Here is a 72,089-nt window from a genome sequence, read left to right on the forward strand (position 1 = left end):
GCCTAGAGGAGAAGAGGAGGGAGAGGCAGGTGAAAGTGAGTAGCGAGAACAAAATGTGAGCAAATAACCTTCATTACCAGCTATTTGTGTGATTCCAAAACTGGTATGCAACCGACGAGCTGCCGGAGACATGTGAAGACTGTTTGTATTCTCAAACCCCAAACATTCATTTCATGGTCCTACAACAATGAATCCTACAGCTCACTATCACATTTCATAGCTCTGGGGAAAACCAGAAAAGGACAGATTGGGCAGGAGTTCAAAGAGGAAATGTCTTCTGCCAAAACGAGTGGCCCCACTTCCTCTCTGCGTAAGAGTGGGGTCTGAGATAGACCCTGCTTCTAGCAGTCTCCCAGACAAGACAAAGGTCTCACTTGTGAATCAAAGTTCACTTCAACAGCATAACAGGCTGGGACAGGTTCCCATCTCATCCAGATTTTCCCCATAAAAGGCAGAGGATAGAGTAAGAATGCCAGTCCCAATATCCTGTAAATGCCTGTGGATTTTGATGTGGACTGGACAGAGGAATGGAGAGAGAAAGGGGAGGTGACCCTCACAGGAAGCTAAGGTTTCTCAAGGGCCCACATGACAAGCAATATTAGGTACTTTTATTTAGTACTTCCAGCAACACTGTGACATGGGCATTGTTATAACCTACATTGTTATACCTACAAGAAACTGGGGTTCAAAAATCTTTTTTGCCTGTAAAATAGCTAATATTACACATTATACCTATATACAGGTAAGAATCTAAGGTTTAAAATCTTGAGTGATCAGTGTTACACATTTAGTAAGTAGCAGATATGGGATTTAAATTTAGGTCCATATGAACCCTGAACCCCTGTTCTTTTTTTTTATTACATATGCCACACTGTCCAATCATGTTTAAATAGTTTAAAAACATGTTCAGCCTTTTAGCTTAGGCTTTCTGATTTCTTGTTTCTGGACGTTAATAAGCCAGCCAAAAGTCCTCCTGGGAATTCTTTTCTCCCCAAGGGCTAGAAGAATAAAAACACACCACCGTGCCCTTGAAGCTTCACTAACAATCACAACTATAAAGGCTGGAGTCAATGCTAAGAGGATATTATTAACAAATGGCTTTAGAAAACCTTCAGAGGGTTTGCAGCCACCCACACCATTTGTAAAATCTTAGGGAAGAAACCTGATCCAGTAAATGACTGGGAATAAAACAAACCCTAGTATCAGAAATATAAAGGGAGGAGGATCATTGCCTTTAGACAATTTGCTTTATTGTGAACAATAAAAATGTTCCAGTTGATTCAACAAAAAATAATAAAAAACAAGGCTATTTTTAAACAGGCATTTATAGGACTGCAGTTTCATTTCCTTTGCCTTTAGATCTTCAGGCTCTCATTCTGAGCAGCAGATGCTGTCATATAAGGAAGACCACCTGCTTTCCAGGGCATCTCTGCAACAAATAGCTTTGAGGGAGAGAGAAGATCACAGGATGAAAAGGAAAGAATTAGAAAGGGGGGAAACGGGAAATTAAGAAGTTGGCTTAATGCACATCTTCTGAATTATTCAACTGCTAAAAAGCCGACAGATTTCTTTTGACACTTGACTGTCTCACTCTGTGTCTATATCCATATTCCACTTTTTAAGGACCTACTTTAAGAGAATTCTGTCCATCTGCACAGCCCAGCTTTGCGACATATTTATCTTTCTTTGCAAAATGGAAGCATAAAAAATTTATGGAACATGGGTATTAATTAAACGGTATTTTAGTTCAGGGAAGTTGCCCAGCTTAAAAAGGACTCCTAGGAGTGAATCCTTTGTAAAGAAATATAGTTTTGGAAATAAAAATAGCCCACACTCACTCACTACCTCCCCCCAGCAAAATGACTTAGGCAGTGTTTTTGAGTCCCAAGGTTTCTGAAAGCTTTTTAAACTCTTATTTAAAGCAACAGGTAATGACTTGTTTTTGTTGAATTGACCTCGAAGCCTAACTGTTTGGAGTGAACTGGGTCCCCACATACCAAGGAAAAGAAGACATTAAGGAAATCATTCACATAATTCCAAGCCACTTAACATACTCACCTGAGACATATCAATAATAAAAGTGATAACAGGAAAATGTTTACAGTTTTGAATTCTCAGGAAACAATTTGTTCTAGATGGTAATTTTATATATCAAAGGTTTTCTTTTTATTAAACACTCAGATGTTATTTTAGATTTTAGCAGGTTTTAAAATCTTTGTCAAATATATCATTCATTTCTTTGCCTTCTTAAACAATGTTTACTTAATGTATTCCATTAAACTTCCAAAAAAAGGGTTTCAGAGAACTATTACATGATATTTTAAACATAATTTGAACTCTCCATGATGTCCCAGGATGCTTGCATCAAACACTAGTATGGGGCTAAAATAAAGCAAGGCCCTTAGGAAGATAAGAAGACTTGGTCTTCACAGTCTGTAGTGACCATATCCTCCTGTGTTATTTTAATTCTATGTCTGATTTTAAAAATTTTTTTCAACTTTTATTTTAGATACAGGTGTGCATGTGCAGGTTTTTTACATGGGTACACTCCCAGGTAAGGAGCATAGTACCCAATAGGTAGTTTTTCTACTCACACTGTCTCTCCTTCTCCCATCTAGTAGTCCACAGTATCTATTGTGCCCATGTTTATGTCTAGGTGTACTCAATGTTTAGCTCCCACTTGTAAGCGAGAACATGTAGTATTTTGTTTTCTGTTCCTGCATTAATTCAGTCAGGTTTGTGGCCTCCAGCTTTATCCATGTTGCTGCAAAGGACATCATTACATTCTTTTTACGGCTGCATAGAACTCCACAGTGTATATGTACCACATTTTCTTTATCCAATCCACCGTTGATGGGCACCTAGGTTGATTCCATGTCTTTGCTATTGTGAATAGTGTGGCAATGAATATATGAGCATGTATGTCTGTTTGGTGTAATCATCTATTTTCCTCTGGGTATATACCCAGTAATGGGATTTCTGGGTCAAATGATAGCTCTAAATTCTTTGAGAAATTATCAAACTGCTTTCCACGGTGGCTGAACTAATTTACATTCCCACCAACAGTGTATAAGCATTCCCTTTTCTCTGCAAGCTCACCAACATCTGTTATTTTTGACTTTTTTTTTTTTTTGAGACAGAGTCTCACTCTGTCACCCAGATGGGAGTGCAGTGGTGTGATCTTGGCTCACTGCAGCCTCCACCTCCTGGGTTCAAGCAATTCTCTGCTTCAGTCTCCCGAGTAGCTGGGATTATAGGCACCCAACACCACGCCTGGCTAATGTTTTGTGTTTTTAGTAGAGATGGGGTTTCACCATCTTGGCCAGTCTAGTCGTGAACTCCTGACCTCGTAATGCACCCGCCTCGGCCTCCCAAAGTGCCGGGATTACAGGTGTGAGTCACCGCACCTAGCCTTTTTGACTTTTTAATAATAGCCATTCTGACTAGAATTTTCACCCAATTCTTGTACCTCTTTGAACCTCTCGGCTCTAAGTCTGCCTTGTTGGGTTCACAGATCCTAACATATTACGATTATTACCCAATCCTAATCAAGCCTCCACACTGAAAAACTTGCCTTAAACAAGACTCTAAAACTCTTGCTCCCTGAACAACTGGTAACATTCAAGTTAAGTCTCTCAATAAATATTTTGGGGATGCTTATATTGCCATAAATTAGAAATAAAGTGATTCAGTGGTATTCCCTGGGAGTTGCTCTTGCTTGATGGTGCTGAATGATGTCTCCCTGAAAGTGTCATGACCCTAAAATATAGGGGATTTGTTTGAACTATCTGCCCAAATTAGGACTGAAAGGAGGTAGCAATGGCCATGCTCTTTCCCATACTAATATGGCCGAGTTTTGAAAATGAACTGATCCTGATGTCAGCCTGTTCACCTTCTCATAGCCCTACTCATTCTTCTGGTTTCAATTTATCATGTTTATTATTATGACTCCTAGTTCTTTATTTCCAGTTCACAGCTTTTACTGATACATCAAAACTACAAATATAATAGCTGATTGGACATCTCCATTGGATATCCCAAGAGCACAACAAACTCAAAATGCTCCAAACTATACTCATCCTCTTTTCACCTCCCAAAACTACTCTTGTTTTTCCTACTCCAGCAATGATCCCAACATATGTCTCCTTTGATAAGCCTGTTATCCTTGACTTTTTCTTCTCCCTTATCCAAGCAACCACCAAAATGTTTGATTGAAAACATTACATTAAAATTATGTAAATTCAACTCTACACATTGTTGAACTTAGTAAGGGATGCTTTCATATGCACAGAATTATATCATTTTATTAGGTTTTAAGAAATTTTTATCAAATGTAAATTTTTGCCTCCTATATTGATTTAAATTTTCCATAAAGTACCGCTTTGGTATCAACTGGTCTTTCAGTAATCTTCCCATGACAGCACTTACAAGATAAAACCATATATACTTGGCTATTTAAAAAATATTTTTATTTTGAACTATAAACATGCAAACAGAAAAGTATATAAACTTATGTGGACAGTTAAACACATTGTCCTAAAGCAAATACTTGTATAATTACAATGCAAGTAAACAAATAGAACATCGCTGGCACTCCAAAATCATCCAGGCATCCTTTAAAGGTCACAATTCTCTTTCCCTCCTAAAGTAGTCACTATTCTGTTATCTATGGTAATACTTAGTTTCTTTTATTTTCAGCACCTATGTATACATCCTTAAGTAATACAATTTAGTTGCCTTATGATCTTCTTTTTACATTTTATAGAAATGGCACTATGCTGTTTGCATTATTTTGCTCCTGCTTTTTACTCAACATTATATTTGTAAGATTCATTCATCTTATTTTACGTGGCCAAAGTTTTCTTATAAATGACTATTTACTTTTCTGTCTTCTCAGTGGTCTCTCAGTATCTATCATGTCCCTTCCACTCACCACTGTATTTCCACCACTTCCTGGTACATGTTCAAAAAATATTTGTTGTAAAAACCAAAACCATCTGTATCTACACAGCTTACTGTCCACATTAACATGACCTTATTATGCCACTGTCTTCATCAGTATGACTTTATTATTCCAGGAAAATCTTGCCCCAAAAGATAACAGTTACAAATAACTTTATTATTTATTTCAGAAGCTTCCTTTAAAAGCCCTTTAAATGAACATTAGATTATCCAACTCTTTAATCAATGGCATCAAACAATTGAAACAACTTCTTACTCTCCAAGATCCTTTGAACCTCTTCGCTCTAAATCTGCCTTGCTGGGTGCACAATTCCTAACATATTATGATTGTTACCCAATCCTAATCAAGCCTCCACACTGAAAAACCTGCCTTAAACAGGACTCTAAAACTCAATAAATGTCTCAATTTTGCTCTCTGTCTTCTGAGATGCACTAAGATTCTGTTAAGGTAGTGGCTGGCAATTGTACAAGTATTTGCTTTATCACCATTTATTACTCTTATCATAGTAAAAATAAGCTCAGCTTTGTCTCATAAACAGATTGTTTTGATTATATTTTCAGGGAGCCATCATTGTACATATGATTGAGTTTGTAAACGAACCAAAGAAACCGCAGGCAGCATATTCAGGTTAGAAAGGCGGTGTGCTTTGGCACAGCACAGCATTCCTGCTAACTGCTAAAGCATCTAGCACTTTGCACAGAATAACAGCAGAGGCAAAGTCTTTCATGAAAATCAGTTTATCAAGGCCTGCTACTTAAAGACTGTACTTTATGCAAGATCATTAGGATAGCCTAAGAATAGACCCTCAGAACAAGGTAGGATTAATGCTCAGCAACCCTCTAAGGATTTACAATTAGATCTTCAGAACAAGACTGATTAGCCCACACTTCATACTTTCTAAGAAAAGGTGGAGAGAATACTCCCAGGGTGTCTGTACAAATATTTTTCATGGCCAGTGATATGGTTTGGATCTATGTCCCTGTCCAAATCTCATATCAAATTGTAATCCCCAGTGTTGGAGGTGGGGCCTGCTGGGAGGTGATTGGATTATGGAGGTGGTTTCTTATAGTTTAACACCATCTCCTTGATGCTGTTGTTATGATAGTGAGTTCTTGTGAGATGTTGTTTAAAAGTGTGTGGCACCTCCCCAATCTCTCTCTTCTCTCTGGCCATGTGAAGTATCTCACTCCCTCTTTGCCTTCCACCACGATTGGAAGGTTCCTGAGGCCACCCCAGAAGCACAAGCTGCTATGCTTCCTGCACAGCCTTCAGAACAGTGGGCCAATTAAGCTTCTTTTCTTTATAAATTACCCAGTCTCAGGTAGTTTTTTATAACAGTGTGAGAATGGAATAACATAGCCAGCAAGTTTGCCAAAGGCTTGAGCAGACTGAACTGAGGTATTAGAGTTCCATTCATTAGAAGAGGTAGGGGATTCAGGGTTTCCATTCATTTCCATCATTACTACCATGAACAATGCCTTACTCTTCTCTCAAAGAATTGTCTCAGGATCAAAACAACAGTGCAATGGTGAGACTTTGAGCTCGGGATGGAGGAAATGTATTTTGCATGTGCAATGGATGTGACTCTTTGAAGACTTGAGGGTGACTGTGGTAGGATGAATAATGCCTCCCAAAATGTGTCCATGTTCTAATCCTCAGAATTTATAAATGTTACATTATACAGTGTTTCAGGAAAAGCTCTCTCAAACCATGTTTTTCCTCTGCTCATACCACCACAACAGTTATCAACATAGAAGATGACTAGAGGGGAAAAGTGGGTGGTCTTGTGGAACCAAGCCCCCAACCTGTGGGATCCAACACTATCTCTGAAGAGACAGTCTCAGAACTGAACTGTGGACACTCAGCTGGTGTCTGCTGCAGTCACAAGTCTGGGCCTCCAGAACTTCTGACCAACAGTCTTCAAGTTGGGGTTCCCACAACCCCATCTTTGGGTTTAATTTGCTGGAGTGGCTCACAGAACTCAAGGAAACATTTACTTAAGCTAACTGGTTTATCATGAAGGATATTTAAAAGCATACAAATAAACAAGTCGATGAAGAGATACAGAGGGCAAGGTCTGGAAGGGTCCCAAGCACAGGAACTTCTGTCCTTGTGAACTTAGGGTGTGCCACCCTCCTGGCAGGTGGATGAGTTGTTCTTTACCTTTCTGCCAGCCTCCACTTGTTAAGCTCTCTGGAAGCTTCCCAGACCCTGTCCTTTAAGCCTTTCATGGAGACTTCATAGGTTATCTATGATTGAAGCACGGGTAATGGTGTCAAAATGTGATTGGACAAAAAGTGTATGATGTAAACCCAGCAACGCCTATCTCTTTAGATCCTTCTTGGTCTCTCTGTGCAACATTCCTTCCTCCAGAGTATGGGGCAGAACCCTCTGTGTAATGAGGGTCTTATGACTCACAAGCAGATTAGAGTCTTGCCTTGAGTGGGTGAAAGGAGGACAAGAGAAGGTCACATATATTTTGTTTCCTGAGGCCTGCTTCTGAGGCCTAAAGTACCTGAGGATTATAATAAAAGACTGTAACTCCCTGTTATGGGAGTTCTTATCTAGGAACTGTGGACAAAACCATATATATGTATATGGTTATATAGTTATCTATATAATATATTGTGATCTGTATGTAATATATATAATCATAACATCACGTATCAAAAGAGACTTTGCAGATATGATTAAGTCAGATATCTTGAGATGGGAAGATTATCCTAGATTATCTAGTTGGCATGATGTAACCACAATGATCTTTTTAAAAGAGATGCAAGAGGAGTCAGAGTCAGAGGAGAGGGTGATGTAATGATGTAAGTAGAGAGTAGAGTCCCACCATTTGAAGATGGAGAAGGGGGCCATAAGCCAAGGAATACAAGAAGCTGAAGAAGGCAAGGAAATAGATTCTCTCCTCAGAGCATTCAGAAGGAAGCAGACCTGCTAATACATTAACCTTAACCCACTGAACCTGATTTTGGACTTCTGACCTCCAGAACTGTAAGAGAATAAATGTGTTTTGTTTTAAGCCACTAAGTTTGTGCTGATTTGTTATAGAGGTTACAGGAAAGTAACACAGAGACATTACACACAGCCCCACTCACTAGATTAAGATATTATATTAATTTTTCTATGGTTGTATTATAAATGATCACAAATGCTATGACTGAAAACAATACACATTTATTATCTCAGTTTTTGTAGGACAGGAATTCAGGCACAATTTAGCAGGGTCTGGTGTTCAGGTCTCAAGCTGTGATTAAGGTGTCGTCTGGGGCTGGAGTATCATCTGTGGCTTAGGATTCTCTTTTAAGCCATAGTTATCAGCAGATTTCATCTTCTTCAAGCTGTAGAAGTTATGGTGCTTTGGGGAAGAGGGTCTCTGGCTTCTTTATCTTCGACCTCTAGATGCTATGTTTAAAGGGCTCATCTGATTAAGTCAGACACACTCAGAATAATGTCTCTTTTGATTAATTCGAAAGTCAACTGGCTTGGGACCATAATTCCATCTTCAAAATCTTCTACCTTTGCCATAAAACATAACCTAATCACAGATATCCCATTCCATTCATAGATCCCACCAATGCTCAAGGGAAGGCAATTATACTGGGTGTGTACATCAGGGGGTGGAAATATAGGGGACCATATCTTAGAGTTTTGCCTAACTCTAAGATTTTACATTTTGCCTAAAATGTCATTTATTATATGTAATGTACCATTTTAATGTTTTCAGAGATATTAATATGTGTATATTTAACTTCCACAGTTCTTGTTAAAACTCATTCACCATTTCCATTTTGTCCATAAAATCTTAGGATCTTAAACTACAATTCTCATCCTTCTAGAGTTTGCATAAAATCTAATTGAGAAAATTAACTTTCTATATGCATATATATACACATTGTGTATGTATATGTACATAATACTAATACAAACTTTGTATATGTGTGTATATTTGTGTGTGTATATGTGTGTGTGTGTATATACACACACATATATATATATCCTTGTGGAGATACACACACACACACACACACACACACACACACACACACATCCTTGTGGAGAAAACTATTGTTCTAAAGATTAGGAATCTTAGAGAAAAGCAAGTTGAGAAATTGAGTTACCCAGAATTATGAAAAAAGCAAGACAGTAGAAGCCTGGCATCCAAATGCAGATTTCAGGAATTCTCATTTGAAGCTCTACCCACTGTTCCATCACATAATCAATATTTGCTTCTCAGAAAACACATTATAACCTCTGTATTAGAATTCAGATTTATATGCCATTAATGCCAACCATTTCCAGCAGGAGTCTATGGCATGAGTCCTCACAAATAATAGTGTTTTTCCTTCGCACCTCCAGGGAAGTTTTCATTTTCTAACATTATCAATTAAGCACTAATACTCTGTTCTCAATGCTTTGTGTGTGTACCTGAGAAATTGACATGGCCTTATTGCTCAGTGCACACATACTCTTTATAAGGCTTACATCCTTGCCACTTAACCATGGAGTCCAATAATTTATTATCTGTTTAATTTAGGACAATTAATGGTATTGCTGGCAATCATTTTGCAGCTATAATTTGGCAGTTCTTATTAGTTCATGCCGAGTAGTCTCATGGAAATAATAGGAAGAGAGGAAGAGAGAAAGAGAGGAAAGAAGAAGGAAAGAAGGAAGGAAGGAAGGAAGGAAGGAAGGAAGGAAGGAAGGAAGGAAGGAAGGAAGGAAGGAAGGAAGGAAGGGAGGGAGGGAGGATCAACTTTTATTTTGTAGTTGCTTTATTCATGTCTCTTTCTGGTAAAAGACACAGGTCAACATAGATCAAGCTGCTATTTAATATGCTGCCCCTATAGTGCTGGCAAGGATCTAGTAAGATTAGAATATTAGAATATTTTCTAACATTCTAAATTGTAAATAATGCTTCTGTTTTTCTATTCTCATTTGCCTTCTCTTGGAAATCAGAATTTCTACTGCAACAGACAAAACTGTAGGATAAGAGCTAGGGGCTATGGCTTGTAGTCCTAACTCTGCCTCTAATATGTTATATGATTTTTGACAAGTTACTCTGAACCTTGGTTTCTGCATGTAAGAAATAATGGAAATGTGTAAGCTCCATCCAGCTCTAAAATTCTGATTTTCTATTGAACTAAATCCAAATGAAATTCAGTATCTTTTTTATGTAATATTTTTTCATGTCACTACTTTGGTATTACTACTTTTATTGCTTTTTAATAGCCTGGAAATAACTCATATTAACTGTTAACAGCAAAGTAGAAATGAAATTGGGAACAGGAATAATGATAAAACTGCCAGCCAGTGAGCAATTAGTATGTGCCTAACACCATGTTAAGTGCTTAAGTGCTTTACACATTTTATCTAATCCTTGGGACAACTCTCTGATAGGATTATTACCTCCATTTTACAGATGAGAAGCTGGAGGCTTAGAATAATTGTATAACCTTGCAGAGTCATATTCCTAAGCTAGTTAGCAGCAAAGTTCAAATGTGAATCTGTGTCACTGGACTCCAAAGACTGTACTTTTAAGCATTAGGCTTTTACGTCACCCCTCACTTGTGGATGGCCAATCAAGCCCAACATTGTTAGACTGTAGGGTGACCCAAAGGGGCAATGTGGACTGCAATTCACACGTCACACTTCCCTCCTTCACCATTTTTATAGGATAGGAGTAGGAGATCAGATGGCTTGTAGGTGTGGGTTCACTCCCTTCCTGCTTTTAAATTTTACACTCCCCAGGGTCTCTGTTTGTTAACATTCTCCCATGGCTTGCTTGAACAATCAGGGGAGATACACTTGCACTACTGCATCCCCAAATACTCCCCTTTACTAGTAAACACTGCTGGAAAAAAATTACTTACATTATACCACCACTCACCACCCATTTTAAAATAAATTGTTTTAAAATTAATACAGTCATCCCTTGGTATCCATGAGGAATTGGTTTCAGGACCTCCCCCAAATACCAAAATTCATGGATACTCAAGTCCCTGATATGTAATGGTGTTGTATTTGCATATAACATATGTATATCCTCTTGTATACTTTAAATCATCTTTAGATTACTTATAATAGCTAATACAATGCAAATGATATGTAAATAGTTGTTATACTATATTGTTGAGGTAATAATAACAAGAAAAAAGTTGGCATGCTTTCAATACAGATGCAATCATTCTTTTTTTCCTGAATATTTTTGAGCTGCGTTTAGTGGAATTCACAGGTGTGGAACCCACGGATACAGAGGGCCGACTACATGACGACACATAAAAATTCAAGACTGAGCAAAAGAGTCAAAGCAAAAAGTTCCACGGAATTTCACAGTTAGATGAGTGTTAGAAATCATTTTCAGTTCCTAGAAGATAAAAAACAAGAGAGAGCTACCTAGTTTATAAAAGTTACCCATCTACTCAATGTGATAGGAATGAGATTGGCACCCAGTTTCTCAACTCTCCTGGTGTGGTGCTTTTCCTACTGCCAGGAAGTTCTGATTACAGAAGACAGACACATGAAGGGAGAACCCACATGACAATGGAGGCAGGGATGGAAGGAGGCCCGTTGCAACTGCCAGCCAAGGGACACCAAGGAGCGCTAGTAAACACCAGAAGGTGGGAAGAGGCAAGAAAGACTCTCTCCTGGGGATTCAGAAAGAGTATGGTCCTGTGACACCTTGATTTGGGCCTCCAGAACAGTGAGAAAATAAATGTTAAGCCAACTGCTTTGTGGCACTTTGTTGTGGGAGCCCTAGGAATACAGGGAGCTAAAGGGAACAGCAGGTTCCTGGGCTGGGGGATGGGGAGCCACCAAGGGGCAGGTGGAGAAAAGTACCAAAAAAAAGTAGTTAGATTGTTTCTGTATCTTGACTATTGTGAATATTGCTGCAATGCACATGGGGACATGGGCACATTAATAAGGAAATGTGATATTAATATTTATATAACTATAAATATATTTTATATAAATATATTTATATAAATATATCACATGTATGTATAAATATATATCACATTTATATACATTATATATAAATATATAACATTTATATTTATATATTTTATATATTATATAATGAAATATTACTCAGCCTTAAAAAGGGGGTCCTGCCATTTGCCACAACATGAATGGACATGGAAGGCCTTAAGCTAATGAAATTAACCAGACACAGAAAAAAATAATGCATGATCTCACTTATATGTGGAATCTTTTTTTAAAAAGGTTCAAATAGAGAAAAAGTGGTTATCAGGGGCAGAGCATGTGGTGAGGAAGAAACAGGGAGATGTAGGTCAGAGGATACAAAGTAGCAGATATGTAGGGTGAAGGAGTCTAGAGATCTAATGTAGAACATGCAGACTACTTAATAAATTGTGTTGTATTAGGGTTTTTTGCTAAATAAGTAGATTTCAGGTGCTTTTGTCAAAAAATAAAAAGTAACTATGTGAGATGATAGCTATGTTAATCTGCTTCACTATAGTAACTATGTTACTTTCTACATGTATCATATATAACATTCCACCATAAACCTCAAATATACATAATACGATTTATTTCTTAAATAAACTGTTTTAAAATAAAGTAGTTAGAATCCCAAAGACAGTTGTGTTCTACCTCACAGTTGGCGCTCTACAGTGTGGTGCCCCTTCTTTAGTCCCAAGAGAAGACCAGCTTTCGGGTGAGCACCTGCTGCTTCTGACTGCCCCCAGCTTTCTGGGGAGCTATTAGATGGGAAGAAGCTCAGAAGTGCCTCTAGGGTCTCATACTAAACTTGACCAGAATTAATACCATGGAGTCAATCATTCTTTGCACCTTAAGAATTTAGGAGAAGAAACCTCTATTTAGTTGAGAAAGCTCCCAAGAGCATCTGATAGCTGCAAGCTTTACATCTGTGATTCCCAAGTCATCCCTGGTATTCCTTTCTGGTTGCTTGTTTATTTCTTCTCAGATAACCCATAACAGTGAAAAACAACAGGGTGACTTTTCTACCCATTTTATCTGTACAAAACCCCTTCCCAAGTGCCAGGAAAATATATCAGAGATGCAAACTAAATTAGAACTATATTAGAACTAGAGGTTAGGCTCCACTAAAGAGAATATGTAGAGAATGTGCAGATGCTGGTGAGGAGGGGCACAGGGTGGGCACAGGTCTGGCATAGCTCTGGGATGGGGTTGGGGGATGCTTTCTGGTACTGGTTTACACTTGGTCTTTCAGTAGCACTTGAGGAAAAAATGCTTGATTAACCTATAGGCTGCCCCTTTTTCTTGCAAGAGCACCAATGCAGGGAATCCCCAGAGAGGCTTCAGGGCCAGATTGTGCACTCCATAGTTGCTGTAGGAAGTGGCAGCAGCTCTGAGCAGAACCTCCTCATGAGCTTGTTTCTGTTGCTATTAAAGGACTGCCCAATTCTTCGAGCCTCCCCACTTCCCCATTCCCACTCCCCAACCCCCAACCAGAGCAGGTGCCAGAGAAGTTACCTAGAATGGTGGCATCAGCTGACACTGCCCTACCAACTTCAGAGCCTGATTCAGTGGTCAGTGTAGGTTTCTGGGGCTTTTGACCATCTCCCTACTGGCTGAAGTGAACGGTGACCAGCACAAGAACAAGATGGTCAAGTTTATCTTCTCTCCCTTCTACCCTTCCACAAACCAGAAATAGGCTTCAATAACTAGAGCTGTGTGAAAGCCACAAAAATCCCACCCAGGCAGGCCATGACTGTGGAGAAGCTGCTTCCAGAACCATTCCACGTGCCTCCATCTCCCTTCTGGCTGCTCCTTCAGCTCTAAGATGGGCAAGCATCCTCTTTCTTTTGCCTTCCAGTTGAGTTCTGACCTTTCAGAGCCCCCTATCCAGGTTGCTGAAACCTAAAGACTCTTTCCTCCAAAAGAATGCTTCCCTATCCCAATCCTCATAAAAAAGCATTCCCTATGGCAGTCCTCAATCAACACTTAGGAAGAAAAAGGGACATAGATAAATAGAAACGAAGAATTGTATGTGCTTTCTAATGAGCTTTGTATAGTTATACTTTCTGGAATATTCATGCCTTAAAACGCTAGTAGCTTTTTGTAGTGGATTGAATGGTGACCTCCAAAAGAAATGTTCGTATGCTAACCCCTAGAACATGTGAATGTGACCCTATTTAGAAAAAGAGTCTTTGCAGATATAATTAAGAACCTTGAGATAAGATCATCTTGATTATCCAGGTGGGCCCTAAATCCAATGACAATTGTCTTTATAGAAGCTAGAAGGGAAAACACAGACACAGCAGCAGAGGTTGGAGTCATGCAGCCACCAGAACCTGGAAGAGGCAAGGAAGGATGAGAGCCCTACTAACACTCTGGTTTGGGACTTCTGGCCTTCAGAACTCTGAGAAAATAAAATTATGTTGTTTTAAGCCATAAAATTTGTGGTAATTTGTTATGACACCCCTAGGAAATAAATACACTTGTTAATTTAAAGTTGCAAAGCCATGCAACTACCTCTTCGAATGTAAACATACAGTTTTTTGCATTACCTTTCTTGCAATTTTCTGTGCAAATATAAACATACATATGCTTTGCTTTTCATTTTGTTTAATGCAAATGAGATTATAATATTGTTTTCCCACTTATTTTTTCCATTTAATATGTCATGGACATACTGCACATTGACCACAAAAAGATTAACTCCTCCCTGTAAAAGGACATTTAGTTTGTTTCTGTTATTTTGCTATTTTGAATAAAGGAACAAGGACAGCAGTATACATATATCTTCATGTACTTGGCAAGCACAGTATGTCTGTGGGATAAATTCTTAGAAATGGAACATGTAGGTCAAAGGGCATGTGTTACCTAATTCTCTTCCAAATGAATTGTTCCCAGTGTCACTGTCACAGGGTTTGAGAGGACCTCAACAGATGATATCCACAATTTTAATCATTATTGGCCTATATTTTTCATATTCCTCAGATAGCATTGGGTGGGGATGGAAAGAGAAATTTCTATGCCTGAATTTATAACCCAAACCCAACATAAATGTTCTAATTAATGCTATTTCCCTCACTGAAGGGAAAATATCCTCCTCAAATGGATGGTATTGTAGCTTTGGTCCCTCAGCCCTGGTATGTACGACTGGGTTAATTCCAGCCATCCCTCATCACCTTTCAGGGGATTCTCACTCTAACCTGAAAAATATTTTGACTTTTGAAATCCTGGTTTGATGAGGTGAGTGAATTTCATGCTGCTCCATCAATCTTATGCCAAATGCATTTGTCCATAGTATGACGTAGCTCAAGTCTCTGTTCCATTTGACTCAGATTTTATTTGGTGATTGTTTGACATTAATTGACAACATTCCAGGAATTAAGAATACAAACTTGATACCCTCAACCAGAGTGCTTGTCTGAGCAGGCTGCCGTATTTATTTGGGATAACTCACCCTTATTAACCCCAATTTTGCATGTATGTGCATTGTCTTAGTTGCACAGGAGATCCAGGTCCTTATCTTTTTTGGCTAATTCCTCTTCCAGGAAAATCACAAGAAGAAAGTGTTTTTGGAAGGACCCACATGACCCTCTTCTCCCAGTTTATTCATCGTCTATTTGCAGAGTTCTGTCAGCAATGTTCAAGGTAGCAGATTTGCTGTTCTGCAAATCCACTATTCTCGTCACATCCTTGCCAGGAGCATGGTAGCCTGTGATCCCACCAGGCTCCCATGCTCTGAGGTGGTTTTCTCTCTGCATGGCTGCTCTGGGGCACCATCACCAGCTGGCTGCCTGTCAGCAGCATGAGATGTAAATGTCCTTGTGCTTCCAGCCCTCCTTTATCGCTTCTTGACATTTTGCTGTAATCTGGAAAGGGAAGTGGAAGATGCTCTGTGCTCCCCACCTCTATTCCCCATGGTGGGGGAGCAAGAGAGGCACAGATTGTAGCTTGGAATTGATTTCAAATTATTTCTAAAAACAATAATTTTATATTATGTGCAATTTACCACAGTAAAAACAAAAACAAACAACAACAACAAAAATTAAGACTTGGAAGCACCCCATTATCTTCCTTTCAACAAAGCTACCCAAATAAAGCATTTTTAATCTAAATAGTGTCTCTCTCCTCTCTGAATTATTCTGTGTCTCAATAGAGAAACACACCGGCAATCGTGCCTTTCCTTGGCATGAATGCCCTGATTTCCAGGGTGTTGATAAGCCATTCAGTGTCATACTACAGTGCCAGGGACATTAAGCATATCTCCTTGTATATCTCACTCGGGCAGCACATGATTCAATAATGAATTCAGAGCTTCCAAAACTTTTGTTTCAACCTCAACTTCTACTGTACCTTATGTGAGTGGAGTACATATACTCAGGGGAGAGACATGATGAACGAAAGTGCATTGCCAAGACCTTTTCATTCTTTTTAGCCTCTCAGCCTAGCTACTTGCTCTTTGGGGCTTCAGGGAGGGCTGCCTGCATCTCCAATTCCCCTTTCCCAGCAGTTGTGCTGCACCTTACAACTGACCAAATGAGCAAATGGAAATGAAACAGCAGACAGCATGCTTTTCATGCCACAGCCCAGGTCTGAACAGGGACCTGAAAAAAGGTGGAAATAAGTGAGAGGTGAGGCGGAATGCCACAAACTGGCTGGGGGTCAAAGTTGGAAGCAAAAATAATCATGGTGAAGGATTTCGATCCCAACGATGTGGCCTCATTACCGTGCTTCTCACATACTGTACTAGAGATGCATTAGCAGCTGAATTGCCCTTCAGTCAAGTCTGGCAGTGTCTGGAAATCATTTTAAACACCATTTAGTAGCATTTAGATTATTTTATGATAACACAGTACCCATTGAAAGGATTATTAAGCTCATATTTGCAGTGGCCAGGGAAAAAAAATAAAACATCTCTTTGAAAGATGACTCCCACCATTGCCCCCTCAGCAATTATTCATTTAGGAGCCTCTCTGCCTACATTAGAGCCTGATATAAATTGGCATATGCTAATGCAGGGTTCTGCTGTGGGTTTCTCCTTTAGGAGTTCAGGCTCTCATTACCTACCAACTGATGCACAGGATCCCAGACCCCATTTCCTCTAGTTTGATGTCGCTGTTACATTGTTTGCTCTGAGCCAAAGTAATTTCTTTTCCTTTCCATATACCTATTGCTCCTTTGGTAATGGGTTTCCACAGCAATATTGCAAATAATAAGCCAATGGTCAGAGCTTGCTTGCTTGCCTCCAAAAATAATACCTCATTAGGCAGCAGATCTTGGCTTTTCACCATGGAGCAGCAGATTTATAAAAAGCATCATTTCTCATGGCTCACAGAAGCCTGTAACTCACTTAAGGAAGATAGTGTTGCCAAGTTAAACCTGGTGAGCTTCTCAGCAGGTACCTGAAAGTTGAATAACTAATATTTTAATTACCCAATCACATTGTTAAACAAATTTTCAAGTAGCATACTTCAAGTGCAGTGGTGTGCTAGATTTGATTTGTCCTGGATAGGGAGAGCCAATGGTGCACATCTCTTTCCCACTCCAGGTTCAGTGACTTGATGTCAGTTTGGGAGGCTGAAATTGGCCATAAAAATTGGGAAACACTACAAATCAGAATTCCCCTCTTTCCTTTCTTTCCCTCCCTCCCTCCTCCCTTCCCCTTCCTTCCCTTCCTTCCCTTTCCGCCCTCCCTCCCTCCCTTCCTTTCCTTCCTTCCCTCCCTCCCTCTCCCACGCCTCTCCTTTTTTCTTTCACAGAGCTTATTATTAAACATTCACCATATCCCACCACCTCAGTGGACTCTCCAGAGTGAAACAGTTCCCCAGACACACTGGGTAACAAGACCTCATTCATTGCTGGAGGCTGACCATGAAAGTAGGCTGGCTGTTCCCTGGGTAGCACCAACTCTGACCCCAGGCTCATTATTTCTATGCAACTCATTCAGTTCAATTTCTACACCTTCAGCTTCTCACATATTCCCCTAGATCACAACCAAGGAGCTTTAACAATGAAAGTACCATGAGCCTGATTATACTCAGTTTTGAAAAAGAAAAAACACTTCTTCTTTTCAGGAATCCAGTTATGAAAGATATTAAGAGGTTGTGTGTATAGTTGAGGGGTTTGAGAGCTACAGGAGATTGGGAAAGGATTGCTTCTGTTATTACATCTGTTGTGTTTCTGCAAAAGACAGGGCAAGTCTCAAGGTCTGTTCTGTTTGTTTTGTTTTGTTTTGAGACAGGGTCTCGCTCTGTCACCTAGCCTGGAGTGCAGTGGCATGATCACAGCTCACTGCAGCCTCAACCTCCTGGGCTCAAACAGTCCTCCCACCTCAGCCTCCAGACTAGCTGGGACTACAGGAGAGCACCACCGTGCCCAGCTAATTTTTAAGAAATGTTTTCGTAGAGACAGTATCTCCGTATGTTGCCCAAGCTAGTCTCAAACTCCTGGGTTCAAGCAATCCTCCTGCCTCAGCCTCCCAAAGTGCTGGGATTACAGGCGTGAGCCACTGCAGCTGGCCCCAAGGTCTGTTTTGAATTTTTTTAGCTTAAAGCTTTAATTATTAATGAATCAAAATTTCATTATGCAAACTCTTATCAGTACTTATATTCTAATGTGAAGGAGAAAGGTTTTGAGGGGGGACGGAAGATCTAGAGGAAAGAGAGTCATGAGAATGAAGCTTCCAAATAGAAATGTTCTCAATTCATCATTATTTCTAGGACTAGCCTAGACTATAATAGTATTGTTTGATCAACATTTTAATTACATAAGCATGCTGTTCAAAATATTTAAGTAGCATGAAGAGTACAAAATGGAAAGTAAATTTTCTTTGCACTCATTCAGTTCACCATCTCACTGTTACAGCTAGTAAATGGCAAAGTTTTATTGTATTAATATATCTTTCCAATTTACAACAGTATATTTGAATGTTAACTATGCTATTGTATTTGTTAAATATTCAGTATCAGCCCATAATAGTTTCCAAAATGTTTTCAAATATGCTTTTGCTCAGACATACAGACATCAAACAATGTTCATTAGTATTAAAAACCTGACTTGTTCACTACATTAATTTTTTTAAAACCTGTGTTTTTACTGCTTTCCCTTTGGAATTTTTTTTCTCTCCAATTTAACCTGAATACAGTTGAGCAAATGCATGGAAAGTGAGAGTCCAGAGTTGATTTAACTTCTATTGGCAGGATTTTCTGCCCAGGAAGATCCATGCTCCCAGCAAACTGCACACTGCTGGCCTCCCATGTCCTTCTTCATCATAGCTCACTGGATGCAAAAAATCAGATGACACTGTTGTTCCTCCGTCTCAGACAAACTCTTTGCTACAGTCAGGTCCATCAGAAATCTCCTAATATGATCATAATGGCAGCCTTCTAACATCTCCTCTCCAGCAATACCAAGGACCCAGATTTGGTCCTTGATATTGCTGTTGTTCTTGATATTGTTGGTGTTTTCAAATAGCCCATCTTCCCCATTCTCCACTGTTTCATTTATTGGACCACATGGCCCATATTGCCAGCGCACCTGCTCAGGGCTGCTCACCCCTGTCTCCTGGGACCCTGAGGCTTGAGATTCGTTGCATGGCACAGGACTCACTTTGAGCCCCCAGCCTCCAAACCCTAACGTGTTTGTGTTTGCCTATTAACAGGTTTCTGACTAAGGAGCAAAGGGTAGAATCCTGATCTTGTTATAGTGGCCTTTGCTGTGTCACTTCCTTAACCACTGGCCTCTGATAGTTGCCTTGTCAAGAGAAGTAGATGTGCCCAGTTGAGTTTTTTGAGAAACACTACTCTGGCTGTGGGGTCTCCCCTCACAGGTTTTGTTTCTGTCGTCACAGTCTGAGTCTTGTCTCAGCCACATGTATCTATTTCTAGGTCACTAACCTTTGCTCCTCTGTTGCCTCTTTTTGGTGTGTCTCTTAGTTTCTTGTACCACTTAGTTCCCAAAGCCTAGGCAATACTAACCTATTTGAGAAAATTATTATGCTTTTCTTTTTGTTCCTGCCCACGAGAACCTTATCCCAGAGCATCTGGAACAGCTGAAGAAGACGCTCACTGGTGTTGTGGTTATATGCATGAGCCTTGTCTTGAGCCACACTTACAAGAGGTTATTTGAGTTTTTGACACACAGTCCCCTACATGTATTCCCATCTATGCTCCTCCCTAGAATGATGTTGCAAGGAAATGACCACCTTCCTAAATAGAATACAACTCAGTTACTTCAAAGGTGACTGTGAAGATTACATTTTCCATGTGGAAATGGCAGCTGGACCATATATATCTGGCTCTTGTCTGAATTCTGTGCAGAGTTTTATCTTTTCTCCCTGCTCTTCCCCTCATGCTAGTCTGATAATTGGAAGTTAGAGAGAGACATTAGTTCATTCTGGTCCCAAATGTGGACATTAATTAATTAATTCAATAAATATTTATTAAGCACCTACTATATGCCGGACATTATTCTAAACCCTGGTGATACTGGGGAAGATTCTTCAGTATCTTCTTTTCTACAGTACAGCTGTCAGTATCAGCTTTTCTACAGTACAGCTAAAACAAGAATGGAATGTTTACGTAAGAATAGATGTTAACAATAGGAAGATAAACAGAAGGCAAGAAATCTAAATTATATGGTTTTCAAGATACCCTTGATCTCTGTGGTTCATATATCAGGCCTCATGTGAAATCTCAGTCTCAAAATTAGACTCACCACTCAAGAAACAATTCGTGTAAATCTCCTCTCAAAGTATAGATCCGACTGCTCAAGTCTCAAAGAGAGATAATATTTCCTCTCTCTACCATGAAAGCCTGTCTTGTTCCACAGGAGGCAAAAATTATATAAAATCAACATCTATTATTTGGATGTTCTAGAGCTGGCCTTTCTTTTTTCCTACTTGATTTTAGCAAGATCAAAACAGATGTGTTGGAAGCTGGCCAAGGTGGCTAACTAGAAGCAGCTAGTGTGCACTGTTCTCATGGAGAGAAACAGAAAGAGTGAGTAAGTGCACACCTTCAACGGAAACATCCAGGTGCATGCACTGGGATTCATCAAGAAAACAACCCAACCCACAGAGAATGGAGAAAAGCAAGGCAGGACGACCACCCGCCTGGGAGCAACATGGACCTAGATGGGCCTCTCCTACCCAGGGAAGCGGTGAGTGAGTGAGCGATACCGGGACCCATGCTTTTCCCACAGATCTTTGCAACCTCAGGTCAGGAGATCCCCTCATGAATCCAGTCCACCAGGACCTTCAGTCTGACATGCAGAGGTATGTGGAGTCTTGGCAGAAAGGCTTCTCAGGTTCACATGAAACCACAGGAGCTTTAGATACCTGGGCTTCCCAGGAAAAGTGGCTGCAACTCCAGCAAATCAGGGGGTTGGACCCCTAGGAAAGGGGCTGAATCCTGGGGTTGAGCAGCCATGGGTGGTAGGCCCCAATTTGATGGCATCTCACAGGATAAGATCCACTGGCTTGGAACTCTGGCCAGTTACAGGTAGCAGCTTTACATCCCCCTGAGATGGAGCTCCCGCGGGAGGGGCGGGCTACCATCCTTGCTGTTTAGCAGCTTTAGCCATTGTTGCCTTTGGGCTCTAGGTAATCAGAGGTAACTAGGGACTGGAGCAGTCCTCCAGCACAGTGCAGCAGCTCTATGAAGACGTGGCCAGACTGCTTTTTTACGTGGGTCCCAGATCCTATTTCTCTTCACTGGGAAGAATTTCCCGGCCTAGGTGTATAACCATCACCACCAGGGTTTTCCAGTCAGCAGCAGTTCCAAACCTCCTGGGACAGAGCTCCCAGAGGGTAGAGTGGGTCACCATCTTTGCTGATTTGCATCCTTAGCCGTTGTTGCCTTTGGGCTTTGGAGAGTCCACAGTGACTGGAGGTTGGAGCAGACCCCCAAAGCAATACAGCTACTCTACAAAAAAGGCAGCAGACTGATTTTTTTATGTTGGTCTCTGACCCCATTCCTCCTCATTGGGCAGAAACTCTGCATCAGGTCCCCAGCCTCCCCCACTGGTGTGTTTGGGCCAGCAACAAGTCTGTAATTCCCTGGAACAGAGCTCCTAGAGGGAGAGGCAGGCTACCATCTTTGCTGTTTCACAGCCTTCACTGTTGATACCTTCAGGTACTGGAAAATCCAAGGTGACTAAGGACTGGAATAGACTCCTACCATACTGCAACAGCCCTAAAGAAAAGTGGTCAGACTATTACGTGGGTCTGTGATTGCATATCTTCTCACTGGGTGGGTCCTCCCAGCCTGGGTCTCCAGCCATCCCCTGCTGGGGCTATTGAGCCAGTAGCAGCTCTGCAACTCCCTGGGACAGAGCTCCCAGTGGGAGGTATAGGTTGCCCTCTTTGCTGTTTCACAGCCCTTGCCCTTGCTGTCTCCAGGCTCTGGTGAGTCTGCAGGGACCAGAGACTTGTCTGGACCCCCCGCACAGAACACCCACCTGATGGAAAAGTGACCAGACTATTCTCCATGCAGGTCCCAGTCCACACTTCTCACTGGGCAGGGCCATCCAAACTGGGACTCCAGCACAACCACTCTGCCCCTGTCTGATCACCACAGAGACAGACCAGCATTTCTCCAAGGAGGAAATCTTAGAGTCAAACCAAAACCCCTGTGCCACTGCAATTGCAGTCCTACTGCCGTAACAGCTCTCAGCCTGGGGAAATGATAAAAGGCACTACACAGGCACCTCCAGCACACCATAGCCACCATACAAAGAGGAGTCCAGCCCCTCTTCTCTGGGAACCCCCACTCCCACTCTTAACCAGGCAAGGTCCCTAGCTCATCACCACAGAACAGTCACCCCACCCACTACCTACTAGTAGTGGCCCAGTGTTTCCCAGGGGAGAGGCTCCCAGAGGCATCTGACAGCCCCGCTGTCTGCCACTGCCACAGCAGCGGTTCTATCCCTGCTACCTTTGACCTGAGGGATATACCTAAGCTTACAGCACCCCAGAGTCACCAGAACTTACAGAACACCACAGCACACCACAGCACAGAGAGGAGCCAGTTTCTCCTCCTAGTGAGCCCTTGAGTTCCTGCTCCCCAACAAGTGGAACCCCAAGCTCACAATGGTAGTGCAGCTACCCCTCTCCACTGGCTGAACGCTCCCAGTAATTCCATCTCTGTGTTTCTCAGAGATGGGGCCCAAGGAGAAACCAAATGCCCCTCTGCCCCTTCCTCTGTGTTGATACTACCCCAGCTACCTTCAGAATAAAAAAGGAGCAAAGGCGCTAAGTGCCCTATCCACACCTCCAACAAGCAGCAGCTGACCCAAGGAGAGGAAACTAGCCTGTCTCCCATGGCTCTTTCCCACACCCCTGTTCATTATTACCAGGAAGGGAATCCCTGGCTTAGGCCCACAGCACAGAGCCCCCATCCAGGGCTGCTTGTACTGAGTGATTGCTGACCTGAATCTCGCTGGGGTGGAGCCCCCAGGAGACAAGAAAAAAACCCTTGGCCACAACCACTTCTAAGGTCCCTTTCTTTGCTGCTTCCAAGTTGGGGAGGGCACATGAGCCCTGAGATCACCCCAGAGCTGTGGTGGGTAGCCTGGGAGTGTCAAGTTGCAATCTACAGCCAGCATTCAAGTGGGAGAGGAGCCCACATTTTCAGAGCATTGAGAGGGAGCACGACTGCAATTGGTGAAGAAATATAGGGGTATATGGGAGCCTCATGACTGAGCAAGAGTCTACCAGCTGACCACTATAGCTAAGCATCACCTACTGGATCACAACCTCAAACCAAAAGATTCAACAGCAAAATTACCTAACACCCCACCCCCCACCCCCACTGTGAAACCAAAGACAAGACAGCTACAAAGACCCTGCACAAATCCTCAACCCTGTAAAAACATCAAGAAAAGAAGCCTACTGACTATACTCAATCTATACTGCAGTTAAATGAACACCCACATACAGAGATGAGAAAGAACCAATGCAAGAACTCCAGCAACTCAAATGGCCAGAGTGTCTGATGTCCTCCAAACAACTGTACAAGTTCTCCAAAAAAGGTTCTTAACCAGGCTGTGTTGGCTGAAATGACAGAAAGAGAATTCAGAATATGTATAGGAATGAATATCATTGAGATTCAGGAGAACAGCAAAACCCAATCCAAGGAAACAGAATCACAATAAATGATACAGGAGCTGACAGATGAAATAGTATAAAACAGAACCTAACTGATCTGATAGAGATGAAAAACACACTACAATAATTTCACAATGCAATAGCAAATATTAATAGCAGAATAGTCCAAGCTGAGGAAAGAATCTCAGAAACTGAAGACTGGCTCTCTGAAATGACAGTCAGACCAAAAAAAAAACAAAACAAAACAAAAAAAAGAATAAAAAAGAATGAATGAAACCTCCGAGAAATATGGGATTATATAACGAGGTCAAATCTATGAATCATTGGCATTGCTGAAAGGGATGGTAAGAAAGCAAACAACTTGGAAAACATATTTCTAAATATCATTCATGAAAATTTCCCCAACCCCGTTGGAGAGGCCAACAGTCAAATTCAGGAAATATAGGGAACCCTTGCAAGATTCCAATTAAGAAGATCATCCTCAAGTCATATAATCAGATTTTCCAAGGCCAAAATGAAAGAATATTAAAGGCAGCTAGAGAGAAAGGTCAAGTCACCTATAAAGGAAACGCCATCAGGCTACCAGACCACCTCTCAGCAGAAACCCTACAAGCCAGAAGAGGTTGGGGACCTATATTCAAAATTCTTGAAGGAAAAAAAAAATCTTCAACCAATAATTTTATATCCACTAAACTAAGCTTCCTCAGTGAAGGAGAAATAAGATCCTTTCAGAAAAGGATAAGCAAATGTTGAGGGAGTTTGTTACCACCAGTACTGCCTTACAAGAGATCTTGAAAAGAGCTCTAAATATGGAAAAGAAGGATCATTACCAGTCAATACAAAAACACATGTAAGTTCACAGAGCAGTGACATTATAAAGCAATCACACAATGAAGCCAGCATAATAACCAGCAAAGACATGGAATCAACCTAAATGACCATCAGTGGCAGATTGGAGAAAGAAAATATTGTACGTATATACCATGGAATACTATGCAGTCATTAAAAATAACAAGATCATGTCCTTTGCAGGAACATGGATGGAGCTGGAGGCCATTATCCTTAGCAAACTAACATGGGAACAGAAAACCAAATACCAACTGTTCTCCTTTATAAGTAGTGGAGCTAAATGATGAGAACACATGGACACAAAGAGGGGAACAACAGACACTGGGGCCTACTTGAGGGTGAACAGTGGAAGAAGGGAGAAGATCGGAAAACAAGTAACTATTGGTCACTAGGTTTAGTACCTGGTGATGAAATAATCTGTACAACAAACCCCCGTGACGTGAGTTTACCTATATAACGAACCTGCACATATACCTCTGAACCTAAAATAAAAGCTTAAAGAAAAAGATGTGTTAATTGACCATTTCTATTCTTTTTCTTTCAACTTGTATTTGTATACTAGCTTTTATTTTATTTTAATATGTAATATGAGCTTGTCCAAACCATGGTTCATGGGCTGCTTGAGGTCCAGGGTGGCTTTGAATGCAGCCCAACACAAATTTGTAAACTTTCTTAAAACCTTATGGGATTTATGCATGAACTTTTTAAATTTTTTTAAGTTCATCAGCTATCATTAGTGTTAGTGTATTTTATGTGTGGCTCAAGACAATTCTTATTCTTCCAATGTGGCCCAGGGAAGCCCAAAGATTGGACACCTCTCGTACAATATATTTGGTTCATAAAGGTTTTAGACAATAGTTTCTTCCTTTTGTTTTTCTTATTCTGATTAAAAATATTGACAAAAATTGTTTATATTCAAGGTGTACAATGTGATGATTTGATATATGGATACATTGTATACTTATTACCAAAGTCACATTAATTAACACATTCATCACCATCCATAGTTACCATCTGTGTGTGCAGGGCAGGGGGAGGAGGACACTTAAAATTTGTTCTCTCATCAAATTTCAAGTAAACAATGCAGTGTTATTAATTATGGTCAGAATGTTATACATTAGATCCCCAGAACTTACTCATCTTAAAACTGAAAGTTGAACTCATAGAAGAAGAAAGTAGAATGATGGTTGCCAGGGTGGCAGGGACTGGGTGGTAGGGGGAATAAGGTGATATACAGCAAATAGTTCTTTTTTATAGAATGAAATCATGGCCAACATAAATAACTGTCTTAGTTCTGTCTAAATACAGTTCTGAACTGTATTTAGATAATATTTTGATTCTTACTTTATATTTTCAGGTTTTTTTTTTTTCTTAGACCAAGTTTCACTCTTGTTGCCTAGGCTGGAGTACAGTGGCGCAATCTCGACTCCTGTAACGTCTGCCTCCCAGGTTCAAGCTATTCTCCTGTCTCAGCCTTCCTGAGTAGCTGGGATTACAGGCATGCGCCGCCACACCCAGCTAATTTTGTATTTTTAGTAGAGATGGGGTTTCTCCATGTCAGTCAGGCTGGTCTCGAACTCCTAACCTCAGATGATCCGCCTGCCTCAGCCTCCCAAAGTGCTGGGATTATAGGAGTGAGTCATCACGCCCGACCTATTTTCAGGTTTTTAAGTACATTTACGTCTCCTTTTCTTTTTATCTTTTTTGAGTTGCTCTTTTTTGTCTGTCTCTTTAAAATAGTATATACATGAGTTTGGAGTTTTGATTCTCATGAAATATTTGTCTTTTAATAAGGAAATACATTTACCAAAAATATGTAAGACTTCTTGGTTCATAAACTTTCTCTCTCAAAATTTCTATTGCTCCATTATATTGTCACATTTATTATTATAGAGGTAACATTTTTTATTCCTTTGTAGAAAACTATTTTCTTTTTTTCTGTTTGGATGCTTACAGTGGTTCTAAAAGTGTGGTCCCTTGGGGATTGTTAATGGGTACAAAAAAGTAGTTAGAAAGAATGAATAAGACCTAGTATTGCTAGCACAATAGGGTGACAATGGTGAGAAATAATTTAATTGTACATTTTAAAATCATTAAAAGAGTATAACATGATTGTAACACAAAAGACAAATGCTTGAGGTGATGGATACCCCGTTTATTCTGAAATGATTATCATGCATTACCTGTTTGTATCTCATGTAACCCATGAATATATACACCTACTATGTACTCACAAAAATTTGAAATTAAGATAAATTAAAAATTTAAAAATAAAAAAAATAGTGTGGTCCCCGAGAGCTTTCAGGGGGTCTATGAGGTTGAAACAATTTTCATAATACTAAGAGGTTATTTTATTTTAAGGTATTGATATTTGCACTGATAGTCCAAAGCAATGGTGCCTTAACAAGAATCAAGACAGTGATATTAAATTATACTATATGTAGTATTATATAAAATAGAATATTATGCATATTCTATTTGACAAACGGAAAATACTCATAAGGCACTTCTGCAGCATACCACAGAAGAATGACTATCTTGAGGAAAATCACATGGGCAATTGTTTGAGTTGCAAGCTAAACTAACCACATTTTTCTGGAAAACACTTTTTTACCTGAAAGAACAAATAACAGATAAACTATGCTAAATCAAACAATTATTTGTCAGATGTTTTCTTTAAATAAACTAAATGAGCCTGTGACAACAACAAAGGGAACTGACAGTATTTGTGGTCAATGATAAAATTTAAGCTCCCACATGAAAAACAGAATTTTGGAAAACTATTAACCACCATGGTGAGCTTGTAGCTTTTCAATAGACTTTTCTAATGAAGTTTGCAATGATATTAACAAGTATGATTTAAAAAATTTGTATAGCTAAATATGTCAATGTTTGGAAGATCTTCATTATTCAGGGAAACAATGTATTTCCAAATGACCAATGTATGATGTTAAAATATATAGGTAAAGATCTATTTGAAATGGTAAACCAGTGGATTTTACTGCAACTAAGTATGAGAAGTTATTTAATGTTTCAGTTTCCATATTGTAATTAGCCTTTTAGAGCTACCACTTTTCAAGTTTGGGTGTAGTAGTTTTAAAATATTCATAATTATCTGAAAAAGCTATTCAAATGTTCTCTTTCCAGCTACACATTTGTGTGATAGATTTTTAAATATACTTTAACCAAAAAATATTAAAACAAATTAAATGTAGTAGATATGACTTCCTGTTTCTAAGCCAAACTTTGAAGAGATTTGCAAACTGGAAAAAATTCCAATATTTGTTTTGTTTTGGAATAGTTTTTTCATTATGGTATCCTATCTATGTTAACATGTAATGGGCTTATTATTCAAATGAACACATAAAATATTTTCCTTAAATTGTCAAATTTAATTTCTAATATGATAAATACTGATAAAGATAATCTACACAAACAAAAGTTATTTGGACTCTGTGATGATTAATTTTATCCATCAACTTGATTGGCCCACAGGGTGCCTAGATATTTGATCAGACATTATTCTGGGTGTAAGTGTGTTTTGGGATGAGATTAATATTTAAATAAGTAGCCTGAGTAAAGCAGATTGCCTTTTCTATTGTGAATGGGCCTCATTCTATCAGTTAAGACTGAATAAAACTAAAAATCTGAACTTTCTCCATGTGAGAGAAAATTCACCCTGACTGCTGGGACATTGACTTCTTTTCTGCCTTCAGACTCAAAATGAAACATTGGCTCTTCTTCAGTCACCAGCTCACTGACTCACTCTGCAGACCTTAGGACTTGCCCACCTCCACAATTGTGTGAGCCAATTCCTTATTTTTATGTATCTGTCTATGGTATCTGTATTAGTTCATTTTCATGCTGTTAATAAAGATACCCAAGAATTTATTTTAAAAAAAAAAGAGAGAGTTTAAATGGACTCACAGTTCCATGTGCCTGGGGAGCCCTCACAAGCATGGTGGAAGGCCAAAGGCATGCCTTACATGGCAGCAGACAAAAGAGAATTGAGAATCAAGAAAAAGGGGAAACCCCTTATAAAATCATGAGTTCTTGTGAGACTTACTCACTGTCACAAGAACAGTATGGGGAAAACCACCTCCATGATTCAATTATGTATCCGTATCCATCCATCCATCCTATTGATTCTTCTCTGGAGAACCCTAAAACAGAATCCTTAGTAACTTTTAAGAGTACAATAGCATTGTGAGACCAAGAAGTTTGAAAACTGTTGTTACAGAGTATGCAACCTTGTATCAAAGTATTACCAGGTATCACCCAAAGTGAGTCTCTTTTTATTTACTTTACCTTACTGAGCCACCTTAATCTATAACTCATTCTTTCTCTCAGGAGTATCTTTGTATGTGTATCATTGATTACTGATTTAGTCGCCTATAGGGACACCAATTATTCACATGTTGTTGACTCTCCATTCTCTGTTCTCCATGTCAATTATCTTTCCTCTTATCAGTTTTTTTTTTAACTTTTCTGTGTGTTTCAATTCTGTTACACCAATCTTTATTTTATACATCTCTCATTGCAATTATTTCTGTAGCCTTTTTTTCTTAGCATTTTTTTCTCTGAATCTCTGTTTCATAGAGGCAATGGGTTCCACTTCTCTATTGCTCATTCCAAATAATTTCTTGGTTGTTTCTTCTGGATTTTACAAGAAAACATTATTTTGCAAAGATACTTTTCTTCTCAGTCTTTTCTTACATTGGAGTTTTATTTCTTTGGCTTGGATTGAATATTATCCTTATTTTAAATGTTTTTCTTTTTTAATCCTTTAGTTGGGAAATTCTTTACAAATTTTTTGTTATTGTTCTGTTGTTTTGTTTTGTGTTCAGAAAGCATTGTTATTTGGTGAGGTACTTTTGGCTCTGTTACTGCCTCTTTTGTGGTGATTCCTCTTTTTCCCAAATCTACACTTGGAAGGCAGAATAACGAGCACTGAGTTCTAATCCAATTCCCAAATGACTTTAACCTAGTTCAAACTTACTAAAGAAGTAACTTCTCTTTTCCCTACAACCTAATTTTCAGCCACTATAAATCAATATAATATATGATAAATAATTCTTGGCTCACACCTATAATAAATATTTCTCCAATGTCCACCCTACACCCTATACTTGGGGATTACAGCTATGAGAATTAGCCCTGCCATCACCATGATTCCCTACCTGCCTCTTGTCCAGTTCATTTTGTTGGCCTCTATCTCTGTAGATATAATAGAATGATTGAGAGCAAAGCTGATGGACAGAGTACTCCGATTGCCCCATAATCCATCATACCTTGAGGTGAATTCTGAGTAATTTGTTTTTAATACACTTCAACCTGCTTTATATTATAGTCAGAAAAGGTTGACCACCAAACAGTGGCATTGAGTTATCTAACAAATTTAGTCCTCAGTATTGATACGAGTCTTTCTCTTTCTTCTATATGTTTAAAAATACTATAATTGGATGTTTGGAGTCAATGTAATGAAGACTAATTGACACTAGTAGTCACTTTGAGATCTCTGGTGATATTAAACCAGTCTCTAAGTTATTATAACTCTGAACCCTATGACATGAGTTCTCCTACTGAGACTACAAATCAAACTTCTTACAGGATGGACTGGGTATCTGATTCTCCCTTTAAGGTCACTAAGACAGTCCCAATGTGGTTGTCGGCCAAGTAGAATAATGTCGAGATTGGATCCAGGGTTTCAGAATCTTAAACAATCTTAAGAAGATGGTACCAGCTATAAAGTATATATAAAGTATAAAAGCTGCAGGAAAAGACTCAAGGGTCAAAGTAGAGAAGGTTACTTAGTTATCAGGCTCTGAAAATAATCAAAGGGACAGATATGACTAATAACTGGCTAATAACACTCCAGGTCATTCATTCAACAACATTTATTCATAAATATTCATTGATACCAGACTATGTTACTAGTGCTCAAGCCAAGAAAATGTAGAACTCAAACAGGAATCCATAAGATGAGTGGGGAGGTCTAGAACTTTTGTAAGAAATAGGCTATGATGCCCAACTCTTTTCAGGTGCTGGGTTTTCTGATTTTAAAGAAATAGAATCAAGATAGATACTGAGAAATACTTCTATGGCATTATATAGTCCTTATCTTTCCATTTGATCTCCTTTCATTACCCTCTAGGCCCAGACCAAAGGAGCCATGTTGTCCCTTTGACCAAATTGGAAATCGGACTTATGCTCCAAACATAAGAAACTCAGCATTAGGCCTAAGAGACCTAAAGGCCTTTGGTCAACTTCCCAAAGATACTAACTGGCCACTTCCCCTTTGTCCCTGAAGTGGGAGGAAACATTCAGACCCATCATATTCCTTTAACAAGCATGCCAGGTTATAAGCCTGTATGCAAGTGATTTCTGGAGAATCCATGTTTCATTTGTGACTGTCTCTTTGTAAAAAATCTCTCACAATTTCTTTACTGGTACAATGAGTAACTCTGGTCTAGTGTTTTCAGAGGCATTCCTAGCTTATTCTCTTAGCTGTTCTGCCACTGATTTTAGACCCTGCTCTCCTTTCAAAGTATTGATTTAGGATATACACAACTTAACGAAAAGAAAGCCAGCAAAGGAATAAAAAGCTTTAAAACACATCATTATGTGAATGGTAATGTATTTGCTGCCTCCACTGCCAACAGAACAAAAAGATGTAGCAGCAGACAAATTTAGGTTAGTCACCAGAGGAAACTAGACATTACCCATCAAAGCATGACAATAACATGGCATAGGTTTCCCAAGGGAGATTGTGTAGCTTCTTTAGTAGGCTTTTGAAAGAAATGGTTGACAATGATATGTCTTGAAACATGTTAATATAATTCTATCCAGAGATAGGAGAAAGTACTTGATAACGTCCCCTGCCCAGCCCTTGCCATTTGATGATTATAAATCATATAACTGTAATAACTCATTCACCTGGAAAAGGGCATTTACCTTTTTTTCTTTCTTCTCTAAGCAACAAAACCATTACCTTTTCTGAACTGAAATCTGCTCACAGGTTGCTTTTTGGTACTGACTTTTCTGTTTGTTCACCAGACTGATGAAAGTGTGTATATCCTATAAGTTCTTATAGTTTTAATGAAATCCCTGAGCTCTTCCTTCAAAAACAATTTTTAACAACAACCAAAAAAGTAGGTTCCAGGAGGATAAAAGGAAGACATACTGTTCTGTGCTTGTGTTAAAGGCCAGACTGCAAACACTTTCCAAAAATCCTTTTCAGGCTCCTTCCAGGGGATGACCAAGCATCAACCCTACATAAAACAATCAGAGATTCAAGCTATAGTTTTTCCTGCCTCCAAAGTAGACTAACAAGACTTAACTGTACTTTCTAGATACCTCAATTCTATAACTTGTTCCATTTTATTTTGTAGAAAATAGCTGCAATACACAAGGCCTTGGTAATGGTAGAATGTTAATAAGGACTTTTTTTTTTTCTCCAGCCCCTTCTACTGAAATATGCCCACATCCCACCACTCATGGGAATTTCATAAGTCTCCTTTAATAACCACTCACCCATAAGCATGTCATGAAGACTTTTTGTGTCATGCTATTTGTATTACTGTCCCCTATTATGAGGCTTACATCCTTTTCTTCTCCTCTTCATCTTTTTTTTTTTTTTTCCTTTTTTAGGCAGAGTCTCATTCTGTCACCCAGCCTGGAGTGCAGTGGTGCAATCAGCAGCCTCGACCTCCTGGGTTCAGGTGATCCTCCCACCTCAGCCTCCCTGCCGTAGCTGGGAGGACAGGCGCATGCCACCTGGCTAATTTTTTGCTTTTTGTAGAGACAGGGTTTTGCCATGTTGCCCAGGCTGGCCTTGAACTTCTGGGCTCAAGCCATCCAACCAATCTTGGCCTCCCAGGGTGCTGGCATTACAAGCATAAGCCCCTATACCTGGCCTCCTACTCACCTTTTAGTTCTCAGCTGAAATATATCTTTCTCAGGGAAGACTTCCCAGATGTTCCATATTCGGTTAGATACACTTACTACACAACTATATACATCTGTACCCAGGTGCATTTCTCTTGCACATCTCATGGTAAGTATAGATATTTGTACAAGATCTGTTTCTCATTAGACATTAAGTTCATGAAGATGGAAGGCTTTCATCAAGTTCACTACTCTATTTCCAGCATCTAACATAGTGTTCAACAAATGCTTTAAATTATGTAATTCATTCATTAATAAATTTTGAATATCCAGTGCTACTACTGATACTTAAGAAAGTTAATAATATTTTTACTACAACAGATTCAAGTTTTCAGTCTGAATATTTCATTTCACAGTATTTATTTAAATTCCTTCTGCACTGATTATTTTCTCTTTTTAAGGATAGTTTCTGGGTTTTTTGTTTTGTTTTTTTCCATCCTCCTACTACCTGACCCCCTAGCCCTTTTATCTTGGAAAGAAGCAAATTTCTTACAGACATTTTCTTCCTACAGGTATTGTGGTCTCTCCAGAACCATACTTAGCAACAGGTATAAATACATAGTGGTAATTTGTGCAAGTAGGCAAGGCTAACCTTCCTTGAAACTATGGTCTCATTTCCAGAATTTTGAGGAAACCCTGCCTTCATCCCCACATCTTTCTGATGATAATTCCATTAACAAGTGTGGTGTTGAATTTCACAATCAGAAATGTGGTTTTAAATATAAATCCTAGCAAGATAAATTGTAATTTTATTTAAATCTCATTTACGGTCTCAATGACTTTTCATCTGCTTTTCTGCAAAAATGTCTGAAGGTTGGCAATGACGCCCTGGGCAGGCAGAGCCAAGGCAGATGGTGGAGGAATAGCAGTGCCCCTGCATCATAATTTTGCTGACAGTTGGACTAACTATTCAAGTGCGACTCTCAGAGACTTTGTTCAACACCTTGCTGTAGTGCAATAACATGAGAGAAGCTGCCATGCAAAAAGTGCTGGTACTTTCTATATAGGGCCTATTAGTGGAAACTGCCTTGGGGCAGATCTTTGTTTTCAGAAGACTTATTAAAACAGCCTCCTTAGTTAGGAAATATTAATACATAGACTTATAGAATAGTATGAGAGATCTTTTGGTGGCTTCCTAAAGGCTGCCCCACCCATACCCCACAGGAAACTAAACTCAGACATCTCTGGGGTGAGCAAATTTACAAACCAAGGAGGCCAAGGAGTTTCCTGGAAGGAAAAGGAATGGAGAGCTGACCTTTCCCTCTGGGAAAGTAAGGACATTATAACTGCTAATGACTTGAACTGTTATCAACTCAGGTCTGAAAAAAAAACACTTTTTTTAAGGAAAAGAAAAAAGAAGGATACCAAGAGCTGCCACCGAGGAACTTATCTTAAGGGAAGGGAGAGTACCAATATGAAGAGGTGATCCCAATGGAAACTGTGCCCTTACCATTGAAAGCCTGCATAAAGATTCGCAAACACTGGAGCCTAGGCCTACAGTGACATGGGACAAATACATCTGAGCTTAACAGTCGAGAGAAAGATCTCTTTTTTCTCTTTCAGTGTTCCTAGACGCCTCCTTTATACCAAAGGACAGAGACAGTATCATTCTGTGCAAGCTCTTTTGTTTACAATGAAATGAACTGTGGTAGCCACAAAAACAACATGATCAAACCCTGGGTTCTCACCCATGGCCTGATCAGATTCCCCAGTTCTCCCTATTTCTATAAAGAGTTGGAGCCTAAACCTATGTTCCGTGGATTGAGTAAGCCCATGGAGAACTAAGGTTTCTGGGGTAAAAAGGGTCCTAAGAGAGAGATTAGATTTTCTGCTAATCTAGGCATAGATATGGATAAAGAAAATGTGGCACATATACACCACAGAATACTATGCAGCCATAAAAAAAGGATGAAATCATGTCCTTTGCAGGGACAGGGATGAAGCTGGAAACCATCATTCTCAGCAAATTGACACAGGAACAAAAAACCACACACTGCATGTTCTCACTCATAAGTGGGAGTTGAACACTGAGAACACATGGACACAGGGAGGGGAACATCACACACCTGGGCCTGTCAGGGGGTGGGGGGCTAGGGAAGGGATAGCATTAGGAGAAATACTTAATGTAGATGATGGGTTGATAGATGCAGCAAACCACCATGGTACATGTATACCTATGCAACAAACCTGCACGTTCTGCGCAGGTATCCCAGAACTTAAAGTATAATAATACTTTTAAAAATGCACTGCAAAAAAACACATTTCAAAAAAAAAGAAAATGTAAATAAAAATAATTTTAAAATATATAGTCATGTGCCATGTAAAAACATTTTAATCAACAATAGAGCACATATACTGACAGTAGTTGCATAAGATGATAATGCATATTTTTACTCTACCTTTTCCATGTTGAGATGTGTTTAGATATGCAAATGCTTACCACTGTGTTACAACTGCCTACAGTATTCGCTACAGTAACATGCTGTACAGATTTGTAACCCAGGAGTGACAGACTATTCCATACAGCCTAGGTGTGTAATAGGCTACACTATCATCTAGATTTGTGTGTGTATACTCTGTGATGCTCGCAGACAATGACAAAAAAGTCCCACATTTCTCAGAATGTATCCTTAAGTGATATATGACGATGTATGTAACCTCAAATCTAATGTGGACTAGTGAACGGGATTATGCAGAAAAAAATTAACATAGCAAGCCTGAGACTGCTACCCTCAGAAAGTCGTGCTTGCAAGCTAAGCCCCTGGCTGGCATCTAGGGACTTCAATTTCAGGAATGTTTCCACGACCCTAACTGACAAAAGTGGTTCATTGTGCCTAAACTGCAAATAGTATGGCTTATGCTGAACACTTGCTTCCCTTCTGCAAGTCTCAAGCTTTAGCATATGCTAAGTAGAGAGCAGATATGTGACCAGTCCCCAATAAAAATCCTGGGTACTGAGTTCCTAATGAACATCCCTTGGGAGACAACATTTCACATGTGTCATCATAACTTGTTTCTGGAAGAATTAAGTGTATCCTGAGTGACTCTACTGGGAAGGAACTTCTGGAAACTTGCTCCTGGTTTCCTCTGGACTTTGCCCATACACCTATTCCATCTATTGATTTTGCTTTGGATCCCTTCATAGTCATAAATCATGGCCATGAGTATGACTACATGCTGAGTCCTGAGAGTCCTCCTAGGTAGTTACCAAATCCAAGGGTGTGGTCTGGAGGACCCCAACACACAAGAAGAGCACACAAATAATACCAACCAAATTTCTTTCAGTCATATGGGATGCCACTTTTTCAACTTGATTCTGGAATTTTAGCTGGATATTTCCATTAACATCATTTTTAAAAAGATTTCCTCATGTTTATGCAGTTATTATTGTCTTCTTTTTATACAAAGAAACTGTTCTTTTTTCTTACATATATACAGAGTTATGTTAATTTTTTATCATGTTAAAGCTTTCTTTTTCAACATGAAGTAATCTGAACTGCAGGGATTTTAGAAGAAATCTAGTACTACCCACTCATTTCACGAAGAACCTGAGGCCACAGTAGAAGAAATTTTTAGGCTTCAACTGGCTTTAGAAATGAGCCCTCGGGATATGTAGGGATTTGTAAACCATTTAAACTCTAAACATAAGGTTACCATATTATAGTATTTTTAGTTGTTATATTAAAGCAAGAAAATAGTTGACATACAGTATATTTTATAGCAGGAAATTTTGCTTTTGCTCTGAAATTGACCCAATTGTGTTAGGAATTCAAGAACATCTGTTGATATGTGACATCATCAGTCTAAAAGCTTCTATAAATAATTAAATCGACTCCAAAATAAAATCTCACCCAAAGTAGCCCAACTTCTTTCACTAAATACACTTTTTTTTCACTCTTACACTAAATTAAGTGATTATAACAATTAAAGACTGACTCTGTGTACTTTAATCATATTACAGTTTTACCAGTCTCCTCTTCCTTTCATTGGTCTCCAAACTACAGGAAGGCAAGTCTTCCAGAGTCAGTAACAAGTGGGGCTAAAAATTACCCATTGTTCCTATGTCTTCTCTTTGGTGAATTGTCATGACTCTTATTGATATTGGAATTGAATTTTAAATTATTTTAAGGGAAGGGAAAGAATGTTGATCCAGTGAAAATTCATTTTGTATCCAATCGTTTGAACAATTATAGTTTCACAGTGATCTTTCCTTCCTCTGGTTTTGGACAAGATTTACGAAAAACACAATGCTATATTTCACCAATTCGAAGACTGAAACGTGTTTTTATCAAGTTTTAACATCTCTCAAATGAGGATCCATTTTACAATCAATGACATGTCATAGGTTTAATTGGCAGCATTTTTTTTCTTATAGCATATTTAAAAAATAGCATCTTTTATACTTGATCATAAGATGAAATATGGTGGATATGTTTAAAGCACCTGTGAATTCAAATAAAATATGCTGCTGGATATCTTCCTGTCACCCTTCCAGCTTCACTTCCCCCTTCTCCATCTTGCTAGTAGCCCTGGGAAGCTGACTTATGGTGGATGGCATCAACCTGGTTCCCTTGCCCTACTGCTTTTGGTTGGATTTGGCAATTGGGACTCACTGGTAGGAGAGGAGGAGGGCAGGCAGAGGATGACAGAGATATATATTCCTATTCCTCACCCATTTTCTTCTGCAGGGTCATGGAGGTTAGCCACATCTCCCTATTGAATGCCCAGGCTTGTTGTCAGTCCAGCCATCCCTCTCCAGGTATTAACTTCGCTCTCCTTGCCTTTTGAGATCTAAGGTTAGTGCCCTACTCCAGGTATTATTAGCTTAGAGGCACTGCACTGTCTCTTGTTGCTTTTCTAAACAATGTCTGCATATTTATAAATAAGCCCTTTATTAATCTCTTCTCAAATTTCCAATTTGAATACGCCATCTGTTTCCACCAGGGCCTTAACTAATATAAAAGTGCTTTAATCCTTGCTTCTCATGGACCAGCAGCATCTACATCAGCTGAGAGCTTGTTAGAAATGTAGACTCTTGGGCCCCTCCTAGACCTACTGAGACAGAATCTGCATCTTAATAGGTTTCCCAAAGGACTGGAGTGTACATTAAAGTTTGAAAAGCACTGGTTTAACACATCAGTAGATATAATAAAATCTACCATCAGAATGTTAATGGCTTATTAAGAGATTATTATCTGGTCCCCATTGTCCACTGGGGGATGCTTCTCCAGCCCTTCTTTCATTATTTCAACCAAAAAGATTTAAAAAATCTAAAATGAAAATGTTCTTATTTGGCAAACTTGAAGAATCATGTGTAAAGAGTTGTTGATTCTCATCTTCAAAATAATTTTATTTTAAAATCAGTGTATATTTGGAAGAAACAGCAGAGGAAAACCATGCTTTCAGATAAAGTTTTGAATAACTAGGTCCACCTACGCCAAACACCATTAAGAAAAAGAAAAAAAGTAGAGCTAACTGGACAAAAATCTTTGTCATATTGCATATAATTATTGGTAATTGAAGCCTCATTTGTTAGCACTAAGCTATTCATATTGATTTTTCTATCTCTGCAAACTGGAAGTTTGGGACACAGAATGAAGAAATAATTGTAAACAAGATCTCTCTGCCTTGTTTGACAAAAAGAACATTTTGTCAAAGTAAGAACACAATCCTTGATAATTTTCGACACTTGTCTGGCTGCAGAAAGCAAGGCCGAATCTGCAGGAGGCTTTAAAACCCTGTGAATTTGCTGGTCTGTTTAAAACACTACACACATTATTCAAAGGAAAAATCAGACGTGCTATGTATGCAGATAGCCTTAAAGCCTTCCTTCCAGGTTAAAGAAATGTATAGGAATGCAGTTTAAGTTATTCATCCTCTTTACCATATAAGATTACCTCACTTTGCACCAGGTGTTCTTGAAAATAATCTGAAACTTCCCCATGTTAAAGGAAAAATGTTTGATTTATAGCTTAGGTTTAAGCCTATAATGAGGCATTCCATTCTGAGTGATCTCATATACTCAAAGCAATAATAACCCCAGGGTGTCAGTGTACGGGAAACCCTGCCTAGATGGACACTCTGCAGAGTCTGTGTCACCCCTTTTTCTCCCTGCTCAGATTTGCTGGGGAGTGTGGTTCCTGGGGCCCTGAGAGGGGGCTTGTCTGAAGGTGAATCACCTAATTTTTAGTGTGTCCATCTTGAACAGCCCCCCTGACTTCTACCCTCACCAGCCATCCCCCACCTCCTCTGCCCCACAACTGTCTTTCTTTTATCTAGTTGGTAGAGCGCAAGAAAACAACGTTCGGTCTCCCATCTCTGAATGTCAGCCTAACAATAATGTGGTAAGAGGCACACGGTTAGGGCTGGAAAAACACAAGACACAAGTGAAGCAAGTAATTCTGAGTTCAGCTTGTGGCTCTATTACATTAGCTATTTGGCTAATGTGACATGCCTTGCAGCCACCCTCCCATGAGCTCCATTCTCAGAGTTTTGGAGCATAGAACCCTCTTTTGCAATGGAGTATCTCCATGTCTTTTAGATGATCTTTGGCCAAGTCATCTGGGGCTCTCCTCCAGGACTGGTCAAGAAATCACTTCAGCTCTTCCAAATCCCATAGTTCTAGGGAGCCAGGCAGCATGGCATGGTGATGAAGAACAGACTCTATCCCCGCACTCCCTGGAGCCAAATCCCGGCCACACCATTTACCAGCTGTGAAAAGTGACTTCAATTCTCTGTACCTCCATTTCCTCAATGGAAACAGAATTATTACTATTCACAGGATTGTTTGAGGATTAAATGATTAATATGTAAAAAGCACATAAAATAGTGTTTGGCAAATAAAAGAGAGCTATTTATATTTGTTATGATGATAATTATTATGTTCATTAAAAGTAGATTGCCAGATAAATATCTTGACACGCTGAAATTTAGTTTCACTAGTTTTTAACTGAAATGTCCACTGTTTAAAAGTTTGGTTAATATTTCTATAATTACTATATATTGGTTATAAATATTTGTAAAATATAGCATTATTAACATTTTGGTATATTTGCTTTCAAGTCATTTTTTTCTCTGAACATGTTGTGAAATGCATATATATGTGTATCCATTATATTAAACAGCATATATATACTCTTGCCTTTTGCCTATTTTCAATCATTCTTCATAAACTATAATGCTTTGATGAATGGTCTTCTACATAAATTTTTATGCACTGACTTCCTCTTTCAATCAAGATGGAGTAACTGCATTCAGATTTACATTCCCACATAAAACAACTAAAGCAATCAGAAAAAAAATATAAAACAATAGTTTCAGCCATTGAACAACAGACCGCTTGGGATAGCAATCCCTGAGAGAGGGGAAACAAATGAGGTGAGCCCTATGATTGCCCCCACTTTTTGCCTGGAAAGTGATTTCAGGCCACATCTTAGGAAGAGAGAATCCAGATGGTAGCCAGTGGTTTTCCTGGTTTGAAGAGACAGGCTTGGGAGTTCTGAGAGGCTGAGGTTGATTGAGTCTGCATGGTAGTGTTAGAGAAGAGTGAGCTGAACAGAAAGAGTGGTCCAAAGATCTGCACAGGAACCCCCATTCTCACTCCCAAATAGCACGTTTGTGTGAGGAAACGATCTGAGGTCAAGGAAAGAACCACTGCAAAGGGGACAGATGAAATAATTCACACAGCTCACACAGGGCCAGGAAAAGTCTATGTTCCCTCTACCATGTGGGAAAACCTTATGACATCTAGGGTCTCAGGAAGAGTGCTCATAAGGTAATCACCTCAGCTGTGGAGCTAAACTAGCCCTATGCTAAAGACTGCTGTGGTCCCAGGTAGTAAAGCCTAAAGCAAGATGTGAAAGGACAAACTGTTTCCAAGGAACTCCATGACATTACTGCTAATATTTTCTTATAAATCAAATAAGGAAAATACCCAAGAAGAATGCAGTACACCTTCCCAAATTCCACATTAAACCCAAGGAGAAATATTTGGGAGAAGCCCATCTTGTCATGGAGGAGGGGATATTCTGGCCCAATAATGTTAATTCATTCACTTATTCATTCATTCATAAATACAATGAGCACCTACCATGTACTATGAATCCCCATGCATTTTAGCACCAACCAGTGCGGTCATGCCCTTCTCCACATTCCATTCAGAGAGCTAGTGCTCAGTCACTGTTTGAGGAACCAGGATATGGCCCAATTCCAAAACACCCTCTGACCAGCCTCTCTGTAAGATGCTGTAGGGACAAAAGAAACTTTCCTTCTACCCCTGAAAGTTTGAGAATTTGATTCTATAAAACAAACTGACAAAAGACAGATTGACAGGGGAAAAGACATACAAATTTATTAAAATGCAAGTGCACAGGAGTCACACAAAGTATGAAACTCAAAGAAAGGCCAGAAGGTTGAAACTTAAATACCCCTTTCACAGAGGAGAGGAAAATGGGGTTGTGGGAAATTTTAGAGGAAGAATCAATTAATTTTAGGGGAAATTAATGGGCCCACAGAACATACAATGGCCTGGGACAAAGTTCCTCTGGGCTCTGGGGAAAGTGGCAGCAAGTTATGGGAAGGTGAGGGGCAGAATTGCACTGCAAACAAAAGTTATCTCATCGTGCAGATAAAGCGTCTCAGGTAATATCCCTCAGGAGAACAGATGAAACTCTGCCCAGATGGGTAAAGGGAGAACTTTAATTTCTTCTTTGGTGATTAATCTTCCCTGGTTAATGGAGATTTCAGGCAGGAGATTGAAGGCAATTGTGTTTCTTTTGGAAGAACTACCCTCAGTCAGATACGGAAATGTCAGAAAGAATTCTTCCCTGTGCTTGCGGGGAGTAACAAGTGAAAGTTAGAGAGACCCCGAATCTGAGAAAGTTTCCAAGGCACCTCCAATGTCCTTTAATTCAAAGTACCCAGCAAGCCAAAGCATCACACTTTGGGGTATTCTTTTCTGAGCCCCAACAATGTCTGTACAATGAACAGAAAGAAGAGAATCCAATGATCATGTCAAACTTGATTTCTTAAGATATGATCAAATTGTACTTCCTTTGAAGGCTTGGTTTGTGCTAAGCCAATGAAAGGATCTGCTGGTGAAGAACACCCTGTTATGAAACTCACTGATACTCTGTGTCCAAGGCAGAACACATTGAGAGCTCTGCTTTTCTCCTGTTCCTGGATCATACACTCAATAAATGGACTATCTATAGTGTGTTGAATTTCTCCCATCTTCTTCACTCCAAAATTGGCTATTAAATGGTTTCAATTTGAGACAATTTTAAGCAATGATTGCATCAAACTAGAATCTAATTGGGGCAAAGTAATTTTTGGCAAAATCCCAAGGCAAGAGATTTTTTTATCTGAGAAAATTATATACTGAGGTTGCCAACTCAGAATGGAAATCTTAAGCAGCATTAAACACAATTCTGCCATTGTCCATTTCTATGAACTGTATTTGGTGAGAAGCCACATAGGACAGGGCAGAAGTTACTGGGAATTATTCTGAAGTTGTCTCAAGACCAAAAAGTAAGATATGTGCCATTTGAAGGAAACTTAATTGACTCTAGTCCATTTTCCTAATTCAGGAGCCCAGCATGCACCATGACTCTGTGCAAACAGCTCTCATACCACAATGCCATTCTCATAGCTCTAAATGTATCCAGACATTTGACACTTTACTTATTCAACAGCTTTTGCTGTCTGCTTCAGTCCTTATGGATCTATATCTTCTCTGAATGCCTGCAGATCTTAGAACCCTTAAGCACTTTATGAGGTGTGGTTTCAAAGACAGCATTCATTGTTCTCTGAGCGTACTGATAGAGGGTGTCCAGAAAACAAGACCAGGTCCTATGTTTCTCTTGAATTCATCATGTCATCCATCAGAGCAATGGATTCAGTTCAGAGGCTAGCTTCCCTCTTCATAGTTCTCCAGTGGGCTTTCATAGCATCCTGTGCTTAATTCTTTCTCAGCACCTACTACACTGTGTTGTGATCTTTTCAATGTTTCTCTCTTTCAATTACTAAATGAGAGTTCCCTTAGGCCTGAGATCATGTCTAGGATGTATTAATATTCCCAGAACATACTGCAAAGTAAAAATTCAATGCATACTTATGGAATGTGTATAAATGAGAGAATGGATGCATAAAGAAATGAATTCTAGAAGTTCAGTAACTACTTATTGATCAGTTCATTGACTGAGGCAAGAGAGCAGAAGAAGAGTTGTTTCTGTGCTTAATGAAAGTTGAAGATAATAGGTAACTTAGATAATCCAGTTGTAATAAAAGAGAGAAATGAAAAACAAAAGCAGCTACAGTCAGGTTATGCCCTGTTAATAACCAAGCATAACATCAGTCTTGCAAGCATACTAGTTTTCATCTTTTGAACAACTGTCTACTCACCCCTCGGGAAATGTACCTCTACTACTTTGGAAGGAAATCCAGTCTCTCATCTTCATTTCTTCTGGCAGGGTTAGACTAGAAATGTATTTTGGCAGTGACTGAGAGCCCCACCTACCATGCCATCATCATGCCCAGCTAAAGATAGTATCTCCTTCCCTTGTAAGCAGGTGTGGTCAGACAACTAGGTTCTGGCCAGTGGGGTATTAGCAGAAGGAAGGTATATTACTTCTGGAAAAATTCCTCAAAATAAAGAAGTATGTTCTTTTCTTCCTTTCTTTCCTGTCCCAGAAGTTGCAATGTGGAGGAGGACAGAGCAACAGCATGGAAGGAGACTACATCTCCGATATCAGGCGACATACTAGCCTCTTACATGAAATAGATAATTCTGTCATTTTTCTCATTTCATGGTCTGTTGTAACAGCAGCCTAGCTATGTCTTTACTAAGACAACAAGAAACCAGCTACCACCTTTGTATGTAATAAACCTGCTAAGAGAATACTGGAGAAAAGATGAGGAAGAAAATTCACCTTTTAAAAATGTTTAATGTAAATGCTTTTAAAAGTGCCTTATAGACAACAGGCAGTACGCTAAATGACAATCTGACAAAGTACTTATGTTTGTCACTTTAGAAATGAGGAAACTGAAACTCAGAGAAGTCAACTAGCTTGTACAAGGTTGTATACCTAGTAAATGGTGCCAGGTCTGTTTGATTCCAAGGTCCGTACTATTTCCCCTTTACAATAGCAATAATAGTAATTGCTAACATTTACTAAGTGCTTATTATGTGTCAAAACCTATGCTGAGCATTATGCATGAAGTACCTCATTTAATTCTCCCGAAAGTCTTTGAAATCAGTATACTATTGCACTAATTTTACAGATGAAGAAAGAGGGCATCAGAGTTGTTATTAATATTATAAATAACTCCCAAGGCTAGTAAAAGGCAGTGTCATAGTTTAATCAGAGTCTGACTGACTCTAGGGCTCAAGTTTTACCACCTTCAGCTTAACTATGAGCACATCTTTATATTAAATTATTATTTCATTATAGAAGGAATGTCTAGGGCCTAATTTTTGCCTTAGGATAAAGAGTAAGTCAACCTTCTGAACCTGAGTTTAATATGCATATGGTGGCTCATAGGCAGCTTACCTACTCCTGCGTAGAGCTGGTGAGAATCAAAGGAAAAAAGAAACTTTCTCTTTAATTATTTATTGCACAAGAACTACACAATAAGTCCCAACTGCCACTACCAGTAGGTACCTTGCTGTTAATTTACCAACGCAGATCAGTCAGTCATTGTATAGAAGTTGAAAGAAATTCATTATACATTTTTGAACAATTTAAGTTTAATTCTGCTGAAATTCTATCAAGAAACTAGAAACATTATGAAAGATGAATAAAAAATACATAAATGAATAAAGTTTCCAGGGGCCCCTTGACTGACTCTTGAGAGATAACCAGTAAGTTTTGTTGGACATTGTGGATTCACTTCTTGTATTTAAAAAAAACTATTTATGCTGTTTTTAAGTTTTTTTTTTTTTTTTTTTTTTTTTTTTTTTTTTTTTTTTTTTTTTTTTTTTTTAAATTTCACAGCATATGTTTTACTAACGAAACCTTAGGTATTTATATCAACAATTCAACCTGGTATTTATTTCTGAAAAGTCAGTTAAAAGTAAAAAAGAGGAAAAGAAGCATATGAAAATGAAAATCATTTTCAAAGGTGACCTACAGAACTCTAATAACACAATCTGATAAAGACATTAGAAGACCAAAAATGATAAGCCCATGAACACAGATGATGTGGTAAACAAGTATAGGGTAGTCTTGCCTCCTTGTGTTCATGCCCTGATATCACCTTCTCTCCTCCCTTGAGTGCAGATGGGTACTGTGACTTGCTTCTAACCAATAAAATATGTCGAAGGTGGTGAGATGTCACTCTCATGATTTCGTCACATTATTTAAGACAGTCTTGCTAGGAGACTCACTCCAGAGATACTTCTTGGCTGGCTTTGAAGAAGTGGCCATGTTGGGAGGTCCATGTGGCAAACAAGTGAGAGTGGTCTTAAAGAACTGAACACAGCCTTCAGACAACAGCCAGCAAGAAGCCAAGGCCCTCAATTGTACAACTGTAAGAGAATGAATTATACTAATAACCTAACCAAGCTTGGAAGCAGATCCTGCCTAGCTTAGCCTTCCAATGAGAATATAGCATGGCCAACACCTGGGTTGTAGCCTTGTGAGACTCTAAGCCTAGGATCCAATTAGACTATGGCCAACTCTTGACTCACAGAAACTGTAAGGTAGCACATGTTGCTTTAAATCACTACTATTTTTGTAATTTGTTATGCAGATTATAAAATTCGTGTAAAAATATTATCAACAAAATTTAGCAAATCAAATCCATCAATATATAAAATAGGAATTCCAAAAGTACAAAGTTGGTTCAACATTCAAAAATCCGTGAGTTGTTTTCCACATTGGTAGAAAAAAAGGAGGTAAAGTCATAATCATCCCAATACCTGCAGGAAAAAAAAAAAAAAAGAAAAAAAAAAAAAAACACTTGACAAAATTTAACACTTCCATGGTAAACACTCTTAGCAAACCCGGAAAAGAAGAGAACTTTCTCAATCAGATAAAGAGCAACTATAAAAAGCCTACAGCTAATATTCTAATGAATAGTGTAAGGCTGAATGCTTTCCCCAAAGATGGGAAACACAAGAATGCCTGAGCTCATCTTTTCTGTTCAACATTGTACTGGAGCTCCTATACAGTGCAATAAGGAAATCAAAGAAGTAATAGTCCTAAAGATTAGAAAGGAAGAAGTAAAACTGTGTTTATGCAGAGACAACACAATTGTTTACACAGAAAATCCTAAGGGATTGTATTAGCTTTATATTGCTGCTGTGACAATTATGACCAACTTGGAGGATCAGAACAACACAAATTTATTGCCTTCCAGTTTTGTAGGTTAGAAGTGTGACGTGAGTCTCACTGGGCTGAGATTAAGAGCGTTGGCAGGGCTGTGTTTCAATCTGTTCCCTTGACTACTCCAGCTTATAGAAACCACCCACGTCTTCCTTCATTTGTTACCCTCTTGATTTTTTAACACCAGCAACATTGTATCTATGTGATCATTCTTCACACACAAATATTTTTTCTCAATCTGTGGCTTGCCTTTTAGTTTTCTACTGTTTTGAAAAATAGAACTAAATTTTGATTGGGTAAATGTATCAGATTTTTATTTTATGGTTAGAAATTTCCTATGCCCTATTAAGAAGCTTTGCCTCTATTCACGATAGCAAAGACATGGAATCAAGCAAGATGCCCATAAATGGTGGACTGGATAAAGAAAATGTGGTACCTGTACACCATGGCATACTACATAGCCATAAAAAGAATGAGATCACGTCCTTTGCAGCAACCTGGATGGAGCTGGAGGCCATTATCCTAAATGAATTAATGCAGAAACAGAAAACCAAATACCACTTGTTCTCATAAGTGAGAGCTAAACATTGAGTACACATGGACACAAAGAAGGGAACAATAGACATTAGGGCCTACTTGAAGGTGGAGGTTGGGAGGAGGGTGAAGACTGAAAAACTATCTATTGAGTACTGTGCTGATTACCTGGGTGATAGAAGTATCTGTATACCAAACCCCATGTAACATTTACCCATGTAACAAATCTGGATATGTACCCTCTGAATCTAAAATAAAAGTTGGGGGAAAAAAATAAGGAAAAGAAGAAGCTTTGCCCAACCCAAGGTTACATGGCTTCTGGGGATTTTATAGACATATGATCATTTTCTGATTTATTTCAAATTAATGTTTCGTATGGTGACAGGGATCAAGGTTAGTTATCCAGTTGACCCAGATCCATTTATGAAAAAAATATCCTTTTTCATTGAATTTCCTTGGCATCTTTATTGCAAATCAATTGATTGTATATATATATATATAGGCCTATTTGCAAACTCTACTCTATTTCCTTCATGTATTTGCCTATTCTTTAACCAAAATACATTGCTTTAATTACTGAAGCTTTATAAGTCTTGAAATTAGGTAGTATGGCTCCTCCCCAACTTTGTCGTTCTTTCTCAGTCTTTTTTCAAAATTGTTTCAGGCATACTAGATCCTTTGCATTTAGAATCACCTTCCTAATTTCTATAGAAAAGCCTATTGGAACTTCAACTGAAATTGCATTGCATTTATAGGTCAATTTGGAAATAAATGGCATGTTAGCAATATGAAGTCTTCCAATCCATGAACATTGTATAGCTGTCATTTACCTAGGCCTTCTTTATTTTTCTCCAGGAATATAATGTGGTTTTCAGTGTAACGATCTGGTAAGTTTTTTGGTAGATTTATTTGACGCTATTATAAATGAAATTTTTGAAAATATCACCTTGCAAATATTTGTCCAGGGATTGGAAAACTTTTCTTAAAGGTCAAAAAGCTTAGGTGCAGATCATGTGCATAATGTTACTTAACAAAGAAATTAAATTTATATTTGATTTCCATCTGTCAATAAAATTTGGCTAAGCACCTACTATATGCAAAGCTGTAGTTACCCAGGAATACAAACTTGATCACATGTAAATGCTCTAGAGGATTTTTGAAGAAACGTGTTATAAGTGCTTATCAGGAATGTCCATTTTTTCCAGCAAATTTATAACTCAGTGGTTCTCAATCCTCGTTGCACATTAGAAAGACCTGCAGTGTTTTAAGAAAACACTGATATCCAGACCCTACTCACAGCCACTCCTAAGAAAAAATTTAAAACTTCTCTCTAAAAAGGTTATTCCGAAATATTATTGTCCTCAACACATACATCTTGGACGTGGTGCTGTTATTTTTCCTTCTTAAAAAAAACCCAGATCCCTTTTAACTATATTACTTTCATCTTTATACATTTAGAGCTTGACACATAGAATGTATTATACATAACTTCAAAGAATGAATGGAAGATTGCTTGCTAACAAAAAACAATAGGAAAAGAGAAATCTGCTAATGCAGCATTTCAAGGCATCTCCTGGGAATGTGTTCATTGGACTGAGGGCATTTTGCTGAGATGAGCTGGGGGCACCAAAGGTTCCAAGCAAGACTGGATACATAATTTGCTGGGTTAAGTACAAAATGAAAATAAGGGTCTCTTGTTCACAAGTTATAAGAATTTCAAGACAGTGATAGTAGGGCATTTAACCAAGCATGGAACCATTCTAGGCATAAGGTCCTGTGCAAATGCACTGACTACTTGTCTATTAAGCCCGCCCTTGTTCTGAGGACCAGAGTGCTCCCTATACATCCGATAGTTCTGCACACTTGCTGACAATCAGGCATACAAGGGAAAGCAGTTGATTGCATTTCTATCCCAATATCATGAATTTGTGTTGTTTGTTCATTTAAAACTTTACTTTTTAGGCCGGGCACAGTGGCTCACGCCTGTAATCCCAGCACTTTCGGAGGCCGAGGTGGGCAGATCACTTGAGATCAGGAGTTCGAGACCAGCCTGGCCAACATGGTGAAACCCTGTCTCTACTAAAAATATAAAAAATTAGCTGGGCATGGTGGTGGGTACCTGTAATCCCAGCTACTTAGGAAGTTGAGGCAGGAGAACTGCTTGAACCCAGGAAGCACAGATTGCAGTGAGTTGAGATTGCGCCACTGCACTCCAGCCTGGGCAACAGAGAGAGACTCTGTCTCGAAAAAACAAACAAACAGTAAACAGCAACAAAAAAACTCTACTTCGTAATTTTTGACTTATCTCCTCTTTTGATGCCTAGAGAAATTATTTGAAATTAAATCATCCTATCTTCTTGCCCTTGTTTTGGATAAGCACATATATTTTTAGTGTTGCAAGTTTTCTTTTTTGACCAATTTCCATAAAATTTGAAAATCTGAAATTAGGACTTAAATCTCAGTTCCATTTTTACTGACAGCCAGTCAATAAATGTCATTCCTGGAGATTTCAGCTCTTGTCTTAATGACCAGCAACATCTACTGATCACCCACTAGATGCTTTGTTTTTGACTCATTCTATTCAGGTTGCTATAACTAGACTAGGAGGCTTCTAATAGACTAGATGGCTTATAAATAACAGGAATTTATTTTTCACAGCTCTAGAGGCTAGGAAGTTCAAGATCAAGGCAGATTCAGTATCTAGTAAAGACCTCCTGTCTGGTCATAGATGGTACCTTCTAGCTGTGTCCTCACATAATGGAAACCACAAGCTAGCTCTGTGGAGTCTCTTTTATAAGGCAAAATTCCAATTATGAAGGCTCTACCTTCATGATATAATTACCTCCCAAAGGCCCCCTTGCCTAATAACCTTGAAGGTTAGGATTTCAACATATAATTTTCGGAGGGCATCAACATTCAGATCATAATTGATTAACTTTTCTCCTCACAACAAAATTATGAAGGAAGAAATATTTTCTCTACTTTTCAGATAACAAAGCTAAGATTCAGAAAGTTTAAATAACTTGTCCAAGTAGGAGGAACAGCACAGTAATCAAGATTATAAACTCAAAATCAGGCAGATCTACCTTCAAATCTTATATTTGTACTTATATGCATGAGACTTTGAAAAAATACTGAACTCTTACAAATTATATTTTCTATAATTCTTTTTTTTTTTTTTTTTTTTGAGACGGAGTCTCGCTCTGTCGCCCAGGCTGGAAAAAATAATGTCTGCCTCATAGGACTGTCATGTGGACTGAGCTAATACAAGCAAAGTGTCTAAAAAAAAAAAGATAAACAATAAACAGTGGTAATTATTATCAACGTCACACATCTAGTAAGTAACAATGCTTGAATTATTTCTCCTTCTCCAAAAATGGCATTGGTAAATTTTCCACTCTCTTGTTTTAGATAATTCCTGGATTAAAGAAAAATAGTAAGCATCAACTATCTTCAAGTTGAGCTGAGGCTAGAACAAAAAACTATTAGTGCAAATATTGAAGACAATGCAAAGTATAGTGCTCACTAGCATTTTGAAAATACTATACCTAACTGTTCGAAAACTTGGCTTTTTTCCCCTGTTCCTGATTATTAGGCTTAAAATACCAAGAATATCTTTATCTCATAGAATAGCATGAAAAGTTGTTTTGTGAATGCACTGAAATGAGTTAACAGCCTTTCCAATACTTTCTATTTATCCTTGACACAATGGTGGACACCTGGCATATGTAACTCCTTTTATAATTTCCTTCTCAATAAATCTCCTGAGCATAACTATACGATTCCTCCTGATATATCCTGTCTTGGCAAAGTGCCATGTATGTAGTAGGCAGGAGGATATGGTGTTTGATTACAGTAGGCAAGGGAGAAGGGCTTCACACTAGAATATTTTCAAGGTTCCCAAAAGCTTTAAAAAAATAAATAAATAAAAGAGAATCTGATTCTGTACCATAAACCTGTAGAGAAAATAGGTAAACATGTTATTTTAAAGAAGAAGAAGAAGAAGAAGAAAGCCTTGGTATCTTTTTCATTACAAAAACTTGCTCATTATAAAAATTTTGAATACAGGGAAATTTAAAGAAAAAAATTCAAGTTTCCACTGTCAAAGTCAACTGCATTTTGATGACTTTTCTTCAGATGCCATGATACTGCTCAGTTTCTGCCTGCATCTTTCTGTCTCCTTTCTTCTTTCCTTTGTTACGTACTTAGTGCCTTCATGCTAACTTTCATTCATTCCCTCACCTACCCACTTCTCATGTGTTATGGACCAGTGTGGAAACCTGGTGCCCTATGCACCAGACTTTTCATAATCCTCTCACTCCATAAAAATTTAATGTGCCCCCAGTTCCCTCTCTCAGGTCTGTGGCCCTCTGCCTAAACTAATCTGGCAACACATCTTATAGTCGGTAACTATAATCAACAGAGGCCTTATTGCTTTCAGAAGAGAAAACAGAGGGTAAGAATATTGGGTAGCCCAAGGGAAGATTCATTTATTGAAGATAAGACCATCAAATACATAAAACAAACTTATGCTGAACACAGCTGGAGGTAGCACCTTGTTATGGTAGAAAGAGCATGGACAAACAATAGATCTAGATTCAAATCCAGATGCTCGCTAACAGGCAACTACCTTAACTTCTCTGAGCCTCAGCGAAGTGGTAAAGCCGACTGCATAAGCCTGCCATGAGGCTTTAATGAATAACAAGTATAAAATGCCCAGTTCATAAGAGTTCCTTTAAAAAGATTAGTGCAAGGTGCTATGAGATTTTCAAAAATGAATCAGATATGATTGTGTCCTCATGGAACTTACTATCTAGGAGAATAAATAATACATATATAAAAGTAATCATAATACTCAATTTTTAGAACTCTTATTATGACCTAGATACATGTATTCGTTTTACACATGAGGAAATTAAGGCTCAGAGAAGGAAAGTGACTTAACTAAGGTCACAAAAGTAGGAAATTGCAAAATTAGAATTTGAACCTTTATCTGCTCAACTGCACGTTGCATTAATATAACACAGGCACTTATTTTTAAACCTTTAAAAGTCTTATATTCAGTAAATATACTCAACACAGGTGTAGATTTAAAACTTCCTATACATATAAGACATTAAGACACCTATACAAATTTTATAGTACAGGGTCAGGGGAAGGTGACGCCAGTACTCCCTTAGCTGCTCCAGCTGGTATCTCAGTAGGTCATGTGTCCCCTCAGTCCACTGGGCCCAGTTCAGTACTAGGGACTCACCTAGGAGTTGCAGTCCTTGTGGCCTAGACTATCCCTCAAAGTTTATTTGGGGCTCCAGAGCACTCTAGCCCATGGTGATGAGGCTTGTAGAAACTCAAGTTCTGACTGTGGAAACTGGCAATTCCCCTCTGGCTAGGGCTGGTTTAAAAACTCCCTCCATGGGTGGGTGTAAGCTGAGTTTGGTTTGGTTTTCCTTTCTGCTCTAGCAGGACAGTACTGAGTTCAATTACTCACAATTGCTGTGCTTTCCCTCTTTCCAGCATACAGAATTGCTCTCCACACCACTCTGCAGTTGCCAGAGGATCTGGGAGGGTAGGGTGGTGCTGGCTTGTCAAGACTGTTTTTCCTACCACTTCAGTGCATCATTCAGTGATATGAAGTCAAAACCAGGTACTGTGAGTGCTCACCTGATTTTTGGTTCTTATAAACATGTTTTTGTGTATGTGTGTGTGTTGATAGTTGTCAAATTGGTATGCTTGCAGGAGAGATGATCGGTGGAGTTTTCTATTCTGCCATCTTGCCGTGTCCCAAAGTCCTCTGCCTGTATTTTTAATTTTTGCCAAGCTAGTGTGTGTGACAACATCTTTCTTTGGTTTCAATTTGAAACATCTTGAGTAGTTTGAGCATTTATTTACATATTTATGAAAATGTTTGTAGTTCTTCTGTGAAAACCTGATCATGCCTTTTACTCATTTTTCTACTAGGTTATTCACTGTGTCACTGACTTTTACATATTTTCTTCTAGATATTAAACTTCTGTCAGTTAATTGCCCTTAAGCTTCCTACTTCCACCAGTTGATCCATGGCAATCAATCAGCAAGGTTAATTTTCTGTAGAAACATCACCCTACATGCCTACATAATCATCCATAAATTCTTTTTAGATTTCAGCACATTAAATTTTAAAAATACATTTGAATACAATTGACACAATTGAACATATTTTTCTTTCATCATTATCCCAAAGTTAGGGAAAGTGCCGGAAATGAGTGAGTCTTTAAGGATCAAAAGTTTTCAACAAAATCTTAGAAGAGGAATTTTGCTCATCCACCACTGATCTTTGTGTTTTTAGTTTGTTAGTACAATTAAACACACATATATTTTATGTTCATGCATATCCTTAATTTCCTTAATTATACCAGTCCTGAATTGTAGGCAGGAACAGAATGTGTTGAGGAGAGGGCGAGAATGTAGTGCCAGAGGCAGGGAATTTTATTGGTGTTGCCTCTGTCTATAGGGCATATCATATTTTTAGGAAGAGGAGAAAAAAGTACACTCTGAACTGGTTTCAGTTACTTATGTTACAGAGAGAATACCCATGCCTAGAACAGCTTTCATGGATTTGTCAATTGACATAAATTAAAACCAGACCAAACTTCATCTTTTTTTATTCTATAGATTTTTCTTGCCTTCTCCCCCTTTTCTTTACCCCACCCTAACCCCTCTTCTCTTCATGTCTTTAAAAATATTTTTGCTTTGTCCACATTTTCTGCTGTATCCAGACACATTTTCCCAATGCTCTGGTTCCCTTTCTGCCTGAGGGAATGTTTCCTCTCTCCTTCATTCCTTCCTTCTAATCCTCTCAATTATCTAAGCCTCTGCCCAGAATCCCCAGCAAACATTCTGAAAGAGGGAGGGGGCTCCATCTTGCTGATTGATTTTAATTTTTTTTTGAAACCAGGAAACTTTAAATTAACCTTTTCTTTTATGAAAACATCATTTTTATATTAAAGCAATTACTTACATGTTTTAGTTATTTTAACAACAATGGAGAGAATTCTTTAACTTCAGAAAAACTTCTAAGCACAAAAGCTTACCCAGCTCAGGAGATGCAAAGATGGAAAAAATAAAGGACACTGTCTTCAATAAAACCTGGGTTTAAATCCCAGTTTCATCTCTTTCCAGGGGTGGGACCTCTCTGTGAGTCTGTTTCCTTCTCTGTAAAACATTTAATGTGCAGGTATATTGCAGAGATTTTCAATGAGATAAATTGAGGAAAGACTTAGGTCATTGTTCCAGTTAGGGTTCTAACTTACGATCAGGACACTTACGAGAAGGAAAGAGACAGACTGGAAGGTCAGGAAAGAGTCATGGCAAGAAGCGCTAACCATGGTGCTCTGGAGGACACGTAAGCAGCAACTAGACCAATGTCAGGCAGTAGGCATGAATACCAGCATTTTCAGTCTTGTGACAGTTTCTCAAGTACAGAAGAGATGGTCACTCTATTAACACCCATTTTTTTTCCCTAGTCAAAGAGCTGATTTTCCAAAGAAAATGAAGATTTTTTTTTTTTTTAAGGGAAAGTGGGTACAACACAGCCCCAAATCAAGCAATGCCTACTATGTAGTAGCATTTCTACTATGTAGGAATGCTAATTCCATTCCTTAAACCTTTTGGTTTTGTTTCATGTTCCTGGACTTTAAAATGAAATCATGTAATTTCAGATTGATTTCAGGGGGGCCCACATCCCCAGGTCCAAGTCAACTGCTTAAGTGTTTATGGTGAAAGAAAGAGTAGGAAAGGCAGATAGTTTGTGTGTTTTAGAAATAAATACATACTATAGTCCACACAATTTTTCTTCTCTTCTCTGTCCATCATTTAATTTTTAGGATTCTGAAGGGACTGGTGAGGGAAGAGATATCATCTTCAAGTGTTGCCAGATGAGAGACACAGGCCCCAAGAGAAACATTAACCTAATATTTACTATTGGATCTTACGTCTTAAAAGATGTTAAGATTCATGTAAATAGAGACTATATATAATTCCTATTACTGTTACTGCTAATAATACTGTTAATATCTCAGTAGATTTTGATCTCAAAACTAGAGTAATTATAATTTTAAATATCCAGTTGCATTATTCTAATGTGTTAAAACCATATTAATGAGAACACCATTCAAAAAAGATCCCAGAATTTACAAAGGTCTTTTTCCCCAGGATCTCAGAATGTATTTGCAGTGTGAAGTTAAGACTTTTTGTAGAATTAAGAATCCAGAAACAAATCCTACATCTACAGTCAATTGATTTTCAACAAAGGTGCTAAGATCACTCAATGGGGAAAGAATAATCTCTTCAATAAATGGTGCTTGGACAATCAGACATTCACATGCAAAAGAATGAAGTTTGACCCTTACCTCATACCACATACAAATTTAATTCAAAAATTAAGTGAAATGACACAAAACTCTTTAAAGAAAATATAGGGGTATATCTTCATGACTTTGGATTTAGCAAAGGACATATGATGTCAAGAGCATGAGCAACAAAATTAAAAATATATAAAATGGACTTCAAAAGTAAAAACTTTTATGCATCAATGGATACTATAAAGAAAATGAAAGACAATTCACAGAATGGAGAAAATGTTTTCAAATCATGTCTCTCATAAGAGCCTAATATCTAGAATACATAAAGAACTCATAACTCAATAGCAAAAAACCAATCAACCCACTTTTGAAATGGACAAAGAACATGAGTAGACATTTCTTTTGAGAGAAATGGCCATACAAGTGGTCATCAAGCTCATGAAAATATGCTCAATATCTTTAGTTATTAGGGAAGCATAAATCAAAAATATAATGAGATACTTCACACCCACTAGAATGGCTATAATTTTAAAAACACAGAAAAGTGAGTTGGTGAAGACAATATGGAAAAATTAGAATCCTCAAACATTGCTGGTGGAAATGCAAAATGGTACAGCTGCTGGTGAAAACTGTTTTATGGTTCCTAGATACATTAAACATAGAATTACCATAGGATCCAGCAATTCAACCAGTATTTTACACAAAGAATTAAAAACAGAAGTTCAAACAAAAACTTGTATGTGAATATTCACATAGCACTATTTACAATAGCCAAAAGATGGAAACAATCTAAATGAGCACCAGCTGATGAACAGATAAACAAAATGTGGTATATCCATATAATTGAATATTATTCACTCATAAAAAGGAATGAAGCACTGGTACATGCTACAACGTGGATGAACCTTGAAAAGATGCTAAGCAAAAGAAGTCAGACAAAAAAAGACCACAAGTTTTACGAATTGATTTATATGAAATATCCAAAATAGGCAAATCCAAGGAGACGGAAAGTAGATTAACGACTGCCAAGGATTAGAGATGGGGAGGAGAATAAGAGCAACTACTTGAAGAGTGAAAGTCTTCCTTTGGTGTGTTGAAAATATTCGGGAACTAGGCAGAGGAAATGGTTGCACAGCATTGGGAATGTGCTAAATGTAACTAATGGCAAATTTTATGTTATGTATAATTTACCACACACACACACACACACACACACACACACACACACACACACACACACACAGGTTAAGACTTCCTAGAATGTTTTTTTGGCCTGCAATTCTATTTCTTCTGATCTGAAGCTGCTGTTTGGAGAGTCTTTCCCTTTGAATCTAAAACTTAATCCTCAACCACACACCTTTGTCATCTTTATGGCAATCCAATTCTCCTATGTATAATTATAAGACTAGCTAATAATTGTATGCCAGGAACATTTTATTTCTTAAATATTTACAAAACTCCAAGTATGTGGCGATCATTGTCTTAGACACTAAAGATACCACAGTGAATAAGACATAAATATCTACTCTCAAGAAAGTTAGCTCATTGAAAAGAGACAAGAAATAAATGAATGAAATAGGTAATTTCACAAGCTCTCAGTGTTGTGAAAAAAATAAAATAGGATGGCATGATGGAAAATAATAGGGAGAGCGGGGGATCTAATTCAGCCTGGGTGGTCAAGGAAGGCCTCTCTGAGGTGACATGTGAGCTGAGATCTTGCATTCAGAAGGATCTCAGGGGAAGAGTCTTCCAGGCAGAGGAAACCACACAACCAAAAACCTAAGGCAGGAAAGGCTTTGGGTTGTTCAAAAAAGGCTAGAGTAGCTGAAGCAGAATTAGGAAGGGAAAAGAATTTGTTGATTTAATGGGAAATGTAGGAAGTGGGAAATGGGAAATGAATCAGATCCTGTAAGGCCTGTAAGTTTATCAGGGAAGCCATTGCAGAGTTTTAGGCAAGGGAAAACATGATCTGCTTACTATTTGAAAAACAGCACCACTCTGGCTGCTAAGTGAAGAATGTGTTGTAGGATGCAGAGTAGGAGACTAGTTAGGAGACTGTTGTGTTAGATTGCAGATGCAAGACAATGGTGGCCAGAGCTGTGTGGGAATGGTGAAGGTGGAAAAAATCATCCAAGACTCCTTACCCTGTCGTCTGCCTTTCATTTGTGGCCCACATCACATAGGATACCCTGCCCTAGACACAGCCTCAGTGTGTCAATGTCCCAGCATGACTTTCCTGCCCTTATCTCCTGCATGGGGGCTGGAGGGACAGCATTCACAAACCACAATGACGAAAATAATGAAGAACAATAGCCTGAGATTTCTTCTATTTTCAAGAATGTGGGCTCCGTAACAAATACACAGATCCAGAAACTTCCTGTTTATAAAAGGGAGTCCAGCAGATCAAAGCAAGACTTGCTTTGCAGGGAAGCAATACATGCCTTGTGCACACAAGGAGAGCAAAGACTCCTAGCCCTGTCCATACCCCATGGGAGGGGATCTCCAAAGGCCACAATATCATCTTCCTTCAGGGCAGGTTATTTATCCCATTGTCAACGTTAGCCCAGACGCAACGCCCAGATTCCAGGCCCCTCTATGTTTCCCACTGTTCATCCTTGGGGACTAGCATGAGGACTGGACCAGAGGCAGATGAAGTGGACACAGAATCCAAAGTAGACAAAGAATTTGAATGCAGGGAAAAGAACACCTGTCAAGATATACCTTGGAAAACAAAACTCATTCACACTTCAACTTCCTCAGGAAAGGCCCAAGGTCTTAAAGGAAGATGCCCCACTCAGATTTCCTGTTTAAAGGAAAATATAGCTTTGTTGTAGCAAAAATCAAAGGCTTAAGAAGTAAGATTCGGGAGGTTTCGTGTGATGAGGGAAAGCTGTGAGCCATAGGAGGCTTTTGATAACTCTTATTCCCGTGGGTATAATAAATTGGAAAGTAAGAAAAGCTGAAAGCTGGAGAGCTGCTATAGATGACTGCAAAAGGTTCAGGGATGTACTGGGCAGAGCAAGGACAAGGGTCCCTCTAAATTTTCTTAATTTATAAGCAGATGACAAGACAGCATATGCAGGCCATTGAGCAAAAGCAGCAATAATCTAAAAGGAATGAACACACAGGTTTAGTGTCATAAGAGAATACAATTTATGGCAAGGTTAATCTGATGTATGTAGCTAATGGGGTGCATAATTGTGACTGTGCTTTGGGAATAATTAGGCATAAATGGTAAACCGCTAACGCAATTAAGTGTAATAGTTGTGCTACATAACTGAACACATTTTAGCTTTTTCCCACTTTAAGTTTTCTAGTATCCATACTATTAATACTGTAAATGTGACTATTTATTTCTGACACTAACACCGAATTAGCACCCTCATGAGGCAAACCCAAACCAGTTAGCATTTGAACTTTCACCATCTGTCCCTTCTACCTACTCCTGTCTTTAGATCTCCCTGTCTTCCAAGGAGGGTCCTCCTTGGTTAGAATGGTTGTTTGGGCTTCACCATGCAGAAGCAGAAAGGGGAAAAGAAAAACCAGTACACCTGTTAGAACTGAGAATTAGAGAAAAGTTTGCTGCAAGAATTGCTGAAGTGCTACATGAAAGAGATGATAGAGACAAGAGGAATTCTTTTAAATGTGTTACTGTGATCCACTATTGCATCAAGAAATGCAAGTAAAACCCTTAGGTTATTTTTAAATTTCTGTTGATTGCTGGATTTCTGCTTGTTGAGTTTTGGGGGCTTTTTGGGGCCATAATACAGTTTGGACACTAGACCACATGGGTCATATTATAAGTGTTTTAACCATTTTCTCAAACACTGATAAAAATATCTTTTAAAGGCCTCAAATCTCACTCCCCAATGGCATGGATTCCACTTTCACTAATTCTTGTACTAGATCTCAGGACCCTGGACTACCCAATTCCACTCTGCCAGTCTGTCAATTTTTCACACATGTGCAAAGTTTCATACACAGGATTATTTAAAGCTATTTGGTTAATCATAACTGCTAAAATTATACATGCTAAAACTTAGGTTTTCTTATGTCTTTAGGTTCAATTTGTAAATTTTGTTATTTTGTTTTTAAAAATCTCAAAAGAAAAAATATAACTTGTACTTTTAGTTTGTAGTATGTTTAACTATATATAAATGTAGCAGGTTAAATCTTACTAAGTGGTATAACCTATTTAAAAATTAAAGTAATTAAAATATCAGAAATATTTTGTGATGGTGTTTTGATTTGTCAATGTGGCTAGGCTGTAGTCCCCCAGTTAATGAACCAAATTTGAATCTCAGTGCAGCTGTGAAGAGATTTGAATCCTTATTCTGTTCACTTTAAGTAAGGGAGAGATTATTCTGGGTGAGCCTGACTTAGTCAATTGGAAAGCCTAAAAAGTAGGGCTGAGGATTTTCCCTTCTAATGGCCTGCCTTACAGACCTCAGACTTGCTTAGTCAGCCCTTGCTTTCCAAAACTCAAGTCCTTGTAATAAATCATACATGCATGCATGCGTTTGTGTGTACACACACACACACACACGCGCGCGCGGAGGTCCTACTGGAATCTGCTTCTCAGATTAAGCTCTTGACTGATACACATTTACACATTTCAAATTTGGTATAACTGATTCTTTCACAAACATCAAACATCTGACAGGGCAAACTTACAAACAATATCAGCAAAATTTTTATAAATCTAATAGGATAAATTTTAGATGTTAAAAAAATCAGATTTTCTTAAATATGCAACACTGGTTACAAAACTATATTCTTACTTTCCAATTAATCACAAATATAATAATAATTAAGCATCGCAAATTACGATCACAAAGCTAATATGCGGTTTCTCTAAATTGTCAATTTTTCTCAATATTTCAAATGTCTAAACTAACAAACAAGAAAGATTAAGATAATTATTCTAATCTATCTTCTGAAAACACAAAAGTGTAAGTTTCATTTACTTTATTTCTCTATTTATTTGTATACATTGCCAAAGTTACTTAACATCACTTACCCAACTCTTAAAAGCCATAAAACTGAATTTGAATCAGGGTAAGTGGTTTAATTCAGGAAAATAAAACAAACAACTCAAGCTCAGCCTGCCTAAGCTCAGCCTGCCTAAGATATATTCAAGAGATTTTATTTCATAAGCGGGTCAGAAAAAGTTTTAAAAGACATATACCTATGAGAAGTATCTGAATATGAATTCAGTTTAACTTAATAAGGTGAATTCTATCTGAATCTTTCCTGTTTTGACAGAGGGGAAACTTCCAAAAAACTGGAGGTGGCTGAGTTGAAGAGAAGGAAGTGTTAGTGAAAGGAAACAGGAGCAGATCATGCAGGACAAAGTTTAGGGAACTAACCCAGCGATGTACACATAGATTCACAGCTTCATGAAAACTATGACATCGACGAGAGCTGAAGCTGTGGATATGGACAGCCAGAAAGATACTCAAGAAAGCTTCCTATAGAAAAATTGGCAAAGCTTGGTGAGGCCACAGGAAAGGTCTACCATGATTGGAGAAGCAATGCTTCAGGTAGATGAATTGACTCTAAATACTGCCTATTACAAAGACAGATACATATCAAAGAAGAAATAGATGTAACAAAGTTAAGGATTTTTGTTGTTGTCATTTGTTTTAAACTTCTCAAGGAGGGTTTCCCTTAAAAAACAAAAATAACAATAACAAAAGAAATATACTTCCAATGAGAAGGGAGGAAAGGAGGCCTGGAGTCACAGAGGCCAGGGCAACTGTAGTCTGAAGGCCTCACAGCAACTTCCAGGAGAGTTGAGGCCACTGGGACTCCAAGAAAGGAAACCAAAAGAGTCTTCAGGTGAAAGAGTCTAGTACAATTTTGTAGAGTTTTAGAATAGGGATTCAGAAATTGGTAGGAATGAGAGCAACTGAAGGTGTAAGAAAATTCGAGGCAAGAGAAAGAGGAAAATTTTGAAAAGTGTTATTAGAGTCCCATTAGTTTTCTTTGAAAAATTCTAATAAAGCCTGGAACTATATTTTAATTACTTTTGCTTGCTGGACTGTGTGTCTAACTGCACCTGGGCCACTAAACAGTCTAGACTTTATTCAGATCACACACATTCAAGTGATTCACTAAATTCTTCTATGCAGAAATGGAAAGGTATACTTTTTGTTGCTTGCCAAAGTACAGATATCAACTACTTCTCCAGAAAAGCAAATCTGCTTTCCAAAAAGTCATCTTTTTTCTTATATTCAGGGACAAAAAAAAAATCTATCTGCCTTTTGTAGGTTTGTGTATTTCTTAGGCACCACATTATGTGAGTTTCAAAGAAAATGTATAGTGCTTGTGGCAGGGTCCATTTATTCAATAATTTGTTAAGCAGACATCTTTATAGAAGCCTCCATGTGCCCAGCATTATGCTAGGTTCTGAGATCAAGGGATAAGACTCAAATCCTTCAAGAAATGTGTATCCTGGTGGTGAAGACTGAACTGATTCTCCCAATCCTTTTGGAAACTGATTTAGCAACAATTATTTTAAAATCAGACAAATTTCAATTACAATCCAATAAATCTATTCTAAGAAATTTGACCTGACAAAATGATTACTTTTTAAATTTAATTTTTAATTAATTATAATTTAATTTTAAATTTTAATTAACTCAGTAATTAAAAGCTAGATGTCAGTTCCAATCCTGTTTCTGCCACTTACTAGATTATTACTTAGCTTATGGTGGGGTAAGTAATTGCAGATAGTTAAGTGCTATCTGCGATATGAAGATAACGATTCTAGCACACGAGGTCATTTTAAGTATTAACTGCGATAACATACGTAGAGTTTATCACTGTGCCTGAGACATGGAAGATGCTTAATAAACAATCGTGTCTCCCCTTAAGTGATAACCACAGAGGGATTACAACTACACGGAAATCTATAAACATGTGAATGAGGCTGAAAAATTATGTGCTCGAACTAGTTTTGCTTATGTGATGGATCATTAGACGGTTTTTTTTTTTAATTTTAATTTCTGAGAATGCTTTTCTGTGGCTAAAACTTCAAGCTCCAGACTCTGAAATATATTCATATATTTCATGGAGTTGGAGAATGTGTTTTTCCTTTTCCAAAGACAAGACACATTTTGAAACATAATAAAGAAAGAGTAAGGCTTCTTCTTGATTTCCACTCATAATTGGTGTTGGACATTCAGCAGCACCACTTAGCCCCTCGTATATTAGCCACTCAACAAACATTTACTGAAAATCTACTATGTGCCAGACACTGGACTGTTGGCTGGGCATTTGGAGTGAAATGACAACTCCCCTCTTTGCATTTGAGGGGTCTATTTCTGTTATTTACTGACAAATCTATTATTACAGAACAAGTAAACCCTACCACAGCACTGTGCTCAGTGTCACTACAGGAGCCTGGAAAAGAGGCATCTCAATAAGGCTGGTTAGTTACAGAGTGCTTCCTGGAGAACATAGTGCTTAAATTGAGTTTTAAAGGATGAGAAGCAGTGGCTAGATAAAGGGTTGTCATGCCCAGAAGAAAGAAAAGTATATGCAAAGGCAAAGAAACAGCATAAGTGGCCAAGGGCAATCCAAAACAATCATTCCACACTTAACACTTAGATTATACTCTCTGGAATTGTTCTTCAGATTAATTTAAACCATGTTTCACATTTACCAATTTTTCTCACAAGAAAGGAAGCCTTAACGCTGAAATTGCCCCAACATATTTACCACTTTGCTCCCATACTGAATGAAAGATAGCCACAGGAATCATAAAGTTTTCAATACATTTACCACAAATTACTTTTCAGAAAACAGGTCTCACTTAGGATTAATGATAACTGATCATAACTTCTAAGGAATACATAACAATAGCAATGATTCAGAAAAGTAGTGGGACAGAGCATCCCCTAAAACACTTATTTTCTCAGCTGTCTTTGTTTGGCAGAAGATGAACTTCCTCAGATTGACCAACAGCACGGTATTTTTACCCAAAATGTGTCTAAACACCTTTTCTCTTAATACCACCTTTTTAACCTTCTAACAAGGACTTTACACCGCATTTAAAGCAAGCAGTGGAGATGGGCAAATTGAGTAGGACTAGCAAAAAGGGTGTGTTTATGCTAGTTAAGAGAGATAATTCCTTCTGATGTATAGACGTTATATTAAATGGAGGCACATCTCACACAAGGTTGGCATCTGAAGTTTGGATATAAGGCCCATAGTAAGTGTGGTCGAAAGTATGTTGAACATCCCATAAGCCACCCACAAAGAGTAACATACATGTTTTGTGTTGAAAACCCTGTTCATTGATGTGTGTGCACATGAATAATGCATACAGTAATAAAAGTCTATAATAAGTGGCACCTATGCAAATGAAATTTAAGGCATTTCCATGGTAAGTATTTAAAAGATCACTTGCGTAGTTGAATTTAAAAACTTAAATATACAATGTGTCTCCACTGCTCAATACTTAATGCCAAAGGAGGAGTCTAGGATTTTTACAGGTCTAAGGAATATATTCTGGCAGAGAGAGCACTGAAGTTGAAATTGGAAGAGCTGGGTTCAAGTTCTGCTACTGTGACTTATTGATAAAGAGGGCTTACATCTCAGGTCACATCAAATCTTTATAGTTTTTGTCCAAAATGTCAAGATAGTCTTGGAAATACTTGTGTCTATATTTTGGCATGTGATATGTTGACATTGTGTACTCAACATGAGAGTAAAGAAGCGCTGGGTCACTGGGCCAGGAACTTGTGGCTTCTATTTCTTTCTATGCTTAATAATGAAAATCAATCCAGGACCTTTTTATTTTCCTTGGGTAACTTTACTCATTCTCTTACTCACTGCTCAATTAATGTTTAGGGCTATTTTTAGAGCTATAAACAGTAACAATATTTTTAAACGGAGTCAAAGAGGTTTCCCCCAATAGCCTCACACATTTAATGAAAAACAGCCACAGGAATCATAATGTTTGCAATAAATCGACCACAAATTATTTTTCAGAAAACATATCTCACTCAGTATTGATGATAACTACGTTTAAAAGTTAGGGAACAGAGTGAATAGTCGAGTTTTCAGCCTATCTGCCAAAATGAGTACTAAGAGGATTCAAGAAAGAGGGAAACTGAGACAAAGGAGCTGAGAAGGAACATTATTCCATTGCCCACAGCCCTGAGAGTTAAGAAAGTTATACATGTGGTCATTGCCCAGGTCCACTATCTTTGGAACCCCTCAGAACTTAGAAAACCAACATAACTTTTTAAAAAGTCCTAACCTTTATACTCTGTAATGGAGATAGCCCTTTGGATATGAATGACTAAATTTGATTTTTTAAAGATGGTTGGTAAACTAGGCTTACATTTAGGATCTCCCAGGTATCTAGGGACTATTTTCCAAATAATGCAGGCTCAATAAAACTGCCAAGAGTGCTTTGTCTTTTTATTTTTTTCAGATATGAGTAATTTAATCCATATGTTGCTCATTCATAAAAATCTCTACAATGCAGTTTAAGATTTTTAAGAGCCATTTGTTTTCCCAGGAGGTCCTGGAGCTTACTTATTACTTTTCTAGAAACTATTTTTTAAATCAAATTTCAATACAGGTGACTCTCCTTTCCTTATGAAATCTGGGTCTTGAAATTTTAGGTTAGGTTTGAAAACAGATTCCAAAATGTTTTGCCTATTATTTCATTTGTAGACTATTTGTTCTGAGGTCAATTTTTGTGGGCATTTACCTCAGCTTTGTATGGAACTTAAAATCTTAGGAGTAAGAGATTCATCCTCTGTCCCAGGATCTCATGGAAAGATTCTAAACCTCCTTGCTCATGTAGGAGCTGTATATTCCCAGAGAACTAAGGTTTCATTTATAAAATACCTTTTTCAGGGTTCTTATTACTCTATTTCGTAGAAGTTTAACTCACCTCACGCAGACAGGAGGTGACATGTCTGTGCCAGCAAGAAGAATCCTTCCCAGTAGATGAGGCTTAAGTTCCAACCTCAAGAAGTCATTTCGCTCCCAGGCGAAGGCCTCACTGATGATGCCAATTCAAAATCTCTGCCTTTCTATTTTCCTTATTTCAACTTCATCTTCAAAAGGATAAAATCTGCCTCAAAAACGGCTTAGAAATCTGTTCTCACCCCCACTCCTCCCCGCCTCATGGTCACCCTCCACTTTCTTTGGTCTGAAACCAATTGTGTAAATTAATTCACTTCTACATTGCTAATTGCTACGGAAGCTGAGAACTCAGAGGCTGCAAATACATCTTTGTGTGTGTGTGTGTGGTTTTTTTTTTTTTTTTTTTTTTTTTTGCCATTTTGAAAGTACAGCTAGTCTTTTAACTGCCTTGAGAAAAACAACTCTACTATCCAAATGGAAAAGGCCTCTGAGAACTGTCTATTATGTAGTGATTAAATGCAGGTCCTCCGCAGGCTGACTGCCTGCATTAAAATCCCAGGGCTACCACTTACTCCCTGTGAATCCTCAGGCAAGTTGCTTTAGTCTCTCTGTGCCTCTGTTTCCTCACCCATAAAATGGGGATGGCAGCAATATGTACCTAAAAAGATTACTGTGAGCAATGAATGAAATTAAGAGTTAGAACAAGGCCTAGCATAGTGTAAAGCATTAAAAAAAAAAAAAAAAAAATGGCAGCTTTACCGGTATATCTCCCCTTTAACTAGCTCCCTCCTGGGCCAGCACACGCTCTACAGAGAATTCTCAAGCACTTGATTCAAGAGATAGACGCTTTATGTGTGCCTGTGCCTGCCATCTATTCATTTATTCCACAAATATCTATGGAGCTATGCGCAAGATGCTATGCTATGCGCTGGGGTATTTTGTTCCCATAAAAATACAGACCCAAGATTCACTTTTATCAAATGGTAGCAAAGGAAACAATACAGGAACCAATGCTCTCCTCTGCCCCATCTGCCTCCCATCTGAATCCGCACGCTAAGACTGGAGAACCAAATTTGTCCCAAAGGGTTCTCACACACCAGAGAACCATTAAATTAAAAAGCACTGATGCTTCTGGGAGGAAAAGATTGAAAGCTGTCAGCACTTTGCATTAACAGCTTCTATCCAGCAAGCCCAGGCCCCTGACCCAGCTAAGGAGCCCCTTTTACATGGAAACAGCCCATGCTGCTGAATGAGACTATGTGGTGTGTTCCCTTCCAGGTGTCCGGGGACTGAAGCGTGCTGCTCATTAGTGGTAAATGGGAGCTTCATGTGGAAATCCCAGCACATTGAAAAGAGAATACAACCCTAAGGAATCATAAATCACTTGCATTGATTCTAAAACTGACTGAGATGCGGCGAGAGAGTTGTTTGTTCAGAATTTAATTTGATTCATCAGCCATTGGACAGGCCTTTATTTGCTGTTAAACTGCTACATTTCCAGCTACTGAAGCTGACTCAGGTGTTCCTGAGTTTTTGTCTTTTGCGGGGGAGGGAGGCAGATCTGTACACAGAGAGAGTGGAATGCATTTTTGTTCAAACCCTACTTCTGCCAGCGTTGAAAGCACTCAAGTGAAAGGCAAATCACACTAATCAAGTGACATGGTGCCTACTGCAATTGGTGTGCCATAGCTGGGCACGACTGGAAGTTGGTTGTGTTTGGCATCTTCTGATGGTAACCTTTCTATTCCCTTGTGAAGACCAAGGCAGACTGGAAAGGATAGACCATTGTATTTACAGCTATTGGATGCAGTTCTTAATCAGGCAAAAAAGAAAAATAAGACCCCCTTATTTCCTGCTCTCAGTTAATCAGCTGTCTGAAACTCTGACCTCTGAATTTCCCGCCTCCTGTTACGCACCCCCTGAATTTCCCTTCCATATTAGCTGTTCACTGTACTAAACTTAGTCTAAGTCATCCCATGATAATAGTCCATCTCCAGATTCTTGATGTTATCTACCCACAACCTCCCACTTCTCTCAGAAGGGTCCTGGTTTGGACAATACATTATATGATTATTGTATTTATAATGTGTGAGTCTCCTGCTAACTTGCAAATATGTCTCCATTGCCTTAGAAATGAAGGCACTGCCTTTCCAAAATTGACAATTCCAAACTCTTTCCTCTACCCCTCACCTGCTTTCCCTCACCTCCAATTCAACCACCACTCAAATAAATCTCCTTGTCTCACTTCCTGAAAAACTGAGGCTACTAATCATGAGCTCCTTTATCTTCCCTCTTCTCCTTCTCAGAAGATTTCTCTATCATCACCTATATTTTATGGCTTTGGGAGCAGCAAAACCAGGGTTCAAATACCTGATCCGCCCACCATGTAGTGGCTATGTAAGCTTGGGCAAGTTTCCATGTCTACAAATTGAAGACCATCATTTCTATGCCACAGAACAGCTGGTATAATTAAGAATGAATACAGCACTTGATGGGGCTCACCTGGTGCACACTGTAGAGGGCATTATGAAAGCAGAGTTGCACAGCTGTCTTTCCTCTCCCATGTCTTAGCAGCTTCCCCTGCCTATGCTGGCTGTCTTATTTCTCTCTACTCTGTGTAGGGACTTGATCCTGCAGTTATCCCCCCTTACTCCAAGACCATTTGTAGTCTTCTCATTGTTGTGGTTTTCCCTTGAAATTTATCAAGCCCTTAATTCTCCTATCCTGAATAATCCCTCTTGAGCTACAATTGTCTTGGCTTGGTCTCATATTTCACTTCTGAAATGATTGTGAAGAGTCTTCTGCTACCAGCTGACTGTATGTCACAGCCTAACATCTCCTTAATTAACTGTAATCTGGCTGATATTCTGATCATCCTATAATGCTTGAGAAAGCCCTGTCTGATGACCTAGTATGTCACCACCACACACCCTTTCTAAGACATCTCTTGAATACTTGAATCATGCTGCTGCCCTTTATAGAAACAATGCTACCACAGGGTAGCGTCCTGATGCTCACTCAAGCCTTTCCATCACCCCAACCTCTCTTTCTGCACCTAATATGCTATAAAGATAGGATTAAAATAATTTAAAGAAGGACGGCCACGGTGGCTCACGCCTGTAATCCCAGCATTTGAGAGGCTGAGGTAGGTGAATCACTTGAGCTTAGGAGTTCAAGACCAGCCCCACCAACATGGCGAAACCCCATCTCTACTCAAAATATGAAAGTCAGCCCGGTGTGGTAGCAGGTGCCTATAATCCCAGCTACTTGGGAGGCTGAAGCAGGAGAACCATTGGAACCTGGGAGGAAGAGGTTGCAGTGACCCAAGATTACACCACTGCACCCCAGCCTGGATGACAGAGTGAGACTCCACTGAAATAATAATAATAATTATTATTAAAGAGTTCGATGATGAAATAGGTGTAGAAGACTTTGCTTACTATTTCCCTTCTTAGAGATTCTTACTGTATGTTAACAGATTAAAGGCTCTTCGAAGAGTTCTGCTTCGAAGAGTAAGTATTTGAAAGAATACTTACCTGCTCAATAATTACCTATTGATTAGTCCATGAAGTACTTATTGTTATTAATATTTGACTTTTTACTGTACAAATGTCTCAAGTTGTTCCTAAGCTACTAGCAAGTAAAATTTATGTTACATATTTTTTTGTATGCCTCTTAAAGCCTGTTTTCAGACATGGACATAGTATTAATATATACCCATTATAAACCAGACTGTGAGGTCACTGTTAAATATTTGTCTTGTTTTTTAAAAAATTAATTTACACTGCATTTGTCTGAAATGAACAGGAAAGCAATGAACTATAAAATTTCTACAACACAATTCTTTTCTTTGACTCTCTCAAATGCCTCATTTCTCCATGTCTTTTTTTTTTTATTTTTTTGAGATGGAGTCTCACTCCACAGCCTGGGCTGAAGTGCAGTGGCACAATCTCAGCTCACTGCAGCCTCCACCCTGAGTTCAAGCAATTCTCCTGTGTCAGCCTCCCAAGTAGCTGAGATGACAGGCGACTGCCACCATGCCCAGCTAATTTTTTGTAGAAATGGGGTTTCACCACGTTGGTCAGGCTGGTCTCGAACTCCTGACCTCAAGTGATCCACCCACCTTGGCTTCCCAAAATGCTGGGGTTACAGGCATGAACCACCGCGCCTGGCCTCTCCATGTCTTATATGACCTGAAGAAGGAAGGAAGTCACCTACTGGAGCCAGGGGCCATGCTTGCTCCATTCAATGCATGATCACATGTAAGTTTTACGACCCTGTGAAACAGATATGATTATACACATTTCTACCAATTACAAACTGAGGCTCAGAGTCACCCACCAATGAAGTGACAGAGTCTGCATTCAAATTTACGTCTGCTGATTCTGAAAATCTGTGCTCTTTTGCACAAAATGGCAGCCTTTACCAATAGTGAGGTGAGTGGAAGTGACACGCAAATGCAGCAGGTGGGAAAAGAGAGTGCCCAAGAAGAGAAAACTATTTGTCCAGTGGCTGGAATGATAAACCTTTGCCAAGAGCATTGTGAAGCACAGAAATTATAGCTACCAGCTGCCAACTCCCAATCTTGGGTCATAGAGAAAAGAGGAGAAAAAGATACAGAAGAAAAGAAAGACTGAACAAAGAAACAAAAAGTAATGTGCTCAAATTGCCTCAGCTGCTGCAAAGCTATTTGCCCTAGGGGGAAAAAATAGACTGTTTTTCCTGCCTTGACTTAGTGCTGATCACCTGGTAATCATGAAAATTCGACCAGACTATGCCAGCTATTTTGTCTACTGCAAAAGATAATGAGAGAAAAAAACTGTAAGCTTCCATTAGAGTCACAGACTGTGTTTTATACTTTTCTCCTATGTGTGTTTCTGCTTCCTAACAATTAAATACATGAGTGTTTATTGAATGCCATTTGAATGAATGAATGAAAATAGGTTTATGTCAGAGAGCTATTTGAATTCCCTACCACTCCTTAATTAGTTACCGCAGCCACAAAACCTTTGAGAAACAAGGCAGGTATAAATTTATAAGTAAAATTATTTCCAAATTGGTGTTCTGAAAAGAAGAAATGTATTAACATTGCTTGTGGGTGGTTTAGTACCTCCATCATCAAAATGTCAATATTTATACACTTATGACTCTAATATTTTAATGGTACATTATCATAACATCTAGTATTCACTCAACACTGCTGTGCATTCCTGACCTCTACAGCAAATCCAACTGTATCTTATTGATCTATGTTGAGTGCAAGCTCCACTGATGGAAATAATCTCTTCCTCTACAAGACAGGTGAAAGGCTCCCTATATGTTACATGGTAGGTAAAAATCTAGTACAATGGGAAGCAAATGGCTTGGTGGCCACTCTTCACTAGACAGTGGGATGATAAGGACAGAAATAAAAGAAGAAACCCTTTGTTCTTGGTGCTTTTCACAGAGGATTCTTGGACCCTCTATGAAAACCCAACCCTCTGAAGCTTCTTCTGTGAAATCACTGGCAGATAGGAACTTTTCAGCTAGCACATGTCAAAGCTTCTGCCAGGAATGTAAACTGTACAATAATTTTTTTATGTCTTTAGACACCTAAAACAGAAACCTTAAACACCCAAGTGTCAAAATAAGACAGATAACCCAATAAATTTGCTAGAGCAGGGACAGGGAAAACAAACACAGCCTTCTGTTATACGGATGTCTGTTAACTCGCTCCGACCACTAGCCTGAAACCTTAGCCTGCCACACGTCTTTCCTGTCGGGCTGTTTATTTAGACTCCCGTAAAGCCTCTCGGCACCCATTTTTAATTTTCAGCTTGCTTCTTGTCAGCTTTCTGAAAAGCATAGCAAGATCCACTGTTTAACAAAAACACACACAAATCAGAGAAGGAGGAGATGGATGGCAGAGGATAGTGGGTGCAGGCATTACCCAATGCATTGTGGGGGGACCACATTCCTGGTCCTATTTGTTTGTAACGGAGGGCAAGGGTTGTCAATCGGGGTCATTCAATCTTGCATGCTCGAATTTAACTATGTGGCTGTCCTCATAAGAAAGGTTTGCCTCGTTTGATGCTATATTCTGCATTCATTCATAAAACACTCTGTAAATGCTCTTTGGAAATATTGGTTAAAAAAAAGAAGAAAACTTCAGTGGTGCTAGTTCATTTCATTCTGATAGTTTTCTATTCTTGATTAGATGGCTTGAAGAGGCCTCGAGCAATAATCCTGTCCTTCCAAAGAAAGATAATAGACTTTTGAGTTTAAAGATGATCATCAGATATGTTATTTTCCTTAAATGCCCCTGATAATACATCAACCAACAGCAACTACTTATCAAGTAATTGTTACAGGCAAAGTGCTGTAGTTAGACCTGAGTAGAGAAAACGTATTTTGTGAAGCAAAAATTGGAATTCAGGGTTTCATATGGAATAACTGTGGCAGATTCCAACTCAAGAGGCAGTCAGGGAGATGCAGTGTAGGTGCCCCCAATACTGGAATTTACAGGCATTTTGATAACTTCAGCACGGGCAATATTAAAGACTATTTAAAAGTGGGCTCCTTGCTCTGTGAAAGCAAGCCTTATGGCCTGAAAAAGTAAGGCTTATAGTGGGGGATATAACATGGGGGATATAACATTGTTTCATCTCTTCACTGTCTCTCCACTTTCACCCCCATGGAGTTGGAAGCAATCTCTCAATTTCCCAGAAGCCCATAGGATCAATTTATACTTCTTTTTTAGTAGTCATCAATCTCAACAGTGAATAGTAATTTATTCTCGATTTTAGTGATTTTTCCTAAGAATGTAAGATTTTCAGGAACTGGTGGGCAAAGAAAGAAAAGAAAGGAGTTCTTTTTTTAAAAAAAAGGAAATTGCTCCTATGATTTCATCACATATATGTACACACACATACACAGGAAGAGGCAAAAGTCCCAGGTCACATCCAACATATACAATCCTACCCCTTCCTCAGGGATAACCACTGTTAACATTTAAGAGCACTATTTTCCTGGATTTATTCTGTGCTTAAATTTGATATACAAGCATATATATGTATATGTGTATATGCATATATGTATACGTCATATACAAATAGCCATACATACATGTATTTCTTTTTCACAAAGATGGCATTCTGCTCTCTCTCTCTCTCTGTCTCTCTCTCTCT

This window comes from Rhinopithecus roxellana, chromosome 16, assembly GCF_007565055.1.
Source record: "Rhinopithecus roxellana isolate Shanxi Qingling chromosome 16, ASM756505v1, whole genome shotgun sequence".
Taxonomy (NCBI): domain Eukaryota; kingdom Metazoa; phylum Chordata; class Mammalia; order Primates; family Cercopithecidae; genus Rhinopithecus; species Rhinopithecus roxellana.